General features: G+C 61.3%; 4 protein-coding genes and 1 long non-coding RNA gene across 5 annotated transcripts in view; 2 read left to right on the top strand and 3 right to left on the bottom strand.

The window, feature by feature from the left end:
- The window catches only part of LOC127542952 (collagen alpha-2(I) chain-like), a 1831-nt gene extending 1214 nt beyond the window's left edge, over window positions 1–617 (bottom strand). Inside the window, exon 1 of the mRNA XM_051968903.1 lies at window positions 516–617. Coding sequence (XP_051824863.1) covers window positions 516–602 — 87 coding nt within the window. The 5' untranslated portion in view covers window positions 603–617. The remainder of the gene's footprint in view (window positions 1–515) is intronic.
- A 2268-nt stretch (window positions 618–2885) lies between these two features.
- LOC127542949 (uncharacterized) lies at window positions 2886–7147 on the bottom strand. Its single transcript, XM_051968900.1, has 3 exons — window positions 5852–7147; window positions 4873–5060; window positions 2886–3979 (listed from the first exon to the last, which is right to left on the bottom strand). Exons 2-3 carry the CDS (start codon window positions 5026–5028, stop codon window positions 3197–3199), a joined length of 939 nt encoding a protein of 312 aa, XP_051824860.1. The 5' UTR covers window positions 5029–5060; window positions 5852–7147; the 3' UTR covers window positions 2886–3196.
- A 2788-nt stretch (window positions 7148–9935) lies between these two features.
- On the top strand, window positions 9936–12679 carry LOC127542963 (uncharacterized). The gene is made up of 7 exons (XR_007948943.1): window positions 9936–10061; window positions 10204–10302; window positions 10476–10575; window positions 11094–11189; window positions 11602–11673; window positions 12169–12302; window positions 12617–12679. It is a non-coding gene; the product is annotated as an uncharacterized LOC127542963 (long non-coding RNA).
- Window positions 12680–16495: 3816 nt separating this feature from the next.
- LOC127542948 (PE-PGRS family protein PE_PGRS5-like) lies at window positions 16496–19161 on the top strand. Its single transcript, XM_051968899.1, has 2 exons — window positions 16496–17234; window positions 18126–19161. Exons 1-2 carry the CDS (start codon window positions 16632–16634, stop codon window positions 18867–18869), a joined length of 1347 nt encoding a protein of 448 aa, XP_051824859.1. The 5' UTR covers window positions 16496–16631; the 3' UTR covers window positions 18870–19161.
- Window positions 19162–50925: 31764 nt separating this feature from the next.
- On the bottom strand, window positions 50926–55266 carry LOC127542795 (protein Wiz-like). The gene is made up of 2 exons (XM_051968610.1): window positions 53799–55266; window positions 50926–52971 (listed from the first exon to the last, which is right to left on the bottom strand). The coding sequence occupies exons 1-2, from the start codon at window positions 55264–55266 to the stop codon at window positions 51704–51706; spliced, it is 2736 nt and encodes a 911-aa protein (XP_051824570.1). The 3' UTR covers window positions 50926–51703.
- Window positions 55267–56650: the final 1384 nt, after the last annotated feature.

Genomic DNA, 56650 nt, shown 5'->3' with positions numbered 1-56650 from the left:
GGGGGGGACCCGGGGCTCCCCACCCCCAAAACACGGCACCACCCCAAATGCCGGGGGGTGGTCACGGTGACGGGCCTCGGGCCCCCCCAGGGGGATTGATTTCCCCATCGCGTGGGGGGGACCCGGGGCTCCCCACCCCCAAAACACGGCACGACCCCAGTGAATAAAGCACAAAAAGTACACACACACACACCCCATCGGCCCCACTTGTGGAAGGGCCCGCTGGGGGGAGCTGGGTCGCAGCCCCCGCACCGGGGTGCGGGCGGGGTTGGGAGGGTCGGGAGCGGGCCCAGGCTCTCCCATCCTCCCCCCCCTCCCGGCCGGGCGCTCCCCAGGGGCGGCCATGTCCCTGCCGTTAGCCCCTTGGTCCCCAGCTGTCCAACAGGGTCCCAGCCCCGGGCTCCCGGTGCTGGGGAGGGGCCCCGGGTGTTGAGGAGGGACCCCGGGTGTTGGGGAGGGGCCCCGGGTTCGGGGAGCACCGGCACGGGGCCTGGTGCCCGGGCAGGGCCTCTCACCTGCATGTTATGTCTGAGGAGTTCTTCAGCATCTGGCCTGACTGTGACTGGCTGCTGTATCCAGGGACTGGAGGCCCCTCCCCCCATGTCCCGCTCCCCCAGCTGGCAGCCCCTCCCTCAGGCCCAACTGCCCCCGGACCCCCGCATGCTGGGGCTCGGCTCCCCGGGGGAGGGGATCTCTGACACCGCTGTCCTGCACCACTGAGCCCCAGCAGGCCTGGGGGAGGGCAGACGGGCCGGGGCCACATCCACAAGCGGGCCCCAGCAGCCTGGTAGTCCAAGGGCCTGCTGTGTTGGGGGAGGAGACCGGGGCCGGAGGGGCAGGAGGCCGGGGCCAGAGGGGCAGGAGGCCGGGGCCAGAGGGGCAGGAGGCCGGGGCCGGAGGGGACGGAATCCGGGGCCAGAGGGGCAGCAGGCTGGGGCCAGAGGGGCAGGAGGCCGGGGCCGGAGGGGCAGGAGGCTGGGGCCGGAGGGGACGGAAGCCGGGGCCGGAGGGGCAGCAGGCCGGGGCCAGAGGGGAAGGAGGCCAGGGCCGGAGGGGCAGGAGGCCGGGGCCGGAGGGGAAGGAGGCCGGGGCCGGAGGGGCAGGAAGCCGGGGCCGGAGGGGACGGAGGCCGGGGCCGGAGGGGCAGCAGGCCGGGGCCGGAGGGGAAGGAGGCCGGGGCCGGAGGGGCAGGAGGCCGGGGCCAAAGGGCACATGCAGCAGCATGGCTCCCAGCCGCCTCCTCTGCTCCCAACCAGCATGGCCCTCCCCCTCCCCAGGTCTCGCCCCCCCCCCCCCGACACTCTCCCTTTGGTTGCTGGGGCATTTCCGAGCAAGGCCTGCCCTGGCTGCCTCCGACCACCTTCCCTGGCCTGGCCCGGCCTCCCTCTCCGGGAGCCGGCTGGGGCTTGCCTCGGTGCCTGCTCTCCCCCTGCCGCCGGCCGCTCCTCCCTGACAGCTGGACGGGCCGTGGGGCCCCAGCCCTCGTCCTCCCCCTTCATTGGGCACAAGGGGAAGCTGGCCAAGCCTGCTAGCTGCAGGCTGATGGGCCTGACTTGGCTCCCGAAAACCCCTCCAGGGAGCCCTGAGCCCCCTCTGTTGCCTCAGGGGGGTCCCCCGGCCCTTCTCTGCCTCACCCCGATGGCACCCTGAGGGGGCGCTAGTGCCCTGGGCTAATCCACCTGCCCCCAGCGCCCCCTTCTCCCCCACCCTTCTCCCCCATCCTCCAGGGGGCAGCAGCCCGGGAGCCCGAGGCCTAGGAACAGCCTTGAGTCCGGCCCAGTGACAGAACCTCCCCAGAGCGGCCTTTCTAGTGTCCCGGGGCCTCCCCAGCTTCCCCCCCGGGGGGACTCCCACCGGCCAGTCAGGGAGCCACCACTCCCCGGCCCCCGTGAGCCTCAGTTTCCCCCTCTGTAACAGGGCAGCCTTCTAGTCAGTGGACTCTCTGGCCTCCTCCCGCTCTGAGTCCTTTGGCCCCAACTGACGAGGAGCTGGGGCGGGGGGTGAGGGGGGGGGACGATTTCTTGCCCCTTGGCTCCCACCCCGCTGAGCATCACTAGGGCAGAATGTGCCCCCTGCCCCGTTCCCTCCTTCCTGTGGGCCCGGTAAGGGCCCGGGGAGTCGGCGGGCCCGGCCGGGGGTCCCTGCGGTGACGGCCGGGGTGGTCGAGTTCTCTGCCCCCCGAGGCCCCTGCGGGGTGAGAAAGCCTCCGTGTGTCCTCTGTTTTCCCTGGAAGCTGCCCCCGAACCGCGGGGCCGGCCCTTTGGGCCAGACCCAAACAAGGAGCTTCTTACCCCCCAGGGCACTTATTGGGGCCGGGTCTCGCGCTCCCGTCGCACCGCAGTCTCCCCCACAACTTCCCCGGCTCTGCGGGGCCCTGGGGCAGGCAGAGGGGGCGCCCCTGGGGCTGCGGGGAAACTGCAGCCCTCAGGCAGGGAGCCAGCCAGGGCAGGGGGAGCCTTCGGGGCCCCGCTGCGCCCGAGCCCGCCGGTACAGTCTGGGCCGGGACAGCCCGGGAGCCCCCGCCCCGTCTCCCACCCGCTTTCTTCAGGCCTAACTCAGAGGGGCTCCCAGGACAGACCCGCTGGGCTGGAGACCCCCACGTTCCTGTGGGCCTTCCCCCCTCCCCCTTTCCAGAGCCCAGGGGTCTCCCTCCTTCTCTGTGAAGGAGGAAGCTGGGGGCAGACCGGGGCTTCCCGGCCCAAAGGCTCCTTGAATCGGCCCCGTCCCCAAGGTCCGCACCCCAGGGGGCCCCCCCGCGGCCCATGGGGGCGTCTCTCAGGGCATCGGGGCGTAACTGGAAGTCGGGGGCAGGGAGGAGGTCCCGGGGGCGGCAGGGGCAGAGGCCGGGCAGGCCGTGGTGAGGGGGGGAAAGAAGACCAAGGCAATTTCAACAGAGAAAGATCTTTATTTTTATTCTTGGACTGAAGCTCTTTTAGCGTTAGTTGTACGTTGTAAGGCAACAAATGTTAAAATACAAAGAATAAATCCTCGACAGTGGGAACAGGCGAAGGATTTGTAGAGGATGAATGTGGAGGCTCCTGCCCCGTCAGGATGGTCAGAGGGGCGCTGTTGGCGTGGGGCGCCTTCGGGCCGATGACATAAGGGGAGAGAAGGGCCACAGAGGAAGGCAGGGGAAGAGGAGGGGAAAGGCAGGGGTGGTGAGGGGAAGGGGAGCTCCAGTCCTGTCCCAGGCCCATTACATGGGTCCTGCGGGGTTCCGTGCAGGAGCAGCTTGGTCCGCTCCGCCGCCGCCGCCGTTGATGCCGCCACCACCGCCGATGCCGCCGCCGATGCCACCGCTGATGCCACCGCCAATGCCACCGTTGATGCCGCCACCGATGCCGCCGCTGATGCCACTGCTGATGCCACCGCTGATGCCACCGCCAATGCCACCGTTGATGCTGCCACTGATGCCGCCGCCGATGCCGCCGCTGATGCCACTGCTGATGCCGCCACCGATGCCGCCGCCGCTGATGCCGCCGATGCCCCCGCCGTCACTACCACTGTCGCTGCTGCCGCCGTCGCTGCCGCCGCCGCCGCCGCCACTGCCACCGTCACTGCCACCGCGGCCATTGTCACTGCCACCGCGGCCATTGTCACTGCCACCGCGGCCATTGTCACTGCCGCCGCTGCCATTGTCACTGGCGGCGCCGCCGCCGCGCGCTTGCCCATCGGGGGGATCTTGGGACCGCTGGGCCCGGCGTGCAGGGTCTCGTCTGCCACCGCCGTCGCCGATGGCGGCCTGCGCGGAAGCCTGGGAGGCCGCGGCCCCTCTGGCGCTCTCTGCCTCGCTTCTCGCCAGCGTGGCCAGCAGGAGGGCGGGCAGGCCTTGGGATCTCCGATGTCTCCGCATGTGAGTCATGGCTTGTCGTCTGCGTTGGGGCTCGGGGCTGAACAGCGTTCGCCGCCCGGGCAAGCTCACTCTCACGCGCCCATCCCCAGCGCCTACGAGGGCTCCATGCTGATTTTCCACATAAGCCTGGGGCCAGTGGCCATAGATCATGGGGGCTGGCCTGGCCCCAGGCATGCCTTCCCCACTCCCACCCAGGGCCAAGGGGTCAGGGGCGGCCGGGGCTAGCCTCGCATAGATCACTGGGGGGGGTGTGGCTCTCCCCCGCCCGTGGCTTCCCGGGGGGGCGCGGGTAGTTTCTCCATGAAATTGTGTCATAGCTGGCCGCGCGTTGGGGGCGGGCTGCGCTCCAGGTGTTCCATCTATTCTCTGAGGGCCGTGGCCGGGGTGCAGTTGAAAGGGCCTCAGCTCGGCCACAATGTAGTGGGGGGGCTGGCCGGCCTTGGGCATCCCCGCCCCTGCCTGTTGCTTCATGGCAACCTTCACCTCGGCTGCCCGGCAGAATTGTGAGGTGGGGGGGGTCCCTCTGTCATGGTTACCCCAGAGTGCTCAGGGTCACCATTGTAACCAGCATAACATTCCAACCCCCAACAGCCTGTGACAGCTGCGGGGCGGGGCTCACCTGCCTGGGGGCCCGGGGGCTCCCCTCCCCCAAAACATGCACCACCCCAGTGAATAAAGCACGGAAAGTACACAAAAAACCCCGGCCTGCTTGTGGAAGTGCCCGCTGGGGGGAGCTCGGTCGCGGCCCCCGCGCCGGGGTGCGGGCGGGGTTGGGAGGGTCGGGAACGGGCCCAGACTCTCCCATCCTCCCCCCCCTCCCGGCCGGGCGCTCCCCGGGGGCAGGCCACGTCCCTGCCGCTAGCTCTCTGTGTCCCCAGCTGTCTGACGGGGTCCCGGCCCTGAGCTTCGGGTGCCGGGGAGGGGCCCCGGGTGTTGGGGAGGGGCCCCGGGTGTCGGGGAGGGGCCCCGGGTTCGGGGAGCACCGGCACGGGGCCTGGCGCCCGGGCAGGGCGGCTCACCTGCATGTTGTTACGTCTGAGGAGTCCTTCCGCATCGGGCCTGACCATGACCGGCTGCTCCAGCCATGGCCTAGAGGCCCCTCCACCCATGTCCCGCTCCCCCGGGCTGGCAGCACCTCTCTCAGGCCTCCACTGCCCCCTAACTGACCACCACATGCTGGGGGCTCGGCTCCCTGGGGGTGGGATCTCTGACAATGCAAACCATCCACAGCAGCTCAGTCTCAGCTGTGGTTTCTCATTCAAGCCACTGTCACAAAGCAAGTGGCAGTGCTGAGACACCTACTGAGAACTAGACCTTCTAGGGTCATTCTAAGGTTCTGGTGCCCAATGAAACTGATGCACCTGACTTGGAGCTCCCAAAAAACCCTAAATGCCCCACCCTCCAGGGAGCCCTGAGTCCCCTCTGTTGCCTCAGGGGGGTCCCCTGGCCCTTCTCAGCCATTCCCCGATGGCACTCACTCGGCCCCACTGCCCGGCGGCTACTACTGGCACCCTCAGGGGGAGCTAATGCCTTGGGCTAATCCAGCTGTCCCCAGAACCCCTTTCTCCCCCATCCTCCAGGGGACGGTGGCCTGGGAGCCGGAGGCCTAGGAACGGCCTTGAGTCGGCCCAGTGCCCTCCAACCTCTGTGCAGTGGAAGCCCGCCCTAGGGGGCCCCGTCTCCCCCACCCCGGCCTTGTCCCCCCCTAGAGGAGCATGGGACTCTGTTGGCTGAAACCTGCCCTGCGGGGGCCCTCTCCCCCAGCCAGAGTGAGGCCCCGGGGAATGCTTTCCCCTCCCTGCCTCGCTGGGGCCGGGCTCCTCCTGTTGTCTGCCCTCCCAAGCCTGGTCCCTCTTCCTTGTTTCCCTGTAGCTCTGTGCTAGGTGGTGCCCCGGGAGGGGGCTATGACTTCCCTGTAGCCCTGTCTCCTCCCTCCACTTCATCTTGAGTCCCTTGGGCCCTTCCTTATTTCCAGTGCTATCCAATTCCCAGGCTGACCTGAGCGTTCAGCGGCTGATTTCTGAGAGATGGAGGGTTGGGTTCTGACAGGACTCAGTAGAACACACAGACCCTCTTCCTGTGGGCCCCAAGCTGAACTGATGCTTCCCAGCTAGGCCCATGGGACTGCACCCACCCCAGCATCATAGTCAACGGAACCGAAATGCTCTGTGTGGTCAAGAGAGGGTGGGCCAACTAGGGGAAGGGGCCCCAGAGGCAGGAAGCAGTACCTTGGTGAAGGGGGTCCTGGGGCCTATGGGAATGATCTCAAAGCCTGAGTGAGCAACACAAAGGGTAGATTCGCAGCTCCCAGGACATTGGTCAGGAGCCCTTTCCCTATGGCTCTGTGGGAGCTGGGACCCGCCCCATCGGGCCAGATTAGCCCTTTGGACCCCCTGCAGCTCGCTCCGGGGTCCTTCCTGTGGGGACCTCGGTACTTGCCCTGCCACTAACTGACTCTCTGTGCTGAGGACGCTCAGCTCTCTCTGAGCCCGCCCACGTCTGGCCCAGTGGCCACTGCCATTCCTCCAAGTGCCCCTTAGGACATTAACACAACTGGAGTCCAAACGGACCTCATCACTGTCTTAACACCTCACCTTCCCTAAAACCACGGAGGGCGCCCCACCTTCCCAGGCCCTCAGGCTGGGAACCCGGGGCTTGCTCTGGATGGTACACCCTAGTCACAGCCCCCTCCCAAGCAAACTGTTGCCAAGGCCATCGCACCTTGGCAGCAACTTTCCCCTGACACACTGCCCCCTGGCGGAAGAAGAAAGGCATCTTCACAGGGCTGGACAGAAACAGGAAGTGGGGAAAGGTACTTCCCATAGCGGATGAAGGAATGCCCATGGCCAGAGGGCCTGGGACGCCAGGCGAACTAGCTCAGGCTGTCTTAGGGCCAATCCAGGGCAGCAGATTAAGCCGCCAGCTCCTGTTAGATGAAGCAGGGCAGCAGTCCCTGGGCCCCAGGAGCAGGGGGAGGGGCCGCTGACCCCGGGCAGACTGGCGGAGGAGGCTGTGTGGCAGTGCCCGCTGTGGGACCGGGCCCTGCCTGTGGGGAAGAGACCTTCCACGGGGAGCCGGCGCCAGCCCCCTCGGCCCTCCTCGGGGGTGGCCGCCTTTGGGGGGACGGGAGGGGCCGTGGGGGCTTTGGGAGCCAGACCCCCCGCTGGGAGGCTCAGGCCTGCTCTGCTTCCCACCTGGGGCTTTCTCCAGGTTACCCCGGTCTCCTCCCCTTGGACTGCAAGGCTGCTGGGGCCCACTTGTGGATGTGGCCCCGGCCTGTCTGCCCTCCCCCAGGCCTGCTGGTGCTCAGTGGTGCAGGACACCGGTGTCAGAGATCCCCTCCCCCGGGGAGCCGAGCCCCAGCATGTGGGGGTCCGGGGGCAGTTGGGCCTGAGGGAGGGGCTGCCAGCTGGGGGAGCGGGACATGGGGGGAGGGGCCTCCAGGCCATGGCTGGAGCAGCCAGTCACGGTCAGGCCCGATGCGGAAGGACTCCTCAGACGTAACAACATGCAGGTGAGAGGCCCTGCCCGGGCGCCAGGCCCCGTGCCGGTGCTCCCAAAACCCAGGGAGTGCCAGGCCGGGAAGGGGGCATGGGAGGGCCTGGGTCCATTCCCAACCCTCCCAACCCCGGTGTGGGGGCCGCGACCGAGCTCCCCCCAGTGGGCACTTCCACAAGTGTGTGCGTGTACTTTCCGTGCTTTATTCATTGGGGTGGTGCCGCGTTTGGGGGGAGGGGAGCCCCGGTCTCGCCCGCCAGTTGAGCTGGGGGCTGGGCCCTTAACTGTGTCATGACTGCAACCCCCACAATTCTGAGGCTATCATGGCAGGGGGCCTTTATTACGTCACACTCCCTCTGGAGTGATGACAGGGCTGGTTGCCTTGGAGCTGCTGCCAGTGGTGGGGTGAGAGAAATACAACAGTGCTCACTTTCCCAACCATTATGGCTATGTTAAGACCCCTGCAACTGTCTCTTGGTCAGATCCCCATGAGGAGAGTAGCCGAAAGAAGACCCGGACCCCAGCCGCCCGCGGGGGCCTGGCCCGGGATGATGGGGTTTCAGCTGGGAGGCGGCCGTCTTCCTCCTGCAGGTCATGGACGAGGGATAACAACTTCACAATCAGTACCTTATGCAAGAGTGGGCCCTGTTTTCCATGACCTGTTCATGACAGTTTTGGGTAGCAGGGGGGAGGGGATCCCAGGAGTCATGCCATCTCCAATGGCCTACAGCCGCTGGCCTTATGGACACCCTCACATTCATCCAAGAGCTTTAATTGGTGCCGGTGATGGAAGAAAGAGCAGGTATACAACTGAGGCGGGCCCCCATCCCTCCTGACCCTCAGCGAGGACCACACGCAGTGCCCCATTCAGGCAAATATCGAAGATCTCACGCAAACACCGAAGGCCTGCTGGCAGCTCTGATCAAGGCCCAAGAAGAAATCTCAGGAGCAACCACCGAGCAGGCCCCCTCCCAGGCTCCGGATCATGGCACCGAGGGAGCGGCAGTTGGTGATGGTGATGGCAGATCTTGGCCTCTGCCTGGGCCCCTCGGATCCAAAGATCTCCCCGATGGACAACAAGATGAAAGAACTGAAGACCCTCCTGCCCAGAATCCACCAGAAACCATGTAATTGGGACTGTGAAAAAACTAGAGCCCATTCTCACGGGCCTTATCTTTCTCCTCTTTCCTTTTCATCCTTCCCTTCTTCTTCCCTTGACTTCCTCTTGGGTCCCCCCCCCCAACCATGGCCAGACTCCTCCCTGCAGAAGTCTCCTCCGTGGGCATCCGAGAGCTGCAGAAGGCCCGGATCGCCCTCCCACCCCCCGTCCTCACACCTATCAGTGGGAACATGATTCTTTCGCTTTGAGCTTATATTGCTTTGCCCTCTGCCTTCTATAACAAAAACAGCTTTCTTCAATTCAAGAAGAAAAATAAAGATCTTTCTCTGGTGAAATTGCCTGTGGCCTTTTGTCTTTCTCTCTTCCCCCCCAAACCTGGCACAGCCTGGCTGGGCCCCTCCCTCTCCCTGCCCCCTGCTGCCGCCTCCTTTCCAGACTCCTGTCCCCACCAACAGGCAGCAGGGGACGCCGCCCCTGGGGTGCAGAACTCAGGGATGTGGCTAATGCAAGGTCTCTCTTGGGGTGTGACATCCTCCTCTAGACACACTGCCCCCAGCTTTCCCCTTCACAAAGGTTGTGGAAGAGCCCGGGGAGGTAGAACTTGGGGAGGTGACTAATCCAAGGGCTCATTTAGGTTGTGAAGCCCTGGTGTACATACCCTGCCCCCAGCTTCCTCCTTCACAGACACAGACTCCTGGGGGACAGAACTTGGGGACGTGGGGGGGTCAAAGACTGATTTGCTATGGGAAGCCCTAGTCTAAACTCTCTGCCCCCACCTTCCAACTTCACTGAGAGAGGCTGTAGACCCGTGGGACTCTGGGAAATGGGAGGGAGGAACACCCACACAAACGTGGTGGTCTCCAGCCCAGCGGGTCTGTCCTGGGAGCCCCTCTGAGTTAGGCCTGAAGAAAGCAGGTGGGAGACGGGGCGGGGGCTCCCTGGCTGTCCCGACCCAGACTGTGCGCCAATGGGCTCAGGGGCAGCAGGGGCTCCGAAGGCTCCCCCTGCCCTGGCTGGCTCCCTGCCTGAGGGCTACAGTTTCCCAGCAGCCCCAGGGGCGCCCCGGCCTCTGCCTTCCCCAGGGCCCCTGGGATTTGCATTGCCATTGGGGAGAGGAGGGATCTGGCTGTTTCCTGAGCCTGACCCCTGAAGGGGCTTCCAGTTCTGCTCCCCTCCAACCCCCCCAGGGCAGGCCCGCTTTCTCCCTTAGGCCCGCGCCCTTTCCTGTGTGAGTGTTTTGTGTACCATCTGGGGGTCCTGCCACGGGGGGTGGTGGGGAATTGTCTGGGCTGGGCTCCCCCCCCCAGGCCCAGAGACCTGGGTCCTGCTGTAGCTGGGGGAGATGGGCCAAGAGGGTGGGTCTGGGACTGGGTCTGGGGGGAGGGGCCCAGCCTGCCCCGCTCATCCCCCTTGACACCACCAAGTGGCCATTGGCCCCGCCCTGACCTGTGACCTGGTGGGTCACAATGGATGATGTCACAACCAGGTTCCATTGGCCACAGTCCTGGGGGTGAGGCGTCTGGGGCTGCCCAGACCTGCCCTGCCCAGCCGGGGTGTCAGCTGGGCCAGCCTCTGCTGCCACCTGAGAAAGTGAGTGCCCCCGGCTCCCGGGCCTGGGACTGCTTGGGGACTGAAGGGGCGGGGGAGGAGACGCGGGGCCATGGACGGGCAGGAGGGCTCTGGGGTCCTGAAAGGGAGCGGGGCCTGCAGCGTCCCGTCTCCCTCTCCCCAGTCTCATGGAGGCCCGGGCTGTAGCTGCTGCCAGGCTGCTTGGAAGTCACCCAGGTGGGGATGCTGGCAAGGCCCTCGGGACCCTAGAAAGGCCGCTCTGGTGAGACTGTGTGGGCCGGGCCGGGGGGGGGGGGAGGGAGGGGGGGAGGGGGGGAGGGACTCCTCCTTGCCCTGGGAGGAGGAGGCCCCCGGGACCCCTGAGAGCCGAGGGCAGAGCTGGGCCCGAGCGTCCCCCCGCTGCCCCGGCGGGGGCCCCTGCTCTTTGTCCCCCAGGAGGCCTCCAGTGCGAATAGTGCACCAAGACCCCCGTGGCAGCTCCAGAGGAGCGTTAGCACAGATCTCCGCCGAGACCAACTGCCCTTCTCGTCCCCAGGTACCAGCAGGGGGCGCCCCTCCCAGAAGCCTCGCTGGGGCCCCTGTTGAAAGCCCGTCCCCCGTGCCCCCCCCCCCCCCGTGTGCCATGGCTATTCCCTCACACACACACACCCCCCCCGCTCACGGGGAGCTACACACAGCACACAAGGGTCCCCATAGAGAACAAGAGCCACCTCTCACCCTCAGAGCAAAAAGTCCCCAAGGCACATTCACCCGGAACACACACACGGGGCACACATACACACACAGGGCACACACACACACACACACATACACACACGGGGCACACGCACACAGCACACACACACACACACACACACACACGCACACACACACACACACGAATCCCCGCCCCCCCATACACATGGCACACACTCCCAGAGCCAGCTTCCCCGTGCCGGGCCTGCTCTTTCCCTGGGCCCTGAAGCCCCATCAGTGGGACAGGCGCGTAGGGGTGGGGGCCGGGACCCCTGCCCGGCACTGTTCCCACACCCCCCCTCCCCCCGCTCTTTACAGACACATCAGAAGTTGCCTGCTCCCTGACAGCTCCCATCAGACCCAGCAGCTGTGAGGAAGAGAACCACTGAGGTGGCTTAGGAAGAAATGCCCGAGGTAGGAAGCGTTGCCCAGTCGTTTGGCCTGAGCCCTCTGCTCTGCCCCTCCGAGGGTGCCCGGCCCCCTTGGCCCGGAGCCGGGCGCCCCCCGCTGCCCCGGGGAGGCGTCCCTCGGGGGCCGGCAGCCAGTCCCTCCCAGAGTCCTCCGCACGGGCAGGGGGGCTTCCCGCATCTGCTTTGCAGAGGAGGGGCCGAGACCCGGAGCTCAGGAGGGCCCATTGGCCGGGGGGCCATCCCCAGCTTGGGACTCGGGAGCCCCGCTTCACGGAGTGCAGGCCTTCTGGTGCCCAGTGCGGTGGGGGGCGTTCTGGCCCCCTGTGGTGCGGTGGGGGACGTTCCGGCCCCCTGTGGTGTGGTGGGGGGGATCCAGAGCCCTTGGTGACCGAGGCTCTCTCTCCTTCTCCCCGCAGGAATGACAATCTCTCTGCTCTCGCACTGCCCGGGCAGGACTGGCCCTAATTGTGCAACTTCCTTCCTTCCTGGTGGGTGACCTGGGGCAAACCTCTCCCTCCCTGCGCGGGCTCCCCTTGTGCCCTCTGTAGAATGGGGCTGCCATCCCGGTAGCCGGGTGCCCGGCGCCGCCCTGCCAGGGGGGCTGTGCGTGCCCCGAGATGCCAAGGAGCACCGCCCGTGGGGCTGCCCGCTCTGAGTGAGGGCTCTCTTGAGAGGCCGCCCCATGGCCCCGTGGGCCTGCGCTGAGAGGGGGCAGCCCCGCCTCCCGGGCCGGGTGGCCTCTGGGCCGCAGCTTCTGGGGGCTTGGCCCAGTCGCCTTGTGGGCAGCACCTCCCCTCCCTGACCTCCCCGCAGGGAGAGCCCCGGCCGCGCCCTCCTTTCCCCGAGGGGCCCCCAGCTCCTTCCCTGCCCCCGGGCCCAGGGCTCCCAGAGGGGCGTCCCCACCTTCGGGGCACACTCGCAGCCCCCGGACAGCCCGGGCTTGTTCCTCACGGGGCCCTGGCGGGGGCTGGGGTGTGTTCCAGAACTAGAGGCAGAAAGCAGCCCTGCTGGACCAGAAGCAGCACCTTTCTGTGGGGCACAAGGACCACCAGACATCGGGTCAGCTGAGGCATGGTCCGCTAGGACCCAGCCCGACTGCTGCCTGCTCAGACCCTGAGTAAGTAGGGGCTGGTCTGGCTGGGCAGTGGGGGGGGGCTCCTCTGCCTGCCTGCCACCCCTGGACACGTTCTACCCCAGACGGGGGTGCCGGCCTCCCAGGGCAGAGGGCAGAGGGGAGGGCCCGGCCCCTGCCACCGGCGGCCTGACCCCTTGGCACTCTGGGGGTGTGGGCTCCCCGTGTCCCCTCCTCCCTGGGCCCCGAGGCTGCTGCCGTCGGGCAGATGTGGCCCCGGACCCGCGGAGCGGCTCCCCTTCCCGTCTCCCGGCGAGCCTCCCCTGTGCCCCCCCCTGATGGCTGTCCTTGTCTCCCAGGTGCCCGGGCGGCTGCCTCTGTGAGGCGTGATGCATCTGGTCAATAAACACGCCTCTGAGGAACCCACCGTGTGCCGAGAGGGTCCTTGCGCTCTGGGGGGGCGGGGGCGGGGGGGGGGGAGGGGGGGGAACATGAGCTTGGGCCAGCAGGGAGCTGGGACCTTTCCCAGGCGCAGACAGCTCCAAGGAGGCCCGTCTCCTTCAGGGCGATTCTCCCCAGGAAGTCCTCCGCCTCCGGCTCCTTCCTGCCCCCGCCGGGCTGCCCCCCGGCCCGGGGCCTGGTGTCTGCCCAGAGGGGCCTCCCTCCCCGCCCCCTCAGGGACTCCCAGGCAGGACTGATGGGGCAGGGGGAGCTGCCCCCCCACGGAGGTGCCCCCGGTTCTGCAGCCTCATACCTGGGGAGCCCAGAGACCCGACCTCTCCCTCACAGCCCTGGGCCTCTCCCTCCCTTCTCCTACCACTGTCTCCTTCCCCCCTCTGGGGCCAATCACATCTGTGGCTGACCTGCCTGTCACCTGGTGCCCCGCCCCCTCGCTCAGTCCCTGGCCTCCCCTGGGTCCCCCTCTGAGATGTTGGACACCCGGCTCTGCGCGCGCCTTCTCACCTTCCCGCCTGGTCCCGCCCAGGCCCGAGTCCCAGAGGCCGCCCTGTCCTGGACCCTTTGGCCCCACTTCCTCCTCAATTCTGGCCCAATGCGGCCTGAAGTGTTATCCCGGAGGGGGGCCTGAAACATTTTTGGGGAGGGGGGGCACTTGAAATATTACTCCGGAAGGAGGGGCCTGAATTATTACTCCGGGGGGGGGCCCGAATTATTACTGAGGGGGCTGAGTTATTCCTCTGAGGGACGCTCTTCCTCTTGCTTCCCCCTTTCCTGCCTTTGTCCCGGGAGAGAAGGGGATCCCTACGAGCTGAAGCGTTGCCTCTTTCCTGGGGAATTCGAGGCCATTAGGCGCCTTTTGGGGCCGGCTCCGCTTCGTGTACCTCAGTCTCCCACCGCTCCTTTTGGGGAGCAGCCGCAGCCCCTCTGGGCCATATCCCTCCCCCCTCCCGGGGAAGGCTGCCGCTGGCCAAGTGTGCCAAGGTCTAGGCTGGTGGGTCCCCTCTACCTCTGGGGGGTGGAATGTGTCCCCCTCTCCTTCCCTTACACGCCTTTTGGGCGCCGGGGGCGCGGGGGCGCTCCCCTTTCCTTCTCTCACTCCCTGGGGTGGGGGGGCGGTGGCCGCCGGTTCCTCTCCCTGCCGAGACCACCCAGCGTTGGGTTTCCGGCCGCGGCCCGGGGCCGCCCGCACTAACCCAAAGTCCCCCAGAAAGTTGGGCCTTCAGGCACCCGGCCTCAAGTCTAGGAGGGTGTGGGCCCGCCCGGTCCCGCCCGGTCCCGCCCTCTCTCCCGGACACCTGGGCCCAAGGGCCGCTCCACAAGCGGGGACGCATCGGTAGCTCCCCGAGCACCTGGTCCTCGGAGAAGCCACCAAGTCCCTCCCCCGCTCCTCCCTCCGCTGTGCAAATCAATCCTCCCCCATACCCGTAATACAGAAGCTACCCCTCCCCGGCCCCTCGCACGCCCGTTGCGCATGCGCAGGTCCAGACACACCGCTAGGGCCGCGGGGACGCGGGACTGGACGATCCGGACAAATCCGGGTACGATCCCGGGAAACGGGGAGCTGTCGGCGTCCCCCCGCCCCCAGCCTTCTGCCACGTCCCCCTGTGGAGAACCCGGATGTCCGCCTTCAGCCTCCCTTTCCTTGGCGGGAGGCCGTTCTCAGCCGGGCCACGGTTCGGTGCTCCCCAGCGGCCGGGGAGGCGGCGGGACCCGCTCCCTTGCGAGCGTATCTGTATCAGCGGCCAGCGCGGGGCCGGCATGCAGCAAGTGCCTCATAAAGGCCTATCGAATGATCTGTCCTAGATGCCAGGTGGTTAGAAGCCAGTTCTGGAACCTGACCCTCTGATCCACCGGGAGGGGGGATCCTCGCAGGGGGAGGAGTGGAGAGATGGCCGAAAGGCGGCCCGAACCGCAGCCAGCCGGGTCAGAGATCGAGCGGGTCGGAGCTGGGGGTCCTGTTGTCCGTCTGTCCCCGCACCCCTCCCCCAATCTGCAGGGGGTTGGAATAGGAACGCAAGAGAATTATGGTTGGGCCTCGTCGGGAGAGTAGAATCCTTCCGACTTGCAAGGTTCTAGGGGCTACTGGCGGACAGCACCCCGAGGATGAGCTCCGGGACGTAGGGGGCGCCCTGGGGCGCCGGCACTCCGGCCTGGGCGGAGCCTCAGCAGGCCCAGGAGGCTTTCAGAGTTGGAATTGAAGGCTTCTGGGTGCCTTATATTGGCCAGCCCAGCCTCTCTTGGCCATCCAAAGCATGCTTCATCCTTCCAAGATGGAGCTTGGAGTGGGGGGGGGGGGATGCGTGGTCCTAATTAGAAAGTGGTCCTGCCTGCTAGGGGCCCAGAGGGAGAGCATCTGGGTGCTCTCCTGAGTCCTGGCAGAACCGAGCCCTCTGTCTCTCAGAAAATCAGGCACTGAGCCCTTGACCCCATAATCCCTTCCTGGGCCAGCACCATGGCAGCTGTGCTGGGGATGAGGAGGTGGAAGGTACAGACGTCCCTAGCCCGAGATTTGGGCTGGGGCAAAGTGCCCTGGCCAGCCTTGGCTCTGCCAGTCACTGACTGGGTCACCCTCTATCCACTTTCTAGGGGATTCCCTCCCAGCATCCCACTCCGGGCTTCTAGATCCTGTGTTCCCAGGGCCTCCAGGGGCTGTCTTAGAGAGCTTAGCTTCTGAGAGAGATTCCTCCCTGGCTGCCGGCCTGAGCTGACCTCCGCGGCCAGCACGAACAAAGCCTTGCTCGGCAGGGGGCTTGCTGGGAAACTGCCTTGTAGAAGTCAGGGGTCGGGGGAGCGGCTGCCAACCCCCTGTGCCGGTCCTCCCCTTTGGCCCTGCTGGCAGGGACGGGGGAATGGGGGTGCTTAATAACTCTTCACTGGGCTGCTTCTGACACCAAAGAGAGTGGGATCTCTCTGGGGAGCTCAGGCTGCAGCCTGCCAGGCTAGGGGGAGGTAGGGAAGGAAAATGATGTAGCTTCTCTCCTCTCCATCAACACTTCCCTCGTTCTCTCGGTCATACAGACCAAATGGGATGTCAAAGACACTGCAGTAAATGGGCCCCTCGCCTCCGCCAAGAGGAGTGTGGACAGTTGGGGAAGGGGCAAGGGGGAGTCGCTCATTTTGTGCCCACTCTGAGCGCTGCCAATCTTATATCCCATGTGACTGTGAGAGGACAGAGACGAGTCCCTGGGGGAGGGGCTGCAGGGCAAGAAAGTGGGGAGGGAAGCCGGGCCAAGCTTCCTTCAAGAAGAAAGTGGCCCAGAATCAGCCTCCCCTGAGTCCTGTGGGACAGGCTAAGGCTTTATTCTGCCACAGGCTCCTCAGAGGGGCAGGCTTCAGGCCTCCCCCAACAGCCTCCACCGAGGGGGGGGACTGAGTCCCATCGGGCCCCAACGGGCAGTGGGAGTGAGTCAAGAGGCCTGCTTCAGGCTCAGCCGGCAGTTGCTGGAAGGGCTGACCTTCGTGCCCTCGGGAGCATCAAGGCCCCTTCTTTGGAAAGGAGGTTCCTGCCGGGTGATTTCCAAGGCTCTTTCAGCTCTGCACCCCTCTGCTCCTAGCCCCCCCCCCAGGGAAGCCTTCCAGGGCCAGGCCTCAGCGGACGCTGCCCGGTGGGAGGCCCTGCCTTCCCTTAAAGAAAGCGGACCCTGCACAGCCTCGGGCCCCTTGGGATGACGCCTTGCTTCCCTGCCCGGTGGGCCAGCCAGTTGCCATGCTGGGGCCAGGGCCCCTCGAGACGCTGCTCTCCACTCATCCGGGAAAGATGTGGCTGAATGGATGTTTCTGTGACTCCCGGCGGGGTGGGAAAGCTCCCCCCGGGTGTCCATCTCTCGCTACGAGGGGGAGGGGCCGAGTGATGAGTACTCCCTGAAACACGTCCCAGGGGTGCCCCGTGGGGGGGGGGGCGTTGTGTGGGCCCTCATGTGTATGAGAACTAGGCAGGGCAGCAGTCCCTGGGCCCCAGGAGCAGGAGAAGAGGCTGCTGACCCCAGGCAGACTGGCAGAGGAGCCTGTGTGGCAGTGCCCACTCTGCCTGTGGTAAAGAGACCTTCCACAGGGAGCCGGCGCCAGCCCCCTCGGCCCTCCTCGGGGGTGGCCACCTTTGTGGGGATGGGAGGGGCCGTGGGGGCTTTGGGAGCCAGACTCCCCACTGGGAGGCTCAGGCCTGCTCTGTTCCCCGCCTGGGGCTGTCTCCAGGTTACCCCGGTCTCCTCCCCCAACACAGCAGGCCCTTGGACTACAAGGCTGCTGGGGCCCACTTGTGGATGTGGCCCCGGCCCGTCTGCCCTCCCCCAGGCCTGCTGGTGCTTGGGTGGTGGAGGACACCTGGTGTCAGAGATCCCACCCCCAGGGAGCCGAGCCCCCAGCATGTGGTGGTCAGTTAGGGGGCAGTGGAGGCCTGAGAGAGGTGCTGCCAGCCCGGGGGAGCGGGACATGGGTGGAGGGGCCTCTAGGCCATGGCTGGAGCAGCCGGTCATGGTCAGGCCCGATGCGGAAGGACTCCTCAGACGTAACAACATGCAGGTGAGCCGCCCTGCCCGGGCGCCAGGCCCCGTGCCGGTGCTCCCCGAACCCGGGGCCCCTCCCCGACACCCGGGGCCCCTCCCCAACACCCGGGGCCCCTCCCCGGCACCCGAAGCTCAGGGCCGGGACCCCGTCAGACAGCTGGGGACACAGAGAGCTAGCGGCAGGGACGTGGCCTGCCCCCGGGGAGCGCCCGGCCGGGAGGGGGGGGAGGATGGGAGAGTCTGGGCCCGTTCCCGACCCTCCCAACCCCGCCCGCACCCCGGCGCGGGGGCCGCGACCGAGCTCCCCCAGCGGGCACTTCCACAAGCAGGCCGGGGTTTTTTGTGTACTTTCCGTGCTTTATTCACTGGGGTGGTGCATGTTTTGGGGGAGGGGAGCCCCCGGCCCCCAGGCAGGTGAGCCCCGCCCCGCAGCTGTCACAGGCTGTTGGGGGTTGGAATGTTATGCTGGTTACAATGGTGACCCTGAGCACTCTGGGGTAACCATGACAGAGGGACCCCCCCCACCTCACAATTCTGCCGGGCAGCCGAGGTGAAGGTTGCCATGAAGCAACAGGCAGGGGCGGGGATGCCCAAGGCCGGCCAGCCCCCCCACTACATTGTGGCCGAGCTGAGGCCCTTTCAACTGCACCCCGGCCACGGCCCTCAGAGAATAGATGGAACACCTGGAGCGCAGCCCGCCCCCAACGCGCGGCCAGCTATGACACAATTTCATGGAGAAACTACCCGCGCCCCCCCGGGAAGCCACGGGCGGGGGAGAGCCACACCCCCCCCAGTGATCTATGCGAGGCTAGCCCCGGCCGCCCCTGACCCCTTGGCCCTGGGTGGGAGTGGGGAAGGCATGCCTGGGGCCAGGCCAGCCCCCATGATCTATGGCCACTGGCCCCAGGCTTATGTGGAAAATCAGCATGGAGCCCTCGTAGGCGCTGGGGATGGGCGCGTGAGAGTGAGCTTGCCCGGGCGGCGAACGCTGTTCAGCCCCGAGCCCCAACGCAGACGACAAGCCATGACTCACATGCGGAGACATCGGAGATCCCAAGGCCTGCCCGCCCTCCTGCTGGCCACGCTGGCGAGAAGCGAGGCAGAGAGCGCCAGAGGGGCCGCGGCCTCCCAGGCTTCCGCGCAGGCCGCCATCGGCGACGGCGGTGGCAGACGAGACCCTGCACGCCGGGCCCAGCGGTCCCAAGATCCCCCCGATGGGCAAGCGCGCGGCGGCGGCGCCGCCAGTGACAATGGCAGCGGCGGCAGTGACAATGGCCGCGGTGGCAGTGACGGTGGCAGTGGCAGCGGTGGCGGCGGCAGTGATGGCGGCAGCAGCGACAGTGGTAGTGATGGCGGGGGCATCGGCGGCATCAGCGGCAGCGGCGGCATCGGCGGCGGCATCGGCGGCGGCATCAGTGGCGGCATCAACGGTGGCATCAGCGGCAGCATCAACGGTGGCATTGGCGGTGGCATCAGCGGTGGCATCGGCGGCGGCATCGGTGGCGGCATCAACGGTGGCATTGGCGGTGGCATCAGCGGTGGCATCAGCGGTGGCATCGGCGGCGGCATCGGCGGTGGTGGCGGCATCAACGGCGGCGGCGGAGGAGCGGACCAAGCTGCTCCTGCACGGAACCCCGCAGGACCCATGTAATGGGCCTGGGACAGGACTGGAGCTCCCCTTCCCCTCACCACCCCTGCCTTTCCCCTCCTCTTCCCCTGCCTTCCTCTGTGGCCCTTCTCTCCCCTATGTCATCGGCCCGAAGGCGCCCCACGCCAACAGCGCCCCTCTGACCATCCTGACGGGGCAGGAGCGTCAACATTCATCCTCTACAAATCCTTCGCCTGTTCCCACTGTCGAGGATTTATTCTTTGTATTTTAACATTTGTTGCCTTACAACGTACAACTAACGCTAAAAGAGCTTCAGTCCAAGAATAAAAATAAAGATCTTTCTCTGTTGAAATTGCCTTGGTCTTCTTCCCCCCCCCCCCCCTCACCACGGCCTGCCCGGCCTCTGCCCCTGCCGCCCCTGGGACCTCCTCCCTGCCCCCGACTTCCAGTTACGCCCCGATGCCCTGAGAGACGCCCCCATGGGCCGCGGGGGGGCCCCCTGGGGTGCGGACCTTGGGGACGGGGCCGATTCAAGGAGCCTTTGGGCCGGGAAGCCCCGCTCTGAGTCACTGCCCCAGCTTCTGCCTTCACAGAGAGGAGGGAGACCCCTGGGCTCCGGGAACGGGGAGGGGGGAAGGCCCACAGGAACGTGGGGGTCTCCAGCCCAGTGGGTCTGTCCTGGGAGCCCCTCTGAGTTACGCCTGAAGAAAGCAGGTGGGAGACGGGGCGGGGGCTCCCGGGCTGTCCCGGCCCAGACTGTACCGGCGGGCTCGGGCGCAGCGGGCCCCGCAGGCTCCCCCTGCCCTGGCTGGCTCCCTGCCTGAGAGCTGCAGTTTCCCCGCAGCCCCAGGGGCGCCCCCTCTGCCTGCCCCAGGGTCCCGCAGAGCCGGGGAAGTTGTGGGGGAGACTGCGGTGCGACGGGAGCGCGAGACCCGGCCCCAATAAGTGCCCTGGGGGGTAAGAAGCTCCTTGTTTGGGTCTGGCCCAAAGGGCCGGCCCCGCGGTTCAGGGGCATCTTCCAGGGAAAACAGGACACACGGAGGCTTTCTCACCCTGCAGGGGCCTCGGGGGGGCAGAGAACTCGACCACCCCGGCCGTCACCGCAGGGACCCCCGGCCGGGCCCGCCGACTCCCCGGGCCCTTACCGGGCCCACAGGAAGGAGGGAACGGGGCAGGGGGCACATTCTGCCCTAGTGATGCTCAGCGGGGTGGGAGCCAAGGGGCAAGAAATCGTCCCCCCCCCTCACCCCCCGCCCCAGCTCCTCGTCAGTTGGGGCCAAAGGACTCAGAGCGGGAGGAGGCCAGAGAGTCCACTGACTAGAAGGCTGCCCTGTTACAGAGGGGGAAACTGAGGCTCACGGGGGCTGGGGAGTGGTGGCTCCCTGACAGGCCGGTGGGAGTCCCCCGGGGGGGAAGCTGGGGAGGCCCCGGGACACTAGAAAGGCCGCTCTGGGGAGGTTCTGTCACTGGGCCGGACTCAAGGCTGTTCCTAGGCCTCGGGCTCCCGGGCTGCTGCCCCCTGGAGGATGGGGGAGAAGGGTGGGGGAGAAGGGGGCGCTGGGGGCAGGTGGATTAGCCCAGGGCACTAGCGCCCCCTCAGGGTGCCATCAAGGAGTGGCAGAGAAGGGCTGGGGAAGTTTTCTTCATAAAATGGGAGGAAGATCCCTGTTTTGTGGAACTTGGGGATGTAGCTGAGACAAGGGCTGATTTTGGGTGGGAAGCCCTGTTCTAGACACACTTTTCCCAGCTTCCTCCTTCACAGACACAGGGTGGGTGGGAGACCCTTGGGGTGCAGAATACAGGGATGTGGCTGGGCCAAGGGCTCCTTTGGGGAGGGAAGCCCTGCTCTAGACTCGCTGCCCCTGCTTCCTCCTTCACAGAGATGGGGAGCCCCCACAGTGGTGAATGTGGGGATGCGGCTGGGACAAGGGCTCATTTGGGGAGGGAAGCTTTGTTCTAGACTCTTAGGTTGCTTCTTCACAGGCAAATAGGGGGACCCCCGCGGTGGTGAATGCAGAGATGTGGTTGGGCCAAGGGCTCCTTTGGGGAGAGAAGAGCCACCCTCCACTCACTGTCCCCAGTTCCTTTAAACAGAGATGGGGGAGACCCCTGGGGTGCAGAACTGGGAGAAGTGGCTAATCCAAGGGCTCATTTTGGGGGAGAAGCCCTGATCTATACTCAGTGCCCCAGCTTCCTCCTTCACAGAGAGGGAGGGAGACCCCTGGGGTGCAGAATTTGGGAATATGGTAAATCCAAGGGCTAACGTTCTCCTTCACAGAGCGGGGGAACCCTAGGGAAGAGGAACTTGGGGAAATTGTTAATCCTGGTGCTCATTTGGGGTATGAGAGCCTTGTCTAGACTCACTGCCCCCAACTTCCTCCTTGGCACCGATGGGGGCAGAGCTCACTAGGTTGAGGAATTTGTGGATTTTGCTAATCCTAGGGCTCATTTTCAGTGGGAAACCCTGGTCCACACTCAATGTCCCCCACCCCCGCATCCTTCACAGAGGTTGGGGGTGCAAAGCTTGGGTATGGAGCTAATCCGAGGGCTCACTTGGGGTGGGAAGGCCTGTTCTAGATGCACCTCCTGCCTCTTCCTCCTTCCCAGAAACGGGGAGAAACCCTTGGAGTGTAGAACTTGGGGAAGTGGCTAATCCAAGAGCTGACGGGCTCTGAAGCCTTGGTTTAGATTCAGTGCTCCCAGAAGCCTCCGTCACAGACACAGTGGGGGGGCGGTTCATGGGGTGCAGAATTGGGGGGTGTGGCTATGTGGAAAAGGGGAAGAATTTACAGATGAAGCACAAATTGATCAGAGACTGTTTGCTAAATTAACCGAAGCCTTAAGGCTGTTCCCCGGAGTCACGTGAGTTTAGATAAGGCCTGGACTCCATTGCACCGTCCAAAGAAGGGATTACGTGGCCGAAGAAGCCGAACATCACCTTATGTACTGTATCCCGCCGACCAAATAGGGGAATGGAGACTTACGGGACCAATCGCAGCATGGGGGGGGGGGGATTTGGGGGGTTCTGTGTCTGAAATGTAGAGAAACTGTGAGCAGTCGAGGGAGAGGCCCTCCTGCTGCCAGCTTCTTTTTGCCAGTCTAGCTTTCTGGGTTCGTAACTTCCTTTAGGAAGGACCTCTTTGCTGCCAGAAGGGGGTCCCCTCAGGTCCCTACCCTGCACCCATCCTAAAAAGAGTCAAACCTCTTCATTTGGTTCCCTGAACCCCAAACTTGCCGCTGACCTCATCATTTAACTCCCTGACCACCAGGAACCCTAATAGCATCATTTTGGTTCCCTGAATCTAACTTCATCATTTTGAGAACCCCAAAATCTAGATCTCATCAGGAGGAAGATGCCTAGGGTAGAGAATTTGCTGATGTGGCTGGGAAAAGAACTAATTTGGGGTGTGAAGCCTTGATCTAGGCTCACTGTCCATAGCTTCTTCCTTCACGGTGGGGGAACCCCTGGGGTGCGGAACATGGGGTGTAGCTGGGACGAGGGCTTATTTGGGGTGGGAAGCCGTGGTCTAGTCGCTGCCCCAGCTTCCTCCTTCACAGGTAATCGGGTGGATATCCCTTGAGTCCAGAACATGGGAATGTGGTTGGGACAAGATCTGATTGGGGGTGCCCCCAGCTTCCTCACTGGCAGAGGTCGGGAGAGAACCTTGAGATACAGAACTCAGAAGTGGCTACTCAAATGGCTGGTTTCGGTTACATACCTGCAGTTGGGACTCCCTACACCTAGCCTCATCCTTCATAGAGATGGGGGGAAGAACCCTGGGCTGTGGAACATGAGAATGTGGCTGGGAAGCTTTGAAGGCGCTCCCCTTGCTGGCTCCCTGCCTGAGGGCTGCAGTTTCCCAGCAGCCCCTGGGGCGCCCCTTCTGCCTTCCCGGACCATTCCCCCAAGTGAGAGGAGTTAAGAAGACCGGGGGCAAGAAAGGAGCCCCCGTCCATTGTCCCAGGAGTCGCCCTGGGCCAGCGCGTGAGACCGCTGAGACGGGACTGCCCCAGAGGGCCGGTGGCAGGCGGAGGCCACGGGAAAGATGCAGGAGGAGTTAGGGCTCTCTCACCCGGGCTGGGCTCCCTGGGGAGGGGAGAGGGGGCGGGCAGACAACTCTATCATCCTGACTGATAAAGCAGGGACCCCCGGGCAGCCCGCCCCCACCCTCAGCAGGCCCACGGGAGGGATTCTGCCCCACTGACCCTTAGCAGGGTGTGGGCCTCCCTCCGCCTCAGTTCCTCCTCTGCCCGTTGGGGCCAAAGGAAGCTCGACCTAGGGCTGGAGGAGGCCACAGAGTGCGCTGAATCAAAGCCCTTCTTGTTGTGGGGGCGGGGGGGCTGAGGCCCGTGGAGGCTCAGGTAGTGGCGGCTCCCTGCCAGGCTGTGGGGAGTCACACGGGTCAGGAGGCAAAGGCCGCTCTGGTGAGACTGTGTGGGCCGGGTCGGGGGGGAGGGACTTCCCCTTGCCCTGGGAGGAGGAGGCCCCTCTCCCATCTCTGGTGGCCTTGGCCTCTCCCCTCCTCTGGGGCCCAGGCTCTCTGTGGGGGGTCTGCCCCCCCCGGGACCCCTGAGAGCCGAGGGGCAGAGCTGGGCCCGAGCGTCCCCCGGCTGCCCTGGCGGGGGCCCCTGCTCTTTGCCCCCCAGGAGGCCTCCAGTGCGAATAGTGCCCCAAGATCCCCCGTGGCAGCTCCAGAGGAGCGTTAGCACAGATCTCCGCCGAGACCAACTGCCCTTCTCGTCCCCAGGTACCAGCAGGGGGCGCCCCTCCCAGAAGCCCCCCCCCCACCCCCCTGTGCCATGGCTATTTCCTCACACACACAAACTCACACAGACACACACACATTCTCATGCATACATATACTCTCAGAAACAGACACACACAGACACCCAAGGACAAGCACACATAACATAGAAACATCCTCTAAGCACCACCCATCCATATGTCCACATGCCACCCAAATACATCCTACTCCACACAAAGCAACACACATGCTGGGCACAGACGCCCCGCGGGCCACACGAGGACACCCGGCATGGGCTCACACGTGGCAAAAGTCCAGATGCCACACCCGCCCGGCCACGCGTCTGCCACACGGACGCACACATCCCCCACACAGACAGACACACAAACAAAGCACACTCACCGTGCCGGTGCACACACACGGTCACCAAATACAGATTCACACAACAGACCCAGAACCTTGTACGCACAAATGCAAGCGCACCTCTCCACAAAACCCACACTGCCCCAGGGCACCACAGAAATATACACAGGTTACTACAAAGAGAGCACCTCCCTTAAAGCTCTTAGGGCCAGAGAGCACCATGGGAGAAAACCCATAATCCCTCTCTCTCAGAAGAGTCAGATATAAGGCCAGTGTAGAGAGATCTATTCCAGAATATTTTCCACTTGGCTGGCTGGTGGCAGAAGAAGAGTTTTCAGAGGAAGAAGCTACAAGTGGAGAGTTCAGTGGACAACCAGATTCATCTTCATCTCACACCACTGTAGTTGGTGGCTGGGCTCCTGCATTTCCCCACTGAGACCAAGCTGGTCTGAAAGACTCACCAGAAAGCTGGCCCAGCCCCCAGTGAAGGAGACAAGAGATTCATTCCATCTCTGTGCTGGTTGGAGGCGGAAGAAAGCAGAGGCAGAGGCTGAAGGACCAGACCTTTGGATTTGGAGACATTCGGAGGGCTCTAAGCTAAACGGGCTGTGTTTTGAGAAGAACAAGAACTCCAACATTTTGGTGCCCGAACAGTGGGGAGGAGATGGCTCAGTGGGTAGAGCACCAGCCCTGAAGTCAGGAGGACCTGAGTTCAAATTCAGCCTCAGACACTTAATAATTCCTGGTTGTGTGACCATGGGCAAGTCACTTAACCCCAACTGCCACTGCCAAAGCAAAAAGCAAAAAGAAGAGAAAACAAACAGAAAAGTTGTTGCAATGACAAAAGAGCTAGCAGAGAGAGAGGTCTGAGCTCTCCTCCCCTCCTTTTTTCCTTCCCCTGCCTCCACCCACCAGAATCGTCATTTCCTATACAACACATCAGGTCTTGCACAAAGAGTAGGCTGGGGGGACGGGGGGGGGCATTCTTTCTCCAGGCATATATATTAATAGAGTATGGTCCAATGACTATTTAGCCTTATGTGCTTAGGACCTCAGTATATCAACTCAAGCCTCAGCCCATTACAGGCCCGAAGTATTATTCTGGAGGGGGGGCCTGAATAATTACTCCGAGGAGGGCCTGAATTATTACCCCGTAGGGGGCTTGGATAATTACCCCAAGGAGGGCCTGAATTATTGCCCCATGGGGGAGCCTGAATTATTACTCTGTGGGGGGCCTGAATTATTACCCCATAGGGGGCCTGAATTATTACCCCGTGGGGGGGCCTGAATTATTACTATGGAGGGGGGCCTGAATGATTACTCTGGGGGGTGCCCAAATTATTACTCTGCGGGCTGAATTATTCCTCTGGGGGATGCTCTTCCTCTTGCTTCCCCCTTCTTGGCCTGGGGGATGCCCAAAGATGTCCCCCATTTCATACACGAGCCTCTGGTTCTCTCTCCTTGCCCTCGCTGGCTGCCCCGGGGCTTTCCCCCTGCCTGTGGGCCGCAGGTCCATCCCAGGCCACATGACCACCCAACCCCCACCTTAGGTACCACCCCCCAAGCGCCGCCGGGGCTGCAGTGGGTGCAGCGTGTGGCCGGGAGCCCTCCCGCTTTCTGCCCCAAGCAGCCCCTTCGGGATGTCCCGGGCTCCCGCGTAAGGCCGGGCTCGTTCTCAGCACACGCGTGTTGGGCGCCGGCGGCGTGCCCCGGGCGCGGCCTCCCCTGACCGCCAGGCGGAGGAGTCCATGTGTGAAGCCGCCCAAGGGGCGCGGCTGCCGGGCTGGAAACCCCCTCCCTTGGCTCTCTGTGTCCCCGCCTCGGGGCCAGAAGCCCCATTCGTTGGGGGATGGGGAAGGCGCCCCTGCAGGCACCCAGAGCACTTTTCCAGGCTTTGCCCGGTAGCGCCCAGTGGGAGGCAGAGTTCCCCTCTCTCCGTGGGCCCCGCCCTTGCTTGGGGACAGATGAGCAGCAGCGGTGGGAAGGCCTGGGGACGCTGAGCCTGGAGGGGAAGGGTCTGGGGGAGGGGGGGGCTCAGGAGCTCTGTCCACCTGCAGCTGAAGGGCTGTCCTGTGAAATGGGCATGAGCCGTGTTCTGTGTCGCTCTGGGACCAAGAGCAGCACGTCAGGTGACCCGCTAAGGTGATGTCAGCTGGGGGGTGGAGGGGGGCGTACATGGCTGGGGAGAAAACACACACACACACAGCCAAGGAGAGACAGAGAAAGAGAAAAGGGAGAGAAGAGCTGACCTGTCCAGAGCTAACAACCCCTTCCTCTCTGGGAGCCTGACTTTGTGAAAGGGGGACAATAGCTCCACCATGGACCCCAGGGGGGTTGTGATCCCATGAGTTTTCTGGGAATCCTAGAAAGCCGGTGGAAAGGGGCTGCTGTCCTGGCCTGCTCTGGGAGCTGAGACCTGTCAGGCAGGCCAAGGGGGACCTCCTGCAAAAAGAGGACTCAGAATCCCCCCCGCCCGAGGGTTCCAGGAGGTTGGGGGGGCAGTCCCTGGGGGAGGGGCTGTGGGGCAAGGCAATGGGGAGGGAAGCCCAGCCAATCTCCCTCCAAGAAGAAAGTGGCCCGGAATCGGCCTCCCCTGGATCCTGCGGTGGGACAGGCTATGGCTTTATTCTGCCACAAGCTCCTCAGAGGGGCGGATTTCAGGCCTCCCCTAACAGCCCCCGCCGGGGGCGGGGGGGGGAGGGCTAAGCCCCATCGGGCCCCAACTGGCGGCGGGGGGGGGCGAGTGAGTACTCCCTGAAACACATCCCGGGGTGCCCTGCGGAGGGGGCGTTGTGTGGGCCCTCATGGGTGTGAGGGGGGACACCTCATGTTCACGTGCCTGGTGCACGCACACGTGGGGAACTGCCTATGGGCCTGTTTGTGAGGGTGGGCCCAGGACCACTCACATGTGGGGCTGCATGCATGTGCAGAGGGCACCAGAGAGGTCACTGTGCTCCCAGGATGCCCTGGTGGCTACCTCAGGATGGGTAGTTTGTATATGGAAGGGTGGTGACTTTGCCACCTTCTGTGCAGGACCCCCACATGTTGAGGGGACCATCTCCCTCTGAGGCGCCCTAGAGACCTTTAACCTCCCTTCCAGGGCTGACTCTGGGGTCCTAGGAAGGCTGGGTATGGCCTTTGAGGGAGAGACCAGAGGGAGGCTTTCTCCAGGTTACCCCGGTCTCCTCCCCTTGGACTGCAAGGCTGCTGGGGCCCGCTTGTGGATGTGGCCCCGGCCCGTCTGCCCTCCCCCAGGCCTGCTGGTGCTCAGTGGTGCAGGACACCCGGTGTCAGAGATTCCCCCCCAGGGAGCCGAGCCCCAGCATGTGGGGGTCCGTTGGGGGCAGTTGGGCCTGAGGGAGGGGCTGCCAGCCCGGGGGAGCGGGACATGGGGGGAGGGGCCTCTAAGCCATGGCTGGAGCAGCCGGTCACGGTCAGGCCCGATGCAGAAGGACTCCTCAGACGTAACAAAATGCAGGTGAGCGGCCCTGCCCGGGCGCCAGGCCCCGTGCCGGTGCTCCCCGAACCCGGGGCCCCTCCCCGGCACCCGGAGCTCAGGGCCGGGACCCCGTTAGACAGCTGGGGACCAAGGGGCTAACAGCAGGGACGTGGCCTGCCCCTGGGAGCACCCGGCTGGGGGGGGCATGGGAGAGTCTGGGCCCATTCCCAACCCTCCCAACCCCGCCCGCACCCCGGTGTGGGGGCCGCGACTGAGCTCCCCCCAGCGGGCACTTCCACAAGCGGGGACGGCGGTGTGTGCGTGTACTTTCCGTGCTTTATTCATTGGGGTCGTGTCGCGTTTGGGGGGAGGGGAGCCCCGGTCTCGCCCGCCAGTTGAGCTGGGGGCTGGGCCTTTAAGTGTGTCATGACTGCAACCCCCACAATTCTGAGGCTATCATGGCAGGGGGCCTTTATTACGTCACACTCCCTCTGGAGTGATGACAGGGCTGGTTGCCTTGGAGCTGCTGCCAGTGGTGGGGTGAGAGAAATACAACAGTGCTCACTTTCCCAACCATTATGGCTATGTTAAGACCCCTGCAACTGTCTCTTGGTCAGATCCCCATGAGGAGAGTAGCCGAAAGAAGACCCGGACCCCAGCCGCCCGCGGGGGCCTGGCCCGGGATGATGGGGTTTCAGCTGGGAGGCGGCCGTCTTCCTCCTGCAGGTCATGGACGAGGGATAACAACTTCACAATCAGTACCTTATGCAAGAGTGGGCCCTGTTTTCCATGACCTGTTCATGACAGTTTTGGGTAGCAGGGGGGAGGGGATCCCAGGAGTCATGCCATCTCCAATGGCCTACAGCCGCTGGCCTTATGGACACCCTCACATTCATCCAGGAGCTTTAATTGGTGCTGGTGACGGACGGATGAGAGCAGGTATACAACTGAGGCGGGCCCCCATCCCTCCTGACCCTCAGCGAGGACCACACGCAGTGCCCCATTCAGGCAAATATCGAAGATCTCACGCAAACACCGAAGGCCTGCTGGCAGCTCTGATCAAGGCCCAAGAAGAAATCTCAGGAGCAACCACCGAGCAGGCCCCCTCCCAGGCTCCGGATCATGGCACCGAGGGAGCGGCAGTTGGTGATGGCAAAGACGTCGAAGATCTAAGGGACTCTCCTCACTCCTGTTCGCTATCCTGGCCGGAACCTAAGGAGAAAGGTCAGGAGAAGGTTCTGGCCAGCCCCCCTCCCAGTCTTCCCCACAAGGCTGGGGAGCAGCACTCAGCGATGGCGGTGGCAGATATGGCCCTGCCTGCTGGCCCTGAAGATCCCAAGATCTCCCCGATGGTCAAGCACAGCCAGGAAGAAGAACCGCAGAACCTTCTGCCCTCAACCTCACAGGGACCATGTAATGGGACTGAGGAAGGACTGGAGCCCACTCTCACCAACCCGGCCATTCCCCTTCTCTTTCCCCTCCCTTCCACTTAGACCCTCTCCCTTCCTTCCCCCAGGGCCGGAAGGCTCCCCCCAACAGCCCCCCACAATGACATCTAAACAGGGCAGAAGATCCGGAATCATCTTTTTAAATCCTTTGGTCTGGTCTGGCTGTTGGTGATTATTCTTTGTATTTTAACATTTGTTGCCTTACAACGTACAACTAACGCTAAAAGAGCTTCAGTCCAAGAATAAAAATAAAGATCTTTCTCTGTTGAAATTGCCTTGGTCTTCTTTCCCCCCTCCCCGCAGCCTGCCCGGCCTCCCCCCTGCCGCCCCTGGGACCTCCTCCCTGCCCCCGACTTCCAGTTACGCCCCGATGCCCTGAGAGACGCCCCCATGGGCCGCGGGGGGGCCCCCTGGGGTGCGGACCTTGGGGATGGGGCCGATTCAAGGAGCCTTTGGGCCGGGAAGCCCCGGTCTGTCCCCAGCTTCCTCCTTCACAGAGAGGAGGGAGACCCCTGGGCTCTGGGAAGGGGGAGGGGGGAAGGCCCACAGGAACATGGGGGTCTCCAGCCCAGCGGGTCCGTCCTGGGAGCCCCTCTGAGTTAGGCCTGAGGAAAGCGGGTGGGAGACGGGGCGGGGGCTCCCGGGCTGTCCCGGCCCAGACTGTACCGGCGGGCTCGGGCGCAGCGGGGCCCCGAAGGCTCCCCCTGCCCTGGCTGGCTCCCTGCCTGAGGGCTGCAGTTTCCCCGCAGCCCCAGGGGCGCCCCCTCTGCCTGCCCCAGGGTCCCGCAGAGCCGGGGAAGTTGTGGGGGAGACTGCGGTGCGACGGGAGCGCGAGACCCGGCCCCAATAAGTGCCCTGGGGGGTAAGAAGCTCCTTGTTTGGGTCTGGCCCAAAGGGCCGGCCCCGCGGTTCGGGGGCAGCTTCCAGGGAAAACAGAGGGCACACGGAGGCTTTCTCACCCTGCAGGGGCCTCAGGGGGGGGCAGAGAACTCGACCACCCCGGCCGTCACCGCAGGGACCCCCGGCCGGGCCCGCCGACTCCCCGGGCCCTTACCAGGGGAACGGGGCAGGGGGCACATTCTGCCCTAGTGATGCTCAGCGGGGTGGGAGCCAAGGGGCAAGAAATCGTCCCCCCCCCCCGCCTCAGCTCCTCATCAGTTGGGGCCAAAGGACTCAGAGCGGGAGGAGGCCAGAGAGTCCACTGACTAGAAGGCTGCCCTGTTACAGAGGGGGAAACTGAGGCTCACGGGGGCCGGGGAGTGGTGGCTCCCTGACAGGCCGGTGGGAGTCCCCCGGGGGGGAAGCTGGGGAGGCCCCGGGACACTAGAAAGGCCGCTCTGGGGAGGTTCTGTCACTGGCCGGACTCAAGGCTGTTCCTAGGCCTCGGGCTCCCGGGCTGCTGCCCCCTGGAGGATGGGGGAGAAGGGTGGGGGAGAAGGGGGCGCTGGGGGCAGGTGGATTAGCCCAGGGCACTAGCGCCCCCTCAGGGTGCCATCGGGGAGTGGCAGAGAAGGGCCGGGGGGACCCCCCTGAGGCAACAGAGGGGACTCAGGGCTCCCTGGAGGGGTTTTCGGGAGCTCCAAGTCAGGCCCATCAGCCTGCAGCTAGCAGGCTTGGCCAGCTTCCCCTTGTGCCCAATGAAGGGGGAGGACGAGGGCTGGGGCCCCACGGCCCGTCCAGCTTTCAGGGAGGAGTGGAGGCCAGGCCGGGCCAGGGAAGGCGGTCGGAGGCAGCCAGGGCAGGCCTTGCTTGGAAATGCCCCAGCAACCAAAGGGAGAGTGTCGGGGGGGGGGGGGCGAGACATGGAGGGGGGAGGGCCATGCTGGTTGGGGGCAGAGGAGGCGGCTGGGAGCCATGCTGCTGCATGTGCCCTTTGGCCCCGGCTTCCATCCCCTCCGGCCCCGGCCTCCTGCCCCTCTGGCCCCGGCTTCCGTCCCCTCCGGCCCCGGCCTGCTGCCCCTCCGGCCCCGGCCTCCTGCCCCTCCGGCCCCAGCCTCCGTCCCCTCTGGCCCCGGCCTGCTGCCCCTCTGGCCCCGGCCTCCTGTTGGGAGAAATGACCAGGCCTGAGGAGACGGCCTCTGAGGCGCCCTTAGAGACGGGCCATGGCCCATGTGACCTGTAACCTCCTTTCCAGGGCTGACTCTGGGGTCCTAGGAAGGCTGGGGATGGTCCCTGAGGGCGAGACCGGAGGGAGGCGCAGGGAAAGAGAGACAGGAGGCAGGGGCAGGGTCCTGGGGGCCAGGGAGGGACTAAAGGACGGGGCGAGTCCGAGCAAGAGGCTCTGGCTCAGAGGGGGGGCCCATGGGACCCGGCAGGGCAGCAGTCCCTGGGCCCCAGGAGCAGGGGGAGGGGCCGCTGACCCCGGGCAGACTGGCGGAGGAGGCTGTGTGGCAGTGCCCGCTGTGGGACCGGGCCCTGCCCGTGGGGAAGAGACCTTCCACGGGGAGCCGGCGCCAGCCCCCTGGGCCCTCCTCGGGGGCGGCTGCCTTTGGGGGGACGGGAGGGGCCGTGGGGGCTTTGGGAGCCAGACCCCCCGCTGGGAGGCTCAGGCCTGCTCTGCTTCCCGCCTGGGGCTGTCTCCAGGTTACCCCGGTCTCCTCCCCCAACACAGCAGGCCCTTGGACTACCAGGCTGCTGGGGCCCGCTTGTGGATGTGGCCCCGGCCCGTCTGCCCTCCCCCAGGCCTGCTGGGGCTCAGTGGTGCAGGACAGCGGTGTCAGAGATCCCCTCCCCCGGGGAGCCGAGCCCCAGCATGCGGGGGTCCGGGGGCAGTTGGGCCTGAGGGAGGGGCTGCCAGCTGGGGGAGCGGGACATGGGGGGAGGGGCCTCCAGTCCCTGGATACAGCAGCCAGTCACAGTCAGGCCAGATGCTGAAGAACTCCTCAGACATAACATGCAGGTGAGAGGCCCTCCCCAGGTACCAGGCCCCGAGCCGGTGCTCTCCGAACCCGGGGCCCCTCCCCAACACCCGGGGTCCCTCCTCAACACCCGGGGCCCCTCCCCAGCACCGGGAGCCCGGGGCCGGGACCCCGTTGGACAGCTGGGGACCAAGGGGCTAACGGCAGGGACGTGGCCGCCCCCGGGGAGCGCCCGGCCGGGAGGGGGGGGAGGATGGGAGAGCCTGGGCCCGCTCCCGACCCTCCCAAACCCGCCCGCACCCCGGTGCGGGGGCCGCGACCCAGCTCCCCCCAGCGGGCCCTTCCACAAGCGGGGCCGATGGGGTGTGTGTGTACTTTTTGTGCTTTATTCACTGGGGTCGTGCCATGTTTTGGGGGTGGGGAGCCCCGGGTCCCCCCCACGCGATGGGGAAATCAGCCCCCCTGGGGGGGCCCGAGGCCCGTCACCGTGACCACCCCCTGGCATTTGGGGTCGTGCCGTGTTTTGGGGGTGGGGAGCCCCGGGTCCCCCCCACGCGATGGGGAAATCAGCCCCCCTGGGGGGGCCCGAGGCCCGTCACCGTGACCACCCCCCGGCATTTGGGGTCACCGTGGCGACGGGGCGGGGCGCCGCCTCACAATTCCCCTGTGAGGTGGGCACGGGCGGTTGCCCGGGAGACGGGGGCCAGGAAATAAAAGGCCGGGGAGGGGGAGCCGGCCCCCAGAACCTGCCACGTCCCCTCACCTGTGTGGCTATGTTGAGGCTTTTCCAACTGACTCCTGGCCAGGTTCCTCAGCGCAGAGCCGATGGAAGACCCGGACCTCAGCCACCTCCAGGGGCCCGGCCCAGAATGCCCCAGTTTCAGGCAGAAAGCATCCGTATCCCCTTTGCGGGACATGGGCGGGGGAGAGCCATGCCCCCCCCAGTGTTGCATCCTCGGGTGGTCCCGGCCATCCCCGACCTGCTGGTGACAGCCTTGGCCGCAGGGGGGAAGGGATCCCCGGAGCCAGGCCCGGGGCTCTGGGCTATGGCCACTGGCCCCAGGCCTACTTAGAGAACCAGCATGCCGCCTTGTTCGGGGCCGGAGACGGGAGGATGAGAGTGAGCGTGCCGGGAGGCGCAGTCCATTCTTTCCTGACCCTCATCGAGGCCGCCAGGCCGTGCCCCACGTGCGAAGACATCGAAGATCCCGCGCCCCTCCCCGAGCTGCTCCTGGCCACGCTGGCCCGAACGGAAGGCGAGTTCTCGGGAGCCGGCTCCCAGGCCCTGGCCCAGGGCCCGCAGGCCTCGCAGGCGGCGCCAGACCCCACCGGCGGCGACAGAGCCGGGCCCGCCCCCTGGCCCCCGAGACCCCAAGACCCCGCCGACGGCCTTCCCCAGCCGGCCGGAAGAGCCGAAGACGCTCTCGGCGCCCAGAGCCCCTCGGGGACCATGTAACCAGGCTCCGAAAGAACCAGAGCCCGCCCCCTCGGCCCCGTCCCCCCCCCCCCCGCCCCCCTCCTCTCCCCCCTCCCCTGCCCTCGGGCCCTTCTCCCTGCCCTCCCTCTCTGCCTCAAGGCTCCCACCAGCAGCCTCCTCGCGGGACATAGGAGAAAGGGAGGAGGTCCTCAGGGACTTCTCACCCCCTTGCTGTGACCCCCTATCGCGGATTTATTCTTTGAAAGTTTGCTTATGTTACTCAACAGTTTGGTCTGAAGCTAAAAGAGCTCGCATGAATGCAAGAAGAAAAATAAACACCTTCTCTATTGAGCCTGCCTGGTCCTTTGGTCTTTCCCCCCCCCCCAGCCTGCCGGGCCCCTCCATCCCCCGCCCCGGCCTGCGCCTTCCCCTGGGCTCCGGGCCTCTGCCCCTGCCGTCCCCCGCAGCTTCCCCCCTTCCCTGATGCCTGAGAGACCTCCCCCCAGGCTCCGGGGGGCAGCTCCCCAGAGTGAGGAACTGGGGGGGGCCAAGGGCTCCTTTGGGGAGGGAAGCCCCGCTCTAGACTCACTGCCCCTGGTTCCTCCTTCCGGCTTCGATGGCAGATGGGGGCCCCCTGCGGTGGTGAATGCGGGGATGTGGGGGGACAAGGGCTCCCTTGGGGTGAGAAGCTTCGGTCTAGACTCCCTGTCCCTAGGTTTCTCCCTCAGACAAATGGGGGAGCCCCTTGAGGTGGTGAGTGCAGGGGTGGGGGGGGATAAAGGCTCTTTTGGGGTGAGAAAGTTCAGTCTAGACTCACTGCCCCAGCCTGCTCCTTCACAGGCAGATGGGGGCCCCCCGTGGTGGTGAATGCGGGGATGTGGGGGGACAGGGCTCCTTTGGGGTGGGAAGCTTCGGTCTAGACTCACTGTCCCTAGGTTTCTCCCTCAGACAAATGGGGGAGCCCCTTGAGGTGGTGAATGAAGGGATGTTGCTGGGAGAAGGGCTCATGTGGGGAGGGAAGCCCCCGGTCTAGACTCACTGCCCCTGGTTCCTCCTTCACAGGCAGATGGGGGCCCCCCGCGGTGGTGAATGCGGGGATGTGGGGGGACAAGGGCTCCTTTGGGGTGGGAAGCTTCGGTCTAGACTCACTGTCCCTAGTTTTCTCCCTCAGACAAATGGAGGAGCCCCTTGAGGTGGTGAGTGCAGGGGTGGGGGAGGATAAAGGCTCTTTTGGGGTAAGAAAGTTCAGTCTAGACTCACTGCCCCAGCCTGCTCCTTCACAGGCAGATGGGGGCCCCCCGTGGTGGTGAATGCGGGGATGTGGGGGGACAAGGGCTCCTTTGGGGTGAGAAGCCTGGGCCACTTGGTCTAGACTCTGTGCCCCCACTTTCCAACTTCACAGAAATGGAGGGAGAACCCCTGGGGCTCTGGGAACTGGGAGGGGGGAACACCCACACAAATGTGGGGGTCTCCAGCCCAGCGGGTCTGTTCTGGGAGCCCCTCTGAGTTAGGCCTGAAGAAAGAAGGTGGGAGACGGGGCGGGGGCTCCCTGGCTGTCCTAACCCAGACTGTGGGCCAGCGGGCTCAGGGGCAGCAGGGGCTCCGAAGGCTCCCCCTGCCCTGGCTGGCTCCCTGCCTGAGGGCTACAGTTTCCCAGAATCCCCAGGGGCGCCCCGGCCTCTGTCTTGCCAGGGCCCCTGTGATTTGCATTGCTATTGGGGAGAGGAGGGGTCTGGCTGTTTCCTGAGCCTGACCCCTGAAGGGGCTTCCAGTTCGGCTCCCCTCCAGGGCGGGCCGCTTTCTCCCTTAGGCCCGCACCCTTTCCTGTGTGTGTTTTGTGTACGGTCTGGGGGTCCTGCCACGGGGGGTGGCGGGGAATTGTCTGGGCTGGGCTGCCCCCCCCCCAGGCCCAGAGACCTGGGTCCTGCTCTAGGTGGGGGAGATGGGCCAAGAGGGTGGGTCTGGGACTGGGTCTGGGGGGAGGGGCCAAGCCTGCCCCGCCCATCCCCCCTTGACACAACCAAGTGGCCATTGGCCCCACCCTGACCTGTGACCTGGTGGGTCACAATGGATGATGTCACAACCAGGTTCCATTGGCCACAGTCCTGGGGGTGAGGCGTCTGGGGCTGCCCAGACCTGCCCTGCCCAGCCGGGGTGTCAGCTGGGCCAGCCTCTGCTGCCACCTGAGAAAGTGAGTGCCCCCGGCTCCCGGGCCTGCGACCGGCTCCCAGTGGCCTCGTTCAACAGCCCCTAGCTTCCTCCAGCACAGCCAGGAGGGGAGAGGTACTTGGGGCTTGGGGATGTGGCTGCATCACGGCCTGATTTATTGTGGGAAACCCTGGTGTAGACTCACTGCCCTCCCCCTCCCCCTTCACAGGAACGGGGAGAGACCCCTGGGGTGCAGAACTCGGAGTTATCACTAATGTAGAGGCTGATTTGGGGTAGGTGCCCTTGTTCTAGACTCTCTGCCCCCAGCTTCCGCCTTAATAGAGACTGGGGGGAATCTCTGCTGTGCAGAACTAGGGGATGTGACTAACCCAAGGGTCTTTTGGGGGTGAAGCCCTGGTCTAGAATCACAACCCCAGCTTCCTCCATTTCCAAGTTGGGGGAGACCCCTCGGGTCCAGAACTTGGGGATGCAGTTTGACAAGGGCTAATTTGGGCCTAGACTCATTACCCTCAGCTTCCTCCTTCAAAGAAATGTCGGGGAGAACCCTGGGGACAGAACTGGGGGATATGACTCGGACAAGAGCTGCTTTGGGGTATGAAGCCCCTTGTCTAGATTCACTACCCCCAGCTTCTTCCTTCACAAAGCAGGGTGGGGGGAGGCCCTCGCGGTGCCCAATTTGAGATGTGCCTGCGACAAGGGCTGATTTGGGGTGGGAAGGCCTGGTCGAGACTCCCTGTCCCCAGCTTCCTCCTGCACAGAGATGGGGGGAGCCCCCAGTGATGTGGAACTTGGAGATGTTGCTGCTCAAATTATCCATTTATGGTAGGTGGCCCTGAACTTGTCTCACCCCCCCCCCAGCTTCGCCCTTCACAGTCATGGTGGGGAGATCCCTGTGGTGGGGAGCCTGGGGGTGTGGCTAATCCAAGGGCTCATTTGGGCTTTGAAGCCCAGGTCTAGATCCACAGCCCCCAGCTTCCTCCAGCACAGCCAGGAGGGGAGAGGCACTTGGGGCTTGGGGATGTGGCTGCATCACGGCCTGATTTATTGTGGGAAACCCTGGTGCCCTCCCCCCCCTCACAGGAACGGGGGAGACCCGGAACTTGCAGCACTTGGAGGTGTTGCTAAACTACAAGATTTGTGGTAGGTGCCCTTGTTCTAGGCTTCCTGCCCTCCGTTTCCACGTTACCTGAGATTGGGTGGGTACCTTTGGTGGACAGAACCAGGGGATGGGGCGAATCCAAGGCTCATTTGGGGGGTGAAGCCAAAACTCTTCAGGGAGTGGGTCCTGCAGCGGTCCTGCTGCCCCTTCTCCCAGTGTCATGGAGGCCCGGGCTGTAGCTGCTGCCTCGCGGGCTGGTGGGGAGTCACCCAGGTGGGGATGCGGGGAAGACCCTCAGGACACTAGAAAGGCCGCTCTGGTGAGATTGTGTGAGCCGGATCCCATCGGGCCGGGCTGGGTCGGGCCAGGTTGGGCTGGATCAGGCCACATGGGGGGGAGGGACTTCCCCTTGCCCTGGGAGGAGGAGGCCCCTCTCCCATCTCGGGTGGCCTTGGCCTCTCCCCTCCCCCGGGGCCCAGGCTCTCTGCGGGGGGTCTGGCCCCCGGGACCCCTGAGAGCCGAGGGGCAGAGCTGGGCCCGAGCGTCCCCCGGCTGCCCCGCGGGGGCCCCTGCTCTTTGTCCCCCAGGAGGCCTCCAGTGCGAATAGTGCCCCAAGATCCCCCGTGGCAGCTCCAGAGGAGCGTTAGCACAGATCTCCGCCGAGACCAACTGCCCTTCTCGTCCCCAGGTACCAGCAGGGGGCGCCCCTCCCAGAAACCCCCCCCCATCCCCACCCCCCCCCCCCCGTGTGCCATGGCTATTTCCTCACACACACACTTTTATATGCATACATATTCTCATTCCTATACACAGCATACAACCCCAAGAAACCAAAAAATCTGTGCACATCCAACGCACCATATAAAGCACACGCGGACTTCCATACCTACACAAATCCCCCACCTGAGAATAACGCTCACACCGCACACAAACAAGCCCCGTGCTAATACAGACAACAGAAAAACGGCCCGCTCTATACGTATACACAAAACACGAACACTAGACACACAAATGCACGCGCAACACTCGTTACACACGTACAGCGCCTACCATAGATCAATACATAAACACGCAAATATACATTAGACACACTAGAACAAGTACACACCACAGACAACCCTACACATACATGCTACACCCAAATACACACATCCACTCGGCATACACGCAAATACTCGGCACACACAAAAAGGTCACACAAATTACTGGCAATAGAAACTTGCAACAGACGGATACCACAGACAGAACACACGCTACGTCAACAAACACGCACAAACAGCAGCAGTGCACAATGGCAATGGCAGATGTGACCCTGTATGCTTGCCGGGTGATCCCAACATCTCCCATGGCCTCGTACAGCCCAAAGAAAAAGCAGAAGATGCTCCTTCTGCCCAGAATCCCTCGGGGACCCTATAATGGGGCTGTGAAAGGACTAGAGCCCACCCTCAAGGCCCCTGCCCCCTCTCTTTCTCCTTGGCTTCCTCTTGGGCCCTTTTCTCTCCCCTCCCCTCCCCCCTATGAAGTAAAGGACCCTTCCAACAGCCTCTTCCGTGAACACTGGAGAAGGGCAGGAGTTCACCCTGACAAATTCGTTCCCCTGATCTCACTATTAAGGATTTATTCTTTGAATTTTAGGTCATGTTGTTCTACACTGAAAAAAAAAGATCTCTGGTGAAATTGCCTTTGTCCTTTTCTCTTCCCCTCTCCCAAAGCCTGTATGAGGCCTCCTCCACCACCCAGCCCAGGATGCTCCCTGGCCCTTGACTGTCCCATTTCCTGAATTAAGGTCTCTCTCCCTTCCCCCCACCCCCATCTCCCTGCCCTCTTCTGTCCTCTGTTGCCCCTCCCTTCCCCCCGACTGACTTCTAGTCTGTGCCCCTGATCCTCTGAGAGATCCCCCACTAGAGTGCAGGGAACAGTCTCCTGGCGTGTGGAACGTGGGGAATGTGGCTGTGACAAAGGCTCATATGGGGTGGGAAGCCCTGTTCTACAATTACAGGCCCCACCTTTCTCCTTCACAGAGATCAGGGGAGATCCCGGGGGGGGGGGAATTTGGGGCTATTGCTAATTTTAGGGCTCATTTTGGATGGGACGTCCTGGACTAGACACTGCGTCCCGCTTCCACCTTCACAGAGACGGGGGGAAGATACAGGGGTGAAAAAATTGGGGAAGCCACTGGGACGAGAACCCATTCAGGGTAGGAAGACCTTGTCTAGACCCACTACTTAGTTTTCCCCTCCAGAGAGATAGGGGGAGCTGCCTGGGGTACATACCTTGCAGATGTAGCCACTCAAATTGCTGATTTGGGCTAGGTACCCTGGTCTTCACTAACTGACTCCATCTACCTCCTTCACATTGAAGATGGGGCAGATCCCTGGGGTGCAGAACATGGGGAGGTGGCTGAGACAAGGGCTCATTCGAAGCGAGAAGCCTTGGAATAGACTCACTGCCCCCAACTTCCTCCCTCACGAAGATGTGTGGGAGATCCCCGCGGTACTGAATTAGGGCTGAATTAGGCTAGGGGCCCCTGGTTTAGACTCAGTGCCCCCTGCGCCATCCTTCACGCAGATGAGGTGCAGGATTTGGGAATGACTGACGTAAGGGATAAACTGAGATGAGAAGCCCCGGTCTACGCTCGCTGCTCCCAGCTTTGTCCCTCACGGTGTTGCGTGGGAGATACCTGGGGTTCGGAAATTTGAGAGGCGGCTAAAATAATGGCTGATTTGGGGGGAAAGCCCTGGTTCAGCTTCACTGCCCCAGCATCCTCCTTTAAAGACATGTGGTAGAGACCACTGGGTGTGGAACATAGGGATGTGGCTGGGACAAGTGCTGATTTGGGGTGGGAAGCCCTATTTTAGAATTACAGCTCCCACCTTCCTCCTTCACAAAGATGGGGGGAGACCCCTGGGGTGTGAAACTTGGGGATATTGTTAATCCTGGGGCTCATTTAGGTTGGGATGACTTTCCCAGAAATGGTGAGGAGACCCCCCAGGGTGCAGAACTTGGAAATGTGAATACAAGGGCTCATTCCTGGCAGACACCTCTAGTCTAGACTCAATGCCCTGCTTTTGTCCTTCCCAGAGATGGGGGAGAGACCCCTGGGGTGCGAAACTTGGGGATGTGGCTAGGACAGGGACCCATTTGGGGTGGGAAGATCTCGTCTAGACTCACTGACCCCAGCTTCCTCCTTCACAGAAATGAGGGTTTGAACACTGGGGTGCAGAGCTCAGACATGGGGTTACTCATCTGGCTGATTTGGGGCAGGTATCTCTGGTCTTGACTCTCCGCCCCCAGCTGCTGCTTCACAGAGACGGATGGAAGATCCCTAGGGTGTGGAACTTGGGGATGTGGCTGGGACGAGGGCTTATTTGGGGTGGGGAGCACTATAAGACTCACTACGACCAGCTTTGGCCCTCACAGTGTTGGGTGGGAGATACCTGGGGTTCGGAAATCCGAGAGGCGGCTAAAATAATGGCTGATTTCAGGTGGAAAGCCTTGGTCCACATTCACTGCCCCAGCATCTTCCTTTAAAGAGACGTGGGGGGGACCGCTAGGTGTGAAACATGGTGATGTGCCTGGGACAAGGGCTGATCTGGGCCAGGAACGTCTGGTTCGAGACTCACTGACCCCAGCTTGCTCCATCTCAGAGATGTGCTGGAGACTCCCTGGGGTGTGGAACTTGGGGATGTGGCTAATTCCAGGGCTCCTTTGGAGGGGTAAGACCTGGTCTAGTCAAACGGAACACCACTACCACCTTCACTGAGATGTGGGGGAAACCCCTCGGGTAGAACTCCCAGACGTGGCTATTCCAAGTGCTGATTTGGGGTAGGTAGCCATGGTCTACACTCACCACCCCGAGATTCCTCCCTCACCTAGATGAGGGGGAGACCCTGGGGAGCAGAACTTATGGACACGACTAATCCGAGTTGAATTGGGATAGGTACCCCTGCTCTAAACTCACTGCCCCCTGCTTCATCCCTCCCAGAGATGGCAGGGAGATGATGTGCAGAATTTGGAGATGTGGCTACTCAAATGTCCGATTTGGGGGAGGTAGCCCTGGTCTTGACTCAGTGCCCCAGATTCCCTGCCCTCAGCATCCTTCAAACAGATGGGGGAGGAGAGCCCCGGGGGCGCAGCACTTGAGACATGGCTAATCCAAGGGCTGATTTGGGGTACATAGCTCCAGTCTAAACTCACTGTCTCCAGTTTTTTCTTCGCTGGCTCTAAAGCTCTCTCTCCCTCATGTGTCCTCGATCTCATCCCATGATCTCCACGCAGTTGTGTCTGTTCCCGATTTCAATGGAGGGTTTCTAAACTTGATTTCTAGGGGGGGGGGGTCTATATTTGATGTCCATGGAGGTGCTTGCCTGATCTCTAGTTGCTGTCTTTTCCCAGATCTCCATGGGGCATTCTGCACGATCCCCTTGATGGGGGTTCTTCTCTGCTCTTAATCACCATGGAGACTCTGCTTGTGATCTCATGGGGGTATTCTCCTTATCTCCAGGGGAGGTCTTTGGCCCACATCTCCATGATGAGTTCTCTGCCCAAATACCCTTCCCACCTTTTTTTTTCCTTTCACCTTTCTCTTCCCTTCCTCATACTTCCTGATCTTTTCCCTGAACATCTTTCCCTCCCATCTCCACACATGCATGTACACACACAGGTGTCCCCTTCTACCTTCTCTTGTCTTTCCTGATTCTACAACTCTATCCCTCATATGTTCCTTGATCTTATCCCATGATCCACAAGGGTGGTCTGCTTCTGAAGTCCACGAGGTGTCTCTGACCCTGATCTCCATGGGGGTCTGTGTCTGATCTCCACTGGGGTCTCTGTTCCATGGGGTATCTCTGACATGATGGGTCTCCACCTAATCTACAACGGAGCATTTCTGACCCTGATCTATATGGAAAGTTTGCTCAGGCTCGCCAAGGGAGATCTACCTCTGATCTCCTTGGAAGGTCTTCACCCCTGATGTGTCTGAGGGATCTCTGATCTTGACCTTCTTGAAAAGGTCTTTGATCCAGATCTCCATGGGGGGTCTCTGCCTGTAAACTCAACTGGGATCACTACCTATGTTCTCCACGTGGTGGGGGGGGGGTCTTCCCCTATCTCCATGGCAGGGTTGACATGGATCTCTATGAGGGGTTTAACTCTGCTCCATTACAATCCCTGACACTGATTTCCAGGGGGATCTCCTCTCCATGGAGATTCTATCTCCTCTGACTATGGGATGTCTTTCATCCTGATCTCCATTGGGGGGTGTTCTATTAATGTTATATGATTTTTAAGAGAAGTTCAAATCCACTTTTATAAATGACATTCTCAGGCTCAGTTAAAGATAAAATTTAATTATACAATGCACGGGATAGAATGCTTGCAATAACAACACATACAGCAAATAATACACAAGAGGTAAAGAATAATAAGGATTATGATTAGGATAGCAGAGAAAGAGAGGGAATACATTACTCAGTACGATGGAGGGAGCTTCAACTCTAATTGGACGGCTGGGAGGCCCCGGTATTTCAGCCCGTGAGTCTCCATCGGAAAAGTCCTAGGCAGATCGTCATCTCCATAGGTGAGGCTTCAAAGTGGAGAAAGCTTTGCCCACTCTTTATAGGGGTCCAAACAAAGAAGGCTTTGGGCCAAATGAAGACCTCATGTAAGACAAGGACGCACCAACTTGGGCTCCAGGTGGTTATAATCAAATGTTGCATTGATAAGGGGGCCAGTCCTTATCAACAGCAACAGTTCCAAGGAGTGGCGAGTTCCTGGAATCATATAATTGGAGCTAAAACACAGGTGGTACATGCCTGTCTTATAATTAAAGAGTTGAAATATATGTTCTTATGGGTCAAGGAACGGTCAGGTTTTCATAGGAGAAGGAGTTAAAATATATGCTCTTGGGGTGAGAGGGTAGTCAAGTCCTCACGGGGGAGTCACATCCTTCCTCGATTGGGTTCTCATGGTTTACATGGGAATTAGGTTCATATGGGGAAAGTCACGTCCTTAATGATTTGAAATGAACTTACTATTAAGGAGATTTCTTATTCGGGGGGGAGTCTCTGACCCTGATATCCATGGCAGGTCCACCTTTCACTTGCATGCTGCGTGTATGCCCATGATCTTCATGGAGCTCTCTGACTTAAATCTCCACAGGGAGTTCTCCTCCCCAACTTCAGTGAAAGTCTCTACCCCTTGGGATATTTGACCTGCTCTTCCTGGGGATTCTGCCTGCCTGACCCGGATCTCTATGGGGGGTCTTTCAGCCCTCTCTCCCTGGGTGGGGACTGCCAGTGAACTCCATGGGGGGCGTGTCTCTCCCAATATTCTTCATGGGGAGTCTATGCCCCTCATCTCCTTGGTGACTCTTCAAATAACCTTGCCAACTTTTTTCTTTATACATTTCTTTTATCTTCCTCGGACCTCCTAATCTTTTACCCCGTATTTCCCTGAACATCTTTGCCCCACATCTCCACACACACGGGTGTCCCCTTCCACATTCTCTGCTCTTCGGTGAGTCTACTGCTATCTATCCCTCCTATGTTCCCAAACCCATCCCATGATCTCCCTGGAGCGTTTGGCTCTGATGTTCACAGGATGTCTCTGATCCTGATCTCCATAAAGGGTCTGCTTCTGGCCCTAATCTCCATGGGAGGGTCTTTAACCCAAAACTATATGAAGAGTCTCTCACCCCATCTCCTTGGGTGGGACTGCCAGTGAACTCCATAGAAGGATCTGCTACTAAACGCCATGAGGGACCTCTGACCCTGATTTCCAGTGGGGCCTCCACTTGATCTCCATGTGAGAGTCTATCTCTAATCTCCATAGAGTGGCTGTGACATTGAACTTTATAGAGATCTCCCTCAATTTCCATTGGGGGGGGGGGTTCTACATCAGATGTTTATTGAAGGTCTCCCTCTGATCTTCATGTGGTGTTTCTCACCCAGATCTCCATGGGGGTCTCTAAACTTGATTTCCATGGAGGGCCTCCCACTAATTTCCATGGGGCATCTCTGACCATGATTTCTCTTTTTTTTTTTTTAATTTTTTATTTAATAATTACATTATATTGACACTCATTTCTGTTCCGATTTTTTTCCCCTCCCTCCCTCCACCCCCTCCCCTAGATGGCAAGCAGTCCTTTACATGTTGGACATGTTGCAGTATATCCTAGACACAACACATGTCTGCAGAACCGAACAGTTCTCTTGTTGCACAGGGAGAATTGGATTCAGAAGGTAAAAATAATCCGGGAAGAAAAACAAAAATGCAGATAGTTCACATTCGTTTCCCAGTGTTCTTTCTTTGGGTGTAGCTGCTTTTGTCCGTCATTTATCAATTGAAACTCAGGTCTGACCATGATTTCTCAAGGAATCTCCTGTTCTCCATGGAGAGGCCCGCCTCTCATCTCCATGGGTGTCTGGCACTGATGCCCATAGGACTCCTCCCAGTGATCTCCATGGGGGGAGGTCTGTTCCTGATCTCCAAGTGGATCTACCTCTGATGTCCATTGAGTGTCTCTGATCCAGATCTGTGTGTGTGTGTGTGTGGGGTCTCACCCAATGATCTTTGTGGGGTGGGTCTATACCCCTCATCTTTATGGAGGTGTCTCTCTGCAGATAGTTTTGCCACTTTTTTTCCTTACACATTTCTTTTCCCTTCCTGGGACATCCTGATGTTTTCCCCCATGTTTATCTAAACATATTTGCCCCATGTCTCCACACACGCAGGTGCCGCTTTCCATCTTGTCTTCCCTGAGTCTCTAGTTCTCCATCCCTCTTAATCCACAATATCATCCCCTGATCTCCATGGGGGTTCTGCCTCTGATGTTCACGGGGTGTCTCTGACACTGATATCCATGGACAGGAGACTGCTTGTGTTCTCCATGGGGGGTCTTCCCCCAATCTCCATAGGGGTTCTTTGACACAGATTTCCATGGGGTATCTAGCTCTTCTCTATGAGGGGTCACTGACCTTATTTCCAGGGGGATCTCCCCATGATCTCCATGGGATTCTACCTCTTATGTCCATGAGGCATCTGTGACCCAGATCTCCACTGAGGATCTCTCCCAATGATCTTGGTGGGAGGTCTATGCCCCTCACCTCCATGGATTTGTCTCTCCTCAAATTACCTTGCCAACTTTTCTTCCATATTTCTCTTCCCTTTCTCATGACCTCCTGATCTGTTCCCCCATATGTCCTTGCAAACTTTTACTCCACATCTCCATGTACCCTACTGCCCCCTCGTACCTTCTCTTTTTTTCCTTGGGGCTACTGCTATCTATCACTCATGTCTTCCTCGATCTCACCCTAGGAAGTCCATGGGGATCTATATTTGATGTCCATGGAGGGGAGTTCTCTGTTTTGATCTCCATGGGGGGTCTATGACCTTGATTTTCATGGGAGGGCCCACCTTTGTTTCTCCACCTGATCTACATAGAGGGTCCCTTCCCCTGATCTGCACGAAAGGTTTCCTACAGATCTCCAAGGGATGTTTATCTCTGATCTTCTTGGAAGGCTTTTGCCCCTGATGTCTACGGGGTATCTCTGATCTTAACCACCTTGAGGGGCTTTGATCCCAATCTCCATGGTGATTTCTGCCTATAATCTCAACTGGGGGTCATTGCCTCTAGTCTCCATGTGGGGTCTTCCCTTGATCACCATTGGGGACCTCTGAGCCTGATCACCATAGGAGGTTACTCTCTGATCTCCATGAAGGATCTGGGACACTGATATACATGGCGTTCCTGTAACCTTTATGGGAATTATTTACTCCTAGGGATCTTTCACCCAGATCTCCATGGAGAATCTCCTCCTGATCTCCATAGGGGTCTTCCCTGTCTCTAAGGGTGATCTCCCAGTAATTTTCATGAGACATCTCTGACCATGGTTTCTCGGGGAATCTTCTCCTGTTCTCCATGGAGGGGTCTGCCTCTTATCTCCATGGGTGTCTCTGACCCTGATCTCCACAGGTGTCTATGACAAATGCCCACAGGGCATCTCCCCCTGATATTTATGGGTGGTCTACATATGTCTCTGGGGTATATTTGATTTGGATGTATGTTGATGGTTCCTCTGAATGATCTCTGTGGGGAGGGTCTATGCCCCTCATCTCCATGGTGGTCTTTTATTAAATAACCTTGACAACTTTTTTTCCTTACACATTCTTCCCTTTCTTGGACCTCATGATCTTTTCATTCATATTTTCTGGAATATCTTTGTCCCACATCTCCACATACCCTGCTGCCCCTTCCACCTTCTCTTGACATCCCTAGCTCTATAGCTCTCTATGGCTCATGTGTTCCTCGATTTCATCCTGTGATCTCCATGGAGAATTTGCCTGTGATCTTCATGGGGTTTCTGTCTCTGATTTCTGTCTCAACTGGAAGTCACTGCCTCTGGTCTCCATATGGGGTCATCTTGTGATTGTCATTGGAGGCCTTTGATCTCCATGGAGGGTCTTGGTCCCTGATCTACATGGCGTTCCTGGGATCTCCTTATGGGATCTCTACTCCTAGGGATCTTTTACCCAGATCTCCATGGGACTCCTCTGACTGTAATCTGTATTGGGGGGGGGGGGTCCGTCTCTGATCAAACTGGGGGCCTCCCTGTGATCTCCATGGGGGGGTCTCTGACCCTTATCAATATGGGGGAGAGGTCAATCTGTGATCTCCATTGGTGGGGTTTGCTCCTGGATCTTCACAGGGGGTCTTTGACCCAGATCTCCATGTGTGGTGTCTAACCCTGATCGCTATGTGGGGACTATGCCCCCAATCCTCATGGAGGGGTCTCTCCCCAAATACTCTTGCCAACTTTTCTTCCTTACACATTTCTCTTCCCTTCCTGGGACCTCCTGAGGAGGGGCCGAGACCCAGAGCTCCCGAGGGCCGATTGGCCGGGTGGCCGCCCCCAGCTTGGGACTCGGGAGCCCTGCTTCATGGAGTGCAGGACTTCTGGTGCCCAGTACAGTGGGGCTAGACCTTTTATGGAGATCAGGGACAGATTCCAATGGACATCAGATTCAGAAACCACCCATGGAGGTCAGGGACACAGAAGCCCATAAAGACCAGGCACAGAGATCACCCCTGAGATCAGGAGTAAAGACACAAATTGTGATCTGAGAAAAGACTCCCCATTGAGATAAGGGTCGAAAAGCCCTATGGAGATCAAAGCACACCCCAACAGGGAGATCAGGAACAGAGACTCTCTATGGCACTAAAGGACAGAGTCACCCCATGAAAATCAAATTTGAAATGCCCATAAAAATCAGGGTCAGAAATCCTCCAAACCAATCAGGTTTAAAGACCTCCCATGGAGGTCAGTAACACAGACCCTCTAGGGGAGATCAAAATCAGAGACCCTCCATGGAAATCGGGGCAAAAGTTAAGAGACCACCCATGGAGATCAAAGTCAGAGAACCCCGTGGAGATCAGGGTCCAAGATCATACAGAGCAAAGAACCTTTATGGAGATAGGGGCCACAGACTTACCATGAAGATCAGGGGCATAGATCATGAAGTTCAGGTGCAGGGAACCCCCATGAAGATCAGAGCAGACTCCCCATGAAGATCAAGTGCAGAGACTTCCTTATGAAGATCAGTGATAGAAAATTACTTGAAGATCAGTGTGAGAGACCCTTTATGGAAATCAGGATGGGAGGTCTCCCATAAAGATCAATACAAACATGGAGATTAGTGGTAGTGACCTCCCCATATCCTGAGATCAAGGTCAGAAACCCTACATGAAATTCAGGGACAAAGACACCCCACAGAGATAAAATACAGACCCTCCCTATGCAGATCAGTGTTAGAAACCCTATCCTGGGAAACAGATTCCCCATAGAGGTCAGGGTCAGAGACCCCCAGGGACAGAGCTCCCCATGCAGACTAGGAACACAGACCCCACATAGAAATCAGAGACAGAACCCCCATGGAGAGACTCAGAGTCAAGAACAGAGACCCCAGCCATGGAGAACAAATTCAGAGACCACCCATGAAAATCAGGGTCAGAGAACTCCCATGGAGATCAGGGTCAGAAATCCCCCCAAGGGAGAGAGACCCCCCATGGACATCAAGGACAGAGACCCCCATGTAGATCATGGGGTAAGATAGATGAAGTAAATAGGGATAGAGGGGTGAAGACCAATGGAAAAAAGAAACGGTGAAAGGTGGCGGCAGAGTGTGGGGACATGACGGGCAAAGATTCACAGGAAAATTAGGGGGAAAATCAGGTCATGAGGAAGGGAAGAGAAACATGTAAGGGATAGAAGGTGCCAGGGCTACTGTTGCAGAGACTCCACCAAGAAGATCAGGAAAAGAGAAAGCCATGAAGTTCAGAGGCTCAGAGCCTCCAGGGAAACCTGGACTAGATACCTCCATGATAGTGAGAGGCAGAAGTATTCAGGGGTAGAGGCCCTCTATGACATCTGGGAAGGAGATGCCCCAAGGAGATTAGAGTCAGAGACCCCCCCGTGGAGATCAGGGTCACACCCCCACATGTACCATTACTTATTCCGCCATTCTCCAACTGATGGGCATCCATTCAGTTTGCAGTGTCTTGCCCCTACTAAAAGAGCTACCACAAACATTTATGTACATGTGGGTCCCTTTCCCTCCTTTAAGATCTCTTTGGGATAGAAGATGCTAAGTGAAATGAGCAGAAAGAGGAGATCACTGTACACAGCAACAAGATTATACGATGATCAGTTCTGATGGACGTGACTCTCTTCAACAAGGAGATGATTCAGACTCGTTCCAATGGTCTTTAATGAAGCAAGTCCAGGGACAGGACTGGGAGAACTGAGGGTGGAACACAACATAGCATTCTCACTCTTTTTGTTGTTGTTTGCTTGCATTTTATTTTCTTTCTCATTTTTTTCTGGATTGATTTGATTTTTCTCTTGTAGCAAGAAAATTGTATAAATATGTATACATATATTGTATTTAACATATAGTTCTACCACGGCTAACAGAGATTGGACTTCTTGCCATCTGGGGGGGGGGGAAGGGGGAAAATTGAAATACAAGGTTTTACACGGGCTAATATGGAAGAATTATCCATGCATATGTTTTGAAAAATAAAAAGCTTTAATAAAGAAAAATAATCACAGTGTGCATAAAAGTGTCTGGAAGTTAAAGTATAACACATACAAGATGATTTTTGCAAAAATAAAGGATACAAATAATTGGAGAGATTCACCAAAAAAAATTTAGAGTGCCCACAAAAATCAGGGTCACAAATCTCCCATGCAGAACAGCGGTAGGACACCAAGGACAAAGACCCCCTTGGAGATCCAGGATAAAGCCCCCCATGGAAATCAATGACAGAGATCCATTATGGAGATCAGCATCAGAAAGCTCCCATGGAGATTATTGGTAGAGAACCCCCATAGAGATTATGGGTAGAGACCCCTCATTAAGACCACTGGTAGGGAGCCCATAATAGAAATCAGAGGCAAAAAACACCCACTGAAATCACAGCCAGACCCATTATAGAAATCAGGGTCAGAGATGATAAGGGATCAAGGCAGGATCCCATGGATTTCATGGGCAGCAACTCTCCATGGAGAACAGGTAAGAGAACCCCCATGGAGTTCATGGTCAGAGACCCACTGTAGAGATCAGGATCACAGAACCTCCATGAAGTTCAGGGACAAAAACCCTCATGGATATCAGCGGCAGAGACCCCCCCATGAAAAACAGATCATTTATGAATGTTAAATGCTGGGACTCCCCATTGAGGTACGTTGAGTTTCCCATGGGCATTAGGGGAAAAGACTCCCCATGGACAGCAGCGGTACAGACCCCTCGTGGAGATCTGGGACACAGAATGCCCATGGAGACCAGGGACAGCAACACCCCGTGGAGATCAGGGGCAAAGACCCTCCATTGTGATCTGAGACAAACACCCCAATGAGATCAGGTTGAGAGACTCCCTATGGAAAATAAGACAGACTCCCACATGGAGATCAGAGACAGAGACATCCCATGGAAATCAGGGTCACAATCCACCCAGAGGTAGAGATACTCCACAAAGATTAAGGACAGAGTCCCCCCATGAAGATCAAAGACAGGGACCCCCCCCCATGAAGATCATGGTGTGAGATTACCTGAGAGATGAGGCAGAAAGAGCTGAACACTAAGGAAAAATGAAAGATGGTGCAGGGGGGCAGCAGTGTGTGTGGAGATGAGGGGCAAAGATTTACAGGGAAATTTGGTGGAAAAGATCAGGTCATGAGAAAGGGAAGAGAAACACGTAAGGAACATAAGGTGCCATGGTTATTGTTGCATAGACTCCACCAAGAAGATCAGGAACAGAGAAAGCCATGGAGATCAGAGGCACAGAGCCCCCATGGAAATCAGGGCTAGGGACCCCCATGCTAATGAGAGGCAGGGGTATGCAGGGGTAGAGATCCTCTATGAAATCAAAGACCCCACCCTGATCTCCAGAACATCATGGGTAGAGAGCTGACAAAGAGATGGAGATCAAAGCTAGAATGTCCCCTAGAGGTCAGAGGAAGATCCCACAATGGACATCAGATTCAGAAACCTCCCATGGAGACCAGGGGCAGGGAATCCCCCATGGAGATCAGCATCTCAGACCCCCCCACCATGGAGAGCAGAGAGACCCCCCATGGAGATCACGAGTATGGGGCCCAATGGAGAAGTGGGACGCAGCCACACCATGGAGATCAGGCATACAGAACCCCCATGGAGAATCACATTATAGATCCTCAATAGAGATCAGAGGTAGAGACCCCCAATGGAGATGAAGGAGAGAGACCCCTTCCTGGCCCTCAGGGGCAGAAACCTCTCATGGAGACCAGTGTCACAAACCCCCTGGGGTGGAGACCCTCCATGGAGCTCAAGGACGACATCCTCCCCATATGGAGCAAATTCAGAAAAATGAGGGTCAGAGATCCTCCGTGGAGATCGGGGTAGATACCCCCCATGGGGATGAGTGTCAATGATCCATTGTGGAGATCAGGGGTAGATACCCCCCATGGGGATGGGTGTCAGTGATCCATTGTGGAGATCAAGGGTAGAGACTGAAATGGAGATCAGTGTTAGAGACCTCCTCAGGGACAGAGACCCCCATGGAAATCAGGGACAAAGATTCCACATAGAGGTCTGTCTCAGAGACCCATTATCAAGATCAGAGTCAGAGATCCCCCATGGAGGTCAGGGACTAAGACCACCTGGGGCAAAGCACCAGTATGGAGATCGGGGTCACAGACTTACCATGAAGGCCGGAAACATAAATCCTCCATGAAATTTAAGGGGCAGGGAGCCCCCGTGGAGATCAGCTGTAGAGACCTCCTCCTCCCTCTCCTCCCTCTCCCTTCCCCCCAACCCCACCAGAGGAGAACAAGGTCAGAGGCCCCCCATCATGGGTAGAGAGAAACCTCATGGAGATCAGTGTCAGAAACTCATTATGGAGACCAGGGTTCCAGATCACTCCTGGAGATCTATCGGGGGAGCCACCTGTAGAGACGGCTGGGATCTAATTTTCACCAGCAGAACAGATCGAGTCGTGTGAGGGGGCCATAAAATAGGAGACCGAGAGGCAATTGCAGCAAAGGGCACTCGACCTCTTGGCTCTGATTTGCTTCATCTCTGCACAGAACATGATTCCCAAGTACAGCAGGATTATTATTGGGTTTTTTATTTTTTATTTTTTTTTTACATTTTTTTTTTCAACCAGAACGAGGCCATTGAAAAAGGTAAAAGGTCAACGGCCTCCGGGCTTTACTCATCCCAGGACTAGAAAATAAAAATCTTCTCCTTATTCTCTACACAAAACTAGTGGGAACTTACACTTTGTAGGAAGCTAAGCAGGAAAAGCAATAGTGAAAGAGGGGGAGGAGATGGGGAGACATAGACCCCTGGCAGGGGAGGGGGAGGGGACGGGGAGGGGCTTCGAAAGTCCCCCCTGCTGTTCTCTGGGGCCTCCACTTGGCAGGAGAATTGTTCTGGGGGAAACCCCTCTCAGGGCCTCGGGCGGCTGGGGAAGCCCCCGTGATTTCCGTGGCACTGGAGGCTTTCAGGGCTCCCCGGCCTGGGTATTGGGGGAAGGCCGAAGCCCACCCTGACCCCCTACCCTGAAGCAGGAGGCGGGGATGATGCGCCCATTTGATGGGTGTCTAGCAGGGCAGACAGGGAAAAGGAAGGCAGAGGGGAGGAGGGGAGGGGGGCCGGATCTCCCCGAGACACAAGATGCCCCGGGAGTGTCTGTGCTCTGTGACTGGCTCCTTTGGAAACGCACCTGGGGGGGGGGGAAGGGTGAAAGCCCCCCAGAGAGGGGAGAGAGCTGGCTCGGGGGCTTCCCTGCGTCTCCATTACTGGGCCTCTGGCCCCGCCGGGGCCTCGGGGGCCTCAGGCTCCCCAGGCCGGGGCTCGGCCGGGGAGAAGCTCCTTTCCAGGATGTGCCTCTGGAGATGGTGAATCCACTCCTCCTGGATGGAGAGGGGACCCCGGAACTGCACTTGGCAGAACCTGCACTTCAGCGTGTACACGGGGCCCCGAAACGTCACCAAGGGCGTCTGGGGAGGGGGGGGGACCAGGGAGTTGTCAGGCGGCGCTCTGGGAGGTGGCTGCCGCCCCGGGACCGGTTTCTGCTGAGAGTCCCTGGTCTCCTCCCCCCGAGAAGGGTGGGCTTGTCTGCGCCCACGCCGACGGACATGGTGGCGCTGGCGTTCGTGGGCCTTCTCCACAGCCGGAGGTGAGGCTGCCAGGGGTCCCCCGCCACCACCTCCGGCCCCGCCCACTTCCCCGGGCCTGAATTCACTCCCCAGGGGCTTCTCCATCAGCGTGAGGCGAGTGGGAGCCAGGGTGAGGGGCATTTGTTTGTCCCCATCCCGTCTGGGGCAGGAATGGCGGCCCTTCCCCAGGAGGGGACGGCCACCTGGAACATGGCTGCCGTGGGCCCCCCCACTCTGGGGACCCCGCTTGATCCACTCCCTCAGGGTCTCAATCGGGGAGCCCTTCACACACCCTCCCGTCACCCCAAGTCGCCGCAGGTGAGCCTGAGCGTGGCTGGCCAGTGCCTGGCGATTCTCAAAATGGAGACCACACAGCTCGCACGGGGCTTCCCCGGGAGCCTGGCAGCTTGGGCCGGGAAGGGGCTCCGGCTTGACGGGCGGCTCCGGGCGCGTGCAGGTCTTGGGCTTCTTCTCCCCAGGGAGAAGCCGGTCATCGGGCGGCGGCCGCTTCGTCCTCAAGGGGGTGAGGAAACCGGCAATCGGGTCGGAGAGAAGAGGCGAGAGGGTCATCTTCTGGGCTCCCTTGGCGGGGCCAGGCCCGTATTTGCCAGAACCGCGGTACAATGGGACCAGAGACAGGGCCAGAGGCCCCTTCCCAGGGGATTTGGGCCCCTCCTCCCCCCGGGGAGGGGGCAGCTCGGCCGGCGCGGGCTCCTTCTTGACGGTCCCCGCTCGGGCCTTGTTCTCCAGGATCTCGCGAAGCTTGTCGATGGGCGAGCCGTACCACTTGGTCACGCCCATGCGCCGCAGGTGAGCGCGGGCATGGCAGGCCAGGCCCCTTCGGTTCTTAAACAGCTCCCCACAGAGCTCACAGCGGGCGTCGCGGGCCGGCTCGGCCCAGGGAGCTGCGGAGACAGGAAGAGGGCGATGGAAGGGGGAAGGGCCCCGGCACGGGGGGCCAAGCACCCCCACGGTGGGTGGGGAAACCGGCCTCCCTTCTCCGGGCCCGCCCCTCCGGACAGGCCGGCGCTTGTCCTAGGAAGGGGTCCCAGGGGCTCGTGCTGATCCAGTGCCCTTCCCCACACCCGCTTCCTCCGGGTCTCACTCACCTGCCTCGGACCTGAAGCAGGCCCAGTTTCCGGCCCTGTACGGGCCCCAAAGAGGCTCCACAGACCGGCCAAGGCGAGGGTGGGACGAAGCCCGCCCAGCGCCTTGTGGAAGGTGCAATCCCCCCGGTTATTTACCCCCCCCAGCGCCTTGTGGAAGAGCCTGTGACCCTTCCTGCAATCCCCCCGGTTATTTACCCCCCCCCCCAGCGCCTTGTGGAAGGTGCAATCCCCCCCGGTTATTTACCCCCCCCAGCGCCTTGTGGAGGAGCCTGTGACCCTTCCTACAATCCCCCCTGGTTATTTACCCCCCCCCCCAGCGCCTTGTGGAGGAGCCTGTGACCCTTCCTGCAATCCCCCCCGGTTATTGACCCCCCCCAGCCCCTTGTGGAGGAGCCTGTGACCCTTCCTGCAATCCCCCCCGGTTACTGACCCCCACATTTAGGCGGCAGTGACTCAGCAGCCCCACCTCCGTGGGAAAAGGACCCTTCTCGGTGCCTGGGCTCTCCTGGGCACCCCGGCGGCCCCCGCCCTTACATCCCTAGCGGAGTCCCAGGTTTCCGTGTCTCTGGGCCTGAATCCCTGGTGTGGCTCCTCCCTCCCCCTTCCCCCAGGGGACACCTTACCTAGATCCAGGGGTGCCTTGTCCTGGCGAGGCGACCGCGGTCCCTGCGATGGGCGTCCTTCCCCGTGCGGGCCTCCCACCAACAGCTCCCGCTTGATCTCCACCCTCCTCGCCTTAGACTTTAGTTTCTCCTGGAGGGAGCGAAGAGGCCGACCCGGGAACCTCCTCCGAGCAGTTGAGTGTGAGGAGGTGGCTGCTGAGAGCCCCAGGGGGTCGCTCGATGGGCCCCAGTTCCCGGCAGGGGGCGGGGCGGGCGGCTCCGAAGCACTTTGAGCCCCCAGGGAGTCACCGGGGCCCCCGCCCATTGCCTCGGCCCGTACCTTTGGGCCCGGGGAGGTCGGGTCGGGAGGTCCTCGGGCCCGAGGCTTCAGGATCTCCGTCAGGGTGTCAATGGGCGAGCCGTTGACGTCCCGCTCGGTCACCCCCGTGTCCCGCAGGTGGGAGCGCTTGTGCCTTGCCAGGCCTTTTCCATTCTCAAAGAACTGCCCACAGAGCTCACAGAGGATGTCCTGGGCTGGCTCCGGGTCCGATGAGAGACTGAGAGGAGACAGCTCCACGTCTGCGGGAGAGAGATCCCGCGCCCCCCGAAGGCCGGCCTCCCCCGACGCCCTCGGCTTGGGCTTCTTGGCCGGTGGAGGGGAGAGCGGTGAGAGAACCGTGGCCGGGGGCCGGCGGGCCGAGAAGCCGGGCCGCCCGGGCTCTGCTGGCACCGCCCGCTCCCCCGGGAGGCGGGTCTGGAAGCCCGAGTCAGTGGGGGCTCCCTTGGCACCCGGGTGGTTCACCCCCGGCTGGCGCAGGTGGGCTCTGGCCTGAGTGGACGGGCCCTTTCTGGTCTCAAACTGAGCCCCAGACAAGAGGCCATCAAACTCTCTGCGCAAATCACTATCTAAAGTGAAGGTCAGGGGCCTCTCATGGTCTGGCTGCGGCCTCTGGGCCTTCGCGGAGCCTGGCAGGGGGCTCGGGGGCAGCCTGGGGCTCTTGTCCCCGGGGTTCTTGGGTGGGGGGGACCCCGACAAAGCAGGCGGCACCTTCTGGAGGAGAGGGGGGCCCCGTGGGTGGGAAAGGCCCCTGGATGAGCAGCCAGGGAGTGACTTGATGGCCTTGTTGATGCGGGTCTCAGGGGATTTGTCAACTGCCTTGCTGGGGGCCCACAGGCCTGGGCGGGGAAAGGTAGTTGCCCCCTTTGGGGAGCCCGATTTCTTGGGCAGGGGCAGGGGCAGGGGCAGGGCCAGGGGCAGGGGCAGGGGGCGGCTAGGTTTTCCCTTCTGTTCCATCATTTCTGGGGGCAGGTCGACGGGGGCCCCGCTACTCTCAGCCTCAGACGCCCCTGGCTGCCGCGGGTGGGAGCGCGCATGGCGGGAAAGGCCTTTTTGGGTCTCAAAAGAAGCCCGGCACACCTCACAGGTCAGAGTCTGAGCTTTCAGAGCTGGGGGTCCTGGTCTGCTCCCCCGGGGACCCTCTGAAGACATCTTGTGACCCAACCTGCCGGGGCCCGCTCCAGCTGCCCTGGGGGAAGGCTCTTCTTTGGGGGTGGGGGCGAGGGCGGCCGCCGGCTCTTCTTCCTCAGAGGCGAGAAGCGGGGCGGCCCCCACCGATCCTGCCCCGGCTCCCGCCCGGCTCCGGCTCCGGCTCCGGCTCCGGCTCCGGCTCCGGCTCCGGCTGGGACCGTGCCTTGGTGGTGCGGGAGCGGCAGGGCAAGGGCAGCGCAAGCGAGGCGGCTGGAGCAGCGAGGGCGGCGCCGTCGGAGGCGGCGGCAACTGGAAGGGAACTGAGGCGGCAGGAGATGGCGACGAGGGCTGCGTCCCCGTATGTACGCGCTCCCGGGGCGCGCCCCCCTCCCCCCTGCCTCCCAACCCCCCCGCCGAGCGTCTTCGCCCCCACCCCCTCCCGTGCGCTTTTGTCGCTGGGCGCTGGTCGGTGGGCACGCGGGGCGAGGGTGTGATTGTTTAAAGAAACGTGTACGTTCTTTCTCGAGCAGCTTCTGCATCAGTACCTTGGGTCTCTGGCCTTCAGGCAGAGATCGCTGGTCCTGAGCTATGTCTGCCTTTCCTTGGGCCTCTTAGCTCCCCTTCAGAGCAAGAGCAAGACAGTCCGAACAAGCCCCTCCCCGGGGCGCCGTGAGCCCCTGCCCTGGCCCTCGGTCCGGTCCCCTCGGACATTTTTACAGGCTCTCGGGGTTTCCACGCTTAGTGGGGTCCTCAGCCCAGATCGCCTCCCTCCCCGCGGGACAGCGCCCCACTGTGGCCACCAAGGACAGAGAACACACAGGGAGGGGGTTGTTGGAGACTCCCAAGGGACATAAGTGCCAGAGACCCCTCATGGCGGTCAAGAATCCAGACCCCCCATGGAGATCAGGGACAGAGTCCCACCACTAAATGTGAAGCGGACCTCACATAGAGACCAGTCACAGACCCCCCATAGAGACCAGTTACAGACCCCCCATAGAGACCAGTCACAGACCCCCCCATAGAGACCAGTCACAGACCCCCCCCATAGAGACCAGTCACAGACCCCCCCATAGAGACCAGTCACAGACCCCCCATAGAGACCAGTCACAGACCCCCCCCATAGAGACCAGTCACAGACCCCCCATAGAGACCAGTCACAGACCCCCCCATGGAGATCAGTCACTGACCCCCTACAGAGATTATAGACCCCCATGGAGATCAGGAACAGAGTCCCACCACTAAATGTGAAGTGGACCCCCCATAGAGACCAGTCACAGACCCCCCCCCCATAGAGACCAGTCACAGACCCCCCCCCCTAGAGATCAGTCACAGACCCCCCCCATGGAGATCAGGGAAAGACCCCCCCCATGGAGATCAGGAACAGAGTCCCACCACTAAATGTTAA

Source organism: Antechinus flavipes, chromosome X (assembly GCF_016432865.1).
Source record: "Antechinus flavipes isolate AdamAnt ecotype Samford, QLD, Australia chromosome X, AdamAnt_v2, whole genome shotgun sequence".
NCBI classification, from domain to species: Eukaryota; Metazoa; Chordata; class Mammalia; order Dasyuromorphia; family Dasyuridae; genus Antechinus; species Antechinus flavipes.
This window is presented reverse-complemented; position numbering and strand designations above follow the sequence as displayed.

Excerpts from the sequence above, each read along its gene's own strand:
- LOC127542949 (XM_051968900.1), bottom strand. The coding sequence starts at position 5,028 with ATGTGGTGGTCAGTTAGGGGGCAGTGGAGGCCTGAGAGAGGTGCTGCC. Across the intron at positions 3,980-4,872 it reads TCAGACGTAACAACATGCAG|GCTTATGTGGAAAATCAGCA; the intron begins GTGAGCCGCCCT and ends CACTGGCCCCAG.
- LOC127542795 (XM_051968610.1), bottom strand. The coding sequence starts at position 55,266 with ATGTCTTCAGAGGGTCCCCGGGGGAGCAGACCAGGACCCCCAGCTCTG. Across the intron at positions 52,972-53,798 it reads CAAGGCACCCCTGGATCTAG|CTCCCTGGGCCGAGCCGGCC; the intron begins GTAAGGTGTCCC and ends CTGTCTCCGCAG.
- LOC127542948 (XM_051968899.1), top strand. The coding sequence starts at position 16,632 with ATGTGTATGAGAACTAGGCAGGGCAGCAGTCCCTGGGCCCCAGGAGCA. Across the intron at positions 17,235-18,125 it reads TCAGACGTAACAACATGCAG|GCTTATGTGGAAAATCAGCA; the intron begins GTGAGCCGCCCT and ends CACTGGCCCCAG.